A 71128-nucleotide genomic window follows, 5' to 3' on the forward strand; every position below is an offset into this window, starting at 1 on the left:
CACCTCAACTTGGGGCCCTGTGAAGGGTGGTCCTAGTTTCAGAACTCCCCAGCAGTGCTAGTTGAGATCACACCGTGGCCCTACTTCTCCCTGTCCCTGACCCATTTGCTGCCACCTCTCTTCAGTAAGCTCCTCGTACTTCATTCTGCGTTTCAGAGTCAGCTTCCTGGGACCCCAACTAGCCATTCCCTCATACATCCTGTATGACCTGTCTGAATACGGAGACTCCAAGACGATTGCAGCCATCTGGAGCAGGGACCCCTGCCACTCACTGCTTCTCATCCTCCTGGGCACAGATTTGCCTACACTAGGTACTGAATGGACAGGACACAGGCAGGACGAGACCTTCCCTTGGGCTGGGAGACAGACCCCACCCTGCAGAGAGCCTCTGAGGAGCCCTGGCTGAAGCAGGCGTCACCGACCTGAAGACTCGAGCCACTCCAGCCATCTGTGTGCCCCCCAGGGCTGAAGGAACCCATCTTTCCCCACATGCTGCTGAGCCATTTCTGTCACATAAAGCTGGGGAGCTCTCAACCCCATGGCCTGTGATTTCCCTTTCTGTCTCTTTTAAGGAACAGAACTGTTCACAGCCACCCAGTTCCAGCCTTGCCTGGTTTGTAAAGGGAGGATGTTTCCTTCATAGCTTCTATGAAAAGCTACAGTCCAGCAGAGTGGCTGTCTGCTCAGCAGATCAACACGATTAGTACCAGGTAAGAACGCCGTGTGCAGACCAGCCCTGTCCAGCAGGGTTTCAAGCAGCAAGGGAAATGCTCTGAGTCTGGACTCTCTGTTCCCGTTGCCCTGGAAACGTGGCTAGTGTCACTGAAGAGCTAAATGTTTCCTTTTATTTACTTTTAATGAATTTCAACTTAAATAGTCACCTGTGGTCACAGCATTGAACAGCACAGGCGTAGAACCAAAGCTTGCAATATGGAAACTTCACATTGCTTTCTCCTAACACTAAGGTCTTTTGGGGGTGCCTTCCTCTCATTTTATGAGAACACACAGCCGTGGAGACCCTGCATTCCTGCATTCCATAAAATGCTAAATCAGATTCTCCTAATGGTTTCCCAGACCTTCCTCTTCACACTTCTCCAGCTGGAGACATGCCCGTATAGGCAGCTGTTGATTTCCTTCTTGAAGCCCATTCATCTTTCAGGACAAAATAGTCCTCGGGCCCTATCCCCAATTCTTCTACTACCAACCCATCTTGTGGTGGCACACTATATCCTTTCAGATAGTTCTGAAAAATTAAAGTAAATCACACCTGCTGGGTTCCAGACTATCTGACTTATTCTAAAATAAATGCCCCGTTTGCCCATGATTTCCCCATTCACAGAGCACGGTGCTGTGACTTTGGTTGGGTCTTTTTGTTTGCTGAGTTTGGGGATGTGGCCTTTGTCATACATCTCCCTTCCTTGGGGAACAGAGTGGGACGCATCAGCTCCTCTGGGTCCCTTGGGAATCCGTCTAGGCACGGGAAGCATCTGCAATTCTCCACACAGCATTTCGAATACGAGGCGCATTTTTGCTAACAGTGGCCTGGTTCTCATTCTTGAGGTTCTCAGGTAAGAGCCACACTGGATTGGACCCAGCATAGGTGACCCCAGGATTTCCACGAGTAGAGCACTGTCTGATCGATCACACATGCCAGGGCCTCCTGTAGGAATGGGAACCCCCCTTACATGCTCTTCAGTAGAGAGCTGATTAGACTATCTGTCATTTGCCAGGCTCCTCAACTCAGTTGGAAACAGAATGGTGCAGGAGTGAATTAATGCCTTCCGAAGTCAGCTGCTTGAGGGTTCAAATCCCATCTCTGTTACTTGCCACCAGTGAGGCTTTGGGCAAGTTACCCCTCTGTCAGATGGGGTTCTCAGTAGCCCAGCTCCCCTGGGATCCACGGAAGTATAAAGCAAGTTGGTTTGCCTAAAACATTTATTTACAGTAGCACTTGTTGCAAAGTAAGTGCTATGTGAGTATCAGCTAATTTTATTACCATAAGCAGATCTTTCTTCATTTGTTTATTTGACAAATTTCTGGCAACTTGTTATTCTCTTTGGAAATCACTGAGAAGGCACTCTTTAAACTTTCTTTTGTTCCTTTGTTCCTTTCCCTGGATCTGTCTTACGTTCCGACCTTCTCTGTAGGCCTCCCTTGCATTCCCCAACTTGCCTCCAGTTAGCCCACAGAAGGATCTTCCCATCTCCCAGAATTTTGCATCTTTGGCATCTAGGTGCACACTTTCCAGCATTTCCAATAATATGGTTTTAACCATTTTAGACTTCTAAATGTCCAGCCTCATTCTCTCATTCTAAAATAGAATAGATAATATTTTTTCCCACTTCAGTCCTGTGAAACCTCACTTTTACTCCTGTCTTTTCCTCCCCCACTCCCAGACATCCCTTCGGTGGTGAGCTGGTGTTCTGGGCCTCACGGCTGAGGAGCTGGTAGTTTCCAGGGTTCCAGTCTGGTGCCTTAGAGGAGGCAGGGCCAGAGGGAGAACTGGGAAGGTAGAAACATTACAAAGACAAATGCATTTTATTGATAAGGCAACAGCATTATACAGAGCTGAGGCAGAGACCCCATTGGGCCACATTGGAAGGGGGGTCTGATTCACATTGAGACACAGGCTGAGGTGTCCCTCCCCCTCCTGATGGGTCAGCAGGGTGACAACTCAGGGAAGGAACACAGGGGTACAGGATCTAGATTTGCTGTCGAAAATCCAGACCCTCTTCTAGAGGACTAGGGCCATCTTTGGAGGAGGGGGCGAAATGGGGTCTGAGCTCAAGTGTGGAGTAGCCAATAGACCACTGGGCGGGGAGTCCCCAGACCAGGCCCATCCCTGGAACCCTTTATTTCCTTCCTTCCTTTTATTTATTTATTTTTAAAAAGATTTTATTTATTTATTTGACAGACAGAGATCACAAGTAGGCAGAGAGGCAGGCAGAGAGGGCGGGGGAAGCAGCCTCCCCTCTGAGCAGAGAGCCCAATCTTGGGGCTCGATCCCAGGACCCCGAGATCATGACCTGAGCCAAAGGCAAAGGCTTAACCCACTGAGCCAGGCGTCCCCCCTGGAGCTCTTTCTAAGTAGGTGTCTGAGCTTGGGGACCACATTCTCCTCCAAGAGTCAGGTTTTCTTTAGCAAGGGAGGTGAACTAGTGCAGCGATTTTTCAGCCTTTTTGCCCACCGACTAGCATGTCAGACCAATGTCTTCTGCAGCCAAAATCCAACAAGGGCCTCTACCTCATTTGTGAAATAACAGCGAGGATAATCACAACAGCTGATGTATAGAATTTGTTTACAATGTAAGTTTCCCCCCCATAAATCTCTCTTCATCCGTCGTAGGAAAGGACTCCCTGCTACATTGGAATGTGGTGCAAGATGGAATCTGATTCTGAAAACAACTCCTGGCTAATAAATATTGGCCTCGCCACATTGGAGGCCCTGGGCCATGAGAAACGTGGCTGTCAGAGGTTTCCCCACCAGAAGGAGCCCGGGCCCGGTGGACACAGACAGTGCTCCCCGTGGAAGTCTCCCTGCTCCCCGGGGGCTTTCTGGGAACAGTGCAGGAGCGTAGAGGCTGACAGGAACTCCTCCCCAGAGAGGCACGGAATGTAGCCGCATTCCCCACACTCAAGCAACAATCTGAGGGACCCTCTCCGACTCCTGAGGGGGCCCCTCCGCAGCAGTCCCACACACCTACATCTCACTCACCCAGGGACCCCACCCCAGAGGAAACAGAGTGAGTGTTCCCACCTCCCTGGTTGGGCCAGCTATAGAAGGGAAAATAAATGGAGTTTCAAGGTCAGTGGCCCCCATCCCTTCTGGATTCGGGGTGCTGGAGTGAGAATACGAAGGGCAACCCTACATGACCCCACCCTAGATGCTCCCTTGGCCTAGCCATCCGAGGCCAGACTGCTCTCCCACCACCCACAGTGAGGTGTTGGAGCACTAGCTCCCGGTCTCAGGGGGACGGCAGTCTCGGAACTACACCTAGATGGGCCCCCCGGGAGGCAATGGGGGGCCTGTGGGGGTCTGAGGTTCTTCTCTTCCATCCCTCCTTGCCAGGTGGAAAAGAGCTGGCACCACGGGTAAGCAGAGTGGCACTGCTTCTTCAGACGGTGGCGGAGTTGGGAGAATATGCCCATCTCAGGATCACCCTCAACCATCCTAGGGTGAGGCCCCACCAGCACCCATGGCCACTGGTTCTCCTTCCTGAACAGGAGGTAAGAGACTGGCAGGGGGAGGATGAAGATGCTGTTGGGCATTTCTTTGCAACCTGGGGGCAACTCACTCTTGCCACGTAGATCATTGGAAGGAGAGCTCTGGTCTCCACCAACCTCTTAGATCCAGGGCAAGGAGCCATGGGCTTAGAGACAGGGACAGCCGTGGCCACCATCTACCACTCTTCTGTAAGGCTGGGTTTGCCTGTCCCTCAATTCCTGGGCCCTGCTCTCGCCCCTCCTTGGGCTTCTCAGCGGGGGGGGGGGGGGTCTGGGCTAGTGGTCCCTGCCATGTGGAGAAGGCCCACCAGGAGCAACTTCTGGGAAGAATGTTACCATAGCAACAGGATGAAGTGGCACTGACGTGTTAGGGGAGGGCTCTTTGGCCAGCAGAGGTGGGTGAGGGGGGAGTTGTGACCTTTGTCACCTTGTTTTTGGCCATCCTTGGCAGTGAGTATCCTAGACAGGCCAGGGCTGAGAAGCAAGGGGGAGAAGGCTCCATCATGGCACACTGCCCTGGGACAAAACAGCGCAGATGGGCAGCAGGACGGGACAGGGTTGGAGGGTGGGAGAGGGTTTGTGTCTAGTTATTCATCGTCGGGGAGGCAGGGGGAAGGAGATCCCCACTTGGCTCTAGACATTCAGGCCTGGAGTCGGGGGAGGTACAGGTAACTCTGTCCCTGAGGAATGGGTGTGTTTCTCCTGCCTCACTGTTCCCCTCAGCATCCGCCAGCAGCGATTTTGGATCCGTAGGGCCATTCCTGGGCAAGGCCCCACCCTTAACATCTGTCCCCGCTCCCCTACTTGAGTTGCTTTATCAAACAAACAGCAACTCCTCACTGAGGTCTCACGGGACTGGGGGCAGCCTGCAGCTGGCAGGAAAGGGAGCCCTGGTCTTAGGTCGGACAGGAGACAGGCTGGGTTGGGTGGCAGGGGAAGTGGGAAAGGAGGGGCTGAACTCCGGAGGGGGTAGGAAGGTGTGCCGGGCAGTAGCACGCCCCAGGCCGGGGCACAAGGCCCCAGAGGAGCAGCCCCACCCAGGAGCCCCAGCAGGCTACCCTAGTCAGGAGATCTCATTGCCAAACACCTCCAGCACGAGGGGCGTGAGCTTCATGCTGCACTCGGGCTGGAAGGACAGGCAGCGGTACTGCTTGGAGTGCTCCTCATTGAGGCTACGCAGGTCGGCCAGCTTCTGGATCATCTTGGCGTAGAGCAGGTGGCTGCCCGGCGGCGGGTGGCGGCAGCGGATGTAGGTCTGCAGTGTGTTGGACAGGCGGTCCTGGATGGCCTCCACCAGGGCAGCATCCTGCACCCCGGGACGGTCTGTGAGCACAGGGAGGCGGGAGGAGAGGGCACAGGAGCTCTGAGCCAGGTCCCTTTGTAATCCATCTCCCTAGGACCTCTACCCCCAGACACTCAACCTCAACATCCTCTCAGGTCATCCCCTGTATGGCTGCTGACCTGGGACACCACAGTCCCCCTTAAAGCCTCTCAACCATTTCCCCTTGCATTTTGGGTCAAGGGTCCCAGGTCGCATCAGGCCCTGTCTCCAGCTCAACTCTTTCCCTCCATCTCTAGGCTCCATGTTTCCAGCAGTTAATCTGATGTGCCGTGCCCTCTGGCCTCCAGGCTTCACATTGGTCTTCCCTCTGTCTGGAATTTAGCTGACCCTTCAGGCAATAGCTTCCAAGATCTTCCTCAAAAGGACCATTCCCCATCACCCCTACCTCCATTCCCCAGACTGCATCAAGTTCTCTCCTCTATTATACCCTGCTGTAGTATCAGACATGTGTTTAGTTTTCAAACTTTCATCACATGAGAATGAGTCATTAAAGAGTAATTGTTTAATGTCTCCTCCTATGCTTCATGGAAGAGAAGTCTGTGTCCTGTTTGCGGCTGAATCTCAATGCCCAGCACAGTGCCTGATACCTCGCAGGTGCTCAGTAAATCATGGCTGAGTGCAGGAAAGAAGGAATGAGTGAGTGCTGGCTGGGCAGGGGATGGGGAGCCCATGTTCCTTCCATGGGTCCCCAGCCCATCCCTGATCAGAGGCCATTTGCTGGTTCCCTCATCATAGGTGGAGACAGCGCTATCCCCCTTAGGCCTCTTCACCAGTACCACAATCATCCACCAGTACCACAAAACATACCAGGACCCCAATAACCTCCCTCCTAGCCTCTCTCTCTCCCCACCCCAATAGACAGAAAAGCTCAGGGTCACAGCACAGCCTCCAAAACCCATCAGGTAAGCTTTCGAGGCAGAAGCCTGTATAAGCCCCAAGTTTTTCTACCCTACCTCACAGGTGATCTCAAGTATCAGCAAAGTTCAGTCCAGTTCAAATAAGAGCAGAACCGGAGTACTGGGGACATCCAGACCTGTCTAGGGCCTGACAAACCCCATTCATCTGGTTCCTCAGAGTCCCACCTCTGAAACCCCTATGGTCTCAGGGCCAAAGGCAGGGAAGGACCTCTCAGCATACACATATCACATGGGCTGTGCAAACAAAGCCAAATGGGTGTCTCTTGTCTCTCCTTTTGCTTCCTCCTCCCTGTCCCTGAGTTCCCGACTGTGAGGCCCCATACCTGGGGAGACAATGCAGATGGCCATGAGCAGGACATGCTCCTCCTCGTGCAAGTTCAGCTTCTTCAGCCCTACCTGGAACTTGATGAGGGGCTCAATCAGCTCCAGGCTGTGTCCGGCTGTAAGAGAGATGGCCAGATGCTGCGGGTGGAACTGGGGAGCCGCCTACCCAAACCACCACACGCCGCCCCCGACCCTGATGGGGCCCGCTTCTCACCCTTCTCTCCCTGTTGCCCTCTCTGATGCGCCTGACCGGGGCCCGTGACCCCAGGAAGGGGGGGGGGACCAGAGTCTGGGAGCTGGAGAGGGAGGAGGTGGGGCCCGAAGTTACCTTTGGCCACATCGCTGATGCGGTACTTGTAGTCGGGGCTGCCACAGGTCCAGGACATGTCGTCCATGATGAAGGACTGGTTGGAGCGCAGCATGATGACCTCGATGGCACTTGACTTCAGCAGCACAATCTGGTCGTCAGAAGTGAGGTCTCTGCCGGGGAGGGCAGGGAGGAGTCAGGTTACTGGTCAAGAACTTCCGATTATGCAAATCAGCGTGCTATTCCAGGCACCTGCCAGGTGACCAGCCTGTGCCCTGGGTCCTTCACTGAAGGGCTGGGGTTCTGACAGGAAGGGAAAAAAACTGTTTCCCTGAGGGAGAACATGTCAGCCTGTGATTGTGTACCATGGCTGGAAGAAAAGGAGCTCAGTTACTAAGGCAGGGATAACCCAGGGACTCACCAGTGTCCCCAGGTCTACGTGGCCAGGGCTATTAGGGGCAGGAAGAAGAGCCTGGGGACACACGCTCAGGGTTACAGAGGGAACATGGAGGTCAGGGAGAGGTACGGCCCAGTCATCTTCAACACCTCCCATGCCTTCTTGTTCTTCCCTCCTGTCCTCTGGTCCTTCCCAGAAGTAACCCTCGGCCAACTCTGTCTCCAGGACGTCTCTTGAGCCCTTGACCTCCTTCCCAGTACCATCAGGACTGTGCTGGTTAGAGCTCTGTCATCTTTCTCAGTTGCCTCTGATTAGAACTCTGGAACCAAGTCTCTCTCGGGTCTCTCCTCCACGATGCTTATAGCTGCGGCAGCAAGATATCGCCCATGCTTGGAAACCCTCACGGACTCTCAACCCCACGAGGGTCAAGCCCATACTCCACCCCTTGGCTCCAACCTGTCTTTCCAGCCCTCTTCCCTTCGCAAACTCCACCCACCCTCCATTCTAGAAACTTCACACTACTCCATGTTCAATGTCAGGCGTTCTTACGCCAGCCCCAGCCAAGAACGCCTTGCTTCTTCTGCTCTTCTTCCTCATCTTCCTGACTCTGAACCTGGTGAGGTCTTCCTCGGAGCCCCCAACCCCCCAGTTACTTTCGGTAGGATTAGAACCATTTTGTCATGGCCTGCCGCTTGCACAACTTCTGTACCCTTCCCCCTTCAGCTCTGCCCCTTACACGCTTGTCTGTGGCTCTGCGTTCAGAGCCAGTAGGCAAGCTACTTGAGGGCCGGCATTCATTCCCAACTACCTCAGCATTGCCTGCACAATGACTATAGATCCCTGAGCACAACAAGGTCAATAAATCTGTGCAAGGCCAATGACTGGTTCCACTATTCTGAGTCACGAGCTGGGCTTGCCTGAACAATGACAGGGAAAAAGCAGCACCCACGGATCAACTTGCTTCCAGTTTTCCCTCCTTTTCTCCTCCTGACTGTACATTTCCACCTGGATATTCCACTTGGAGAGGGCTGCCATCCTCTCTGGGACTGCACTTGGGTGAGAGGTGAGAAACAGGTGTTGATGGGTGAGAGTTCTGTATCCACGGGTGATGGACGATGGTTAGGATGGCGGCAAAGGGTCTGCACTGAAAACAGTCTCCAAGTGCTGGAGTTGGAAGCCCCTCCCCCTTAGAGGCTACGTGACCCCTTTCCTTCAGCATTCCTTCCAGGGCCAGGGTACTTGGAAGTCTCCGGAGATAGCCAGGAGGTTGTTAACTCCTAGGTTAATAGCTTCTTCTATTGAGCTATACCCACTGCGTGTAGTTCTGTCCTCTCAAGGAACACAGAACCAGACTTCTCCACTAGCCATGGGGGGGGTCTTTTAACCATTTAAAGAAAGTTACCACGCGCCCCTGTGTCTTCTCCAAGACAGTTCCAAGACACAGTGTCTAGACATCTCACCACCTTTGTCAATTTTCTCTTGATGGTCATATACATTTTAAAAATAAAAACTAGGGGCACCTGGGTGGCTCAGTCATTAAGTGTCTGCCTTCGGCTCGGGTCATGATCCCGTGGTCCTGGGATGAAGCCCCACATCGGGCTCCCCGCTCTGCGGGAAGCCTGCTTCTCCCTCTCCTACTCCCTCTGCTTGTGTTCCCTCTCTTGCTGTGTCTCTGCCAAATAAAAATAAAAACTAATGCCTCATTTTGGTTTTAACTCATTATACAATAAAAGATGATAATTATGAAATCTTCACAAAATATAGAACAATATAAAAGCAAATAAAAATTGTTCATAACCACAATGACCATTTTGGTGTATTTCCTTCCTATCTTTTTTTAAACACATATTTCTCTCTTTCTCTTTTTTATTTATTTGTGAGAGAGAGAAGGAGAAAGAGAGCGTGCACCTGTGCACACAAGTGCGTGAGTTGGGGGACAGGCAGAAGAGAATCCTCAAGCAGACCCCCTGCTGAGTGGAGACATCTTGGGGCTGGATCTCAGGACTGACAAGATCATGACCTGAGCAGAAACCAACTCAGATGCCCAATCGACTGAGCCACCCAGGCGCCCCGCAAATCTCTTTTTAAAACATACTTGAGTTCCTGGTAATCATGTTCTGCTTCCTACGTCATGAACATTTCTTCAGCCCAGTCCATAGCGAGTTACTTAAAATTACATCTTATCAACATACTGCAAAGTTATTTAATCAGTCTCCCATCCACCTATTTTTGGCGAGGAATTTCTTTGTATGTTTTGTTCAATGTCCCTTTCGAAATGGAAGGCCAGAAGTGAAAAAAAAGCTTGCGGGAGAGATTCCAGGGGCATCTTGCCTATTGTGATCCCAGCACATGGCTTCTATGAAAGCAAACCTAGAACGACATCAGATGATAGCCAGAAACCCAGGGACTTTCTAAGTGCAAGTCACAGCCAGAAGAGGGGATGGTGGCCGATGGGGGGGAGGGGGACAGGTGGAAATGAAGGAGAAATCCTTCCTGTTAAGAGAGCTCCTTCCTGCTCACAGGCGCTAGGTCTGGCTCTGTGCCTCCTCTGGGGACCTGTGTCATATTTATAGTCCCTGATCAGTTTTCACACTGATGGCCAGCTGCTTCTGGGCACCTGTGAGGTGCTCTGGATATGTGTGTCTGTCTATCTGGTCGTCCCCACCCCCAGGCAGAGCGGGTCCCTCCTTGCCTGCTTCCCAGGGTCCCTCCTGCAGGCCTCTCTTGATTCTTATCTCTTCACCGCAATTGTCTCAATGTCTATCTCTTCCATCAGACCCTGAGCCCTGGAGGTCAGGAACTGCTACATAGTCAACGGGAATCCTTCACAGTTTAGGGAAGAAAGCTGTTTGTTACATAGATGACCAAGTGAAGACAGGAGGGGATGTGGGAGGAGGGCCACACTATGGCCTAAGGAAAGAGCAGGTGAATAGAAACAGCAGTGGGGTCAAAGGTCTTCGCCCAGAGGGCTGGGCTCCCCTCATTTGGTCTGGTCCCTCTTAACACCTCTCTTGGCAGTGAAACCTGTAGGTCCTTTTTTTCTCAGGTCCAAGATGGCTCCTGGCCATTTGGATGCCGTACCTGATTTCACTTCCTCTAGGCCTGTCTTCCTTCCTTCCTTCCTCTCTTTCTTTCCTTCCTTCTCTCTTTCTTTCTTTAAGATTTTATTTATCTACTTGACAGAGAGAGAGAGAGAGAGAGCACAAGCAGGGGGAAGCTCAGAGGTAGAGGGAGAAGCAGGCTCCCAGCCGAGCAGAGAGCCCTACATGGGACTCGATTCCAAGACCCTGGAACCATGACCTGAGCAGAAGGCAGATGCTCAACTGACAGAACCACCCAGGTGCCCCAACTCCAGGGCTTTCTTTTGAAGCACTGAGGGTGGGAGATTTGTGGGGTGCAGACAGAGAGGCTGAGGGAGGGCAGGTGGGAAGCAGGAGTGGGGCCAAGGCACACAGTGTGCAGTTCACACCCAGCATGGCCTATTCAGTCCCGCCCCACTTTGGTCCCATGCCTGCAGCCTCCATCACCCCCCCACCCCGCATTCACCCACGCAGAAGTCTCATCCTGCCCTTCCCACACCCTCCACCCCTGCCTACAGGCAGCAGGATCAAAGCAACCAGGGACTCAGCCACTATTTTTCTACTTCTTGGAAAAATAGAATCCCTAAACACAGAAACCCCCAGAGCTGGAGGGCTACGGGGCTGACCCCACCTGCCGCCCACCAGAGCCTGGTTCTGGCCTCGGTCCAGGCTGGGTGTCCCCTCTGTCCAATCACCTAGAGTATCCACATCCACGTCCTCCTGACCCCAGAGCTCTTGGCCAGGCCTGCGCCATTTTCACTAGGACACCTTCCATTCTGAGATTTCTTAAGTCATGCCGAAGACAGAGAAGGCAGCCCAAGCACGTGCAGGGTCTCTGTAACCCATCTGGGATCAGTACCTGGATGGATTCAGTGTCTGCTCCTACGTATCTCATGTCGGCCATGACTGTGCGGCCAGACTAGGGAACTGGGGACAATGAGACTGGATAGGGAATGAAGGGGCCAGACTACAACTCATCCTTGGAGACAGACACCAAGGGCTGGGTCATGCTATTTGTGTCAGAGTATATGTGGCCAGGGTAAGGGATGAGGACCAAGGGCATGGGGGAAATATGAGGGTTTGGGTTACTTACTTCAGGGCGGGGGAGGGTGTGTTGCATCAAGGTCATCTGGTTAAATGAACGGCTTTTTTAAGGACAGTGTTGCCATGTGTGCCATCCCAGTCAGTACTTAGAATCCGCAAACCCGAGCATCTGGACAGAGCTCCCCACCAGGCTAGGAAAAACGAGCCCTGCACAGATGAGGACTGCTCTCAGGAACTAGGAGAGAAGCTGGCCTGCTGGTATCCCGTCAACACCTTGAAGTGTTTTTCTCTCTGGCTGTTTACACAAAACAAGTCCTTGGAGCAGACTGAGTTTGCAAACACTAGCTTGAAGAGTGTGGGAGGGAGCTGGAACTTGTGCGAAGCAGAACGTGTTGTCAGTTCCAAGGAAAGGCTCTGGAGGGTAAGTCCCAGGCCCAGCATGACACTGAGCTCACAGGTGACACTCGGTAGCTCTGTTCCTGCTGGATGCCACACAGCAGCCCTTGTTCTTTCTGCCACCAAAATGTGCAACTCAGGGGGGGTGTCCCAAAGGTGTCTCGATGCAGTAAGCGAGTTTGTTGTTTTTCTCTTCTTTCCAATTTTCACATGAATTTCCCGGGGAAGAGCACAGGAGAGCCCCGGGTATCTGAGTTGCTGAGAGGCAGAAAATCACACAGAGCTGGCTGTCTCAGGGCAGGCACCAGCTGGGAGGAACTGGACTGGGCGCTCTGAATTATCGCCACCTAGCTGTCAATGCAGTCATGGAGACAGTGACCGACGCACGGCTTCCTTGTGTGGTAGAGAGATTCACCACACAATAAATAGCCCATCATGTTAGCTCCCCCTCAGAGCTGGCCCATGTCCCATAATTTGGGGCTCCCAGAATTCCAGCACTGCATCTGATCATCGGCATTTAGAAAGCACTCGGAAGTCCCTTCTGCTGGCAACCGCAGATATCGCTCCGTGAGCGGATGCCAACAGTTAGTGCCGGTGATTTCTTTCTTTCTCTTTCTCAATCACATTGTATATGTATTGTGTGGCAGTGCTTCAAATGATATAAATAATTTGTCAATATAGCTTTAACTACCTCCCAACATTCTACTAAAAGCATCTATACTTTCTTCCTTTAAGAATCCTTGACACAGGGGCGCCTGGGTGGCTCAGTGTGTTAAAGCCTCTGCCTTCGGCTCACGTCATGGTCCCAGGGTCCTGGGATCGAGCCCTGTGTCGGGCTCTCTGCTTGGCGGGGAGCCTGCTTCCTCCTCTCTCTCTGCCTGCCTCTCTGCCTACTTGTGATCTCTGTCAAATAAATAAATAAAATCTTTAAAAAATTAAAAAAAAGAATCCTTAACACTGCACAGCTATTTAAATATACGTATGTGAGCCATTATTACCAAAACGATAGAACAGTTGAGTGAAATTTTTATCAGTGACTCCCTAACAGAGGATCTTTACTCCAGCAGCACCCCTTACATCTATCTGTCTTGGCAAGGGTCTCAGTATGGTTAGGAAAAGGCCTTTTCACAGAAATTTGGGTGAAGGAGGCCCAGGTTGTGTGTGCCAGGAAAACTGTCTCCCTGTGGGATCCCTAAATTATTTCACAAGTCGCCTTGTGCAACCCTTTCTCCTCTCTGTCACTGCATTTTGGTTTCAGATTTGGGTGTGGAGGGCTAATGGAGGTCTAATTTGAAGGCTGACATGAGGATTAGACCCAAGCCCGCTGGAGTGCACATGGCAGTGAACTTGGAATTCTGGACCTTGGCTCTGACACATATTGGCTCCAGCACTAGCAAATGATCCTGGCTAGCCACTGAACCTCTCTGGGCTTCTCTTCTGTCATCCTGAATCTGCCAGGGACAGATGGCTCTCCAGCACTGGCCTGCTGGGTAATGCTGGATGGGCTGTACTTCCCAGAGATTCTGATGTGGGAAGACTGGGATAGGGTCTGGGTCTCCATTTTGGGAAGCAGGGGACTAGCAATCTCCAGGCCTTCTTCTAGCTCAGTCTAGGAGTCTGACTCTTCTTACCTGAACCCTGGAATCATCTTGGCAAAGCCGATGACCTTTTGGATGCTGTAACTGACCAGGTCAGCCAGATGGGGCAGCATGGAGAGCTGGGACAGGTCAAGGGTCAGAGAAGAGTCATCTGAGTCTTCTTCCCTCAGACCCAGATTGGAAAAGCTGGTTGGCTCCATCACATCTGGGGAAGGATGAGGAGAGAGAAAGAGCTACTTCAGGATGCTTGTGCCAGATACCTTCCTGCTTGGCCCCGTGAGGATCTCCCCTGCCCTATCTCTGCAGGGCTAGCCAGAAATGCCATAGTGACCGCCTCTCTCCAAGGTCAATCTTCAGCCCAGGCTTTCCTCTAGGACTCCCCTGGCTTTTCTTTCAAGCAGAGAAAGGCAGTAAAATCAAAGATCAGAGATATTCCAAGAAATGAGATTTCCTCAAGCCATGATTTTACAGACCATGTGTGGTTTCTAATGACCTCAAATTTGGAGTCAATGAACTTATAGAAAACGAGGATTGGCCTCACTAGTGATCAAAGAACTATAGAGTAGAACATCTAGACTTTTCACCTATATACTAGAAACAAATATGTTTAAATGTGGATGCCAATGTCAAGGAATTAGGCAACCCTTGGGCCATGGGGTGCTAAAGGAAGCCTACATTTGTGCAAGTAATCTAGAAAGCTATTTGATAGTAGGGGTCAGAAGCCTATGATTATGTATATTCTTTGATCAGTAATCCCACTTCCATAAATTCATCCTAAGGGAAAAAACATCTGGAATAAGTGCAAGTATTTAGTACAAGCATACTGTTAACTTAATAAAAAACTGGGACCCAATCTAGATTAGATATGTTCTTATACATTCATACCCTAGAATACCAATCAGTTTTTAAGCATATAATACAGAGGTATACTGATGACATGAAAAACGATATAATGCACTATTAAAAGAAGAAAGCAAGTTCCTAAATTGTGTATAACATAATTTTACTTGGAAATGTACATATGCATTTAAAGAAAATCGGGGTGCCTGGGTGGCTCAGTGGGTTAAAGCCTCTGCCTTTGCCTCAGTTCATGATCCCAGGTCCTGGGATTGAGTACTACATCAGGTTCTTTGCTCAGCAGGGAGCCTGCTTCCCCACCAACCCTGCCTGCTTCTCTGCCTACTTGTGATCTCTGTCTGTCCAATAAAAAAAATAAATAAATAACTTAAAAAAAAAAAAGAAAAAAAGATGGAAAAGAGACCTATCATAGTGTTAACAGTGATTATCTTTGGGTAGTAGGTCTAAAGATCTTACATATATAAAAATATATATTTGTTTTATATATGTGTACATATATATAATTTAGCTGATATTTTCTGAATGCCTACAATAAACATGTATTACTTTTGTTTAATATTTTTATTTTATTTTATATTTTAAAATATTTTATTTATTTGACAGACAGAGATCACAAGTAGGCAGAGAGGCAGGCAGAGAGAAGAATGCAGGCTCCCAGGCTGAGCAGAGAGCCCAATGCGGGACCCCATCCCAGGATCCTGGAATCATGACCTGAGCTGGAGGCAGAGGCTTAACCCACTGAGCCACCCAGGCACCCCAACTTTTGCTTAATATTTTTAAATTAAAAATGTTAACTAGTTTGAATCTTATTATTTAATTATTTATTTAGTAAATTAAGTAATCTCTATGCTGAACATGGGGCTTGAATTCATGACCCTGAGATCAAGAATCGCAGGCTATGTCAACTGAGCCAGCCAGCATATGCTGTACTGAACTTGACATTGGTGGGGCTGTGCACCTCATATCAATTAACCTATGAGGGTATCAAAACTATTGACTAATATGGAATTATTAAAAGCAGAGTATATAACATGAAGACTGATCCTCATCAATGGAACTAGCCCACCAAGTGAAAAGAGCAGCAAAGTAGGGAGAGGAAATCAACACGGGAAGAATCCCTCCAAGACGGGGGCTCAAAGGATCAGTAAATCTCAGCAATGTCCCTGACCACCTCCCTCTTGTCACTCCTGGGTGGGCAGATACCACGTCTGTCTCCACTGCCATTCCTATCTAGCTGACACTGAGACCCCTCCCACCTCTCTGGGACCTGGGCCCAGATCCATCAATCAGTCTGAAAGTACCATATCTGAGGGTTCTAGTTCCCCAGAGGGAAGGGGGTTTTCCGACCCTTGCCCTCCTGCAGGACCCACGCAGAAGGCAGCATGGTGGAGTGAGAGGCAGAGCAATGAAGGAGAGGATGGAGCAGGAGGACCAAGAAGAAGGTGGAAAAGGACCATAAGAAGGAAAGCAGGGATGAGCTTGAGATGATGGGTCATCTGGGGCTGTGGTGACCCCCACAGAGCTTAGGGTGGGGGGAAAGTACCGCAATGGGACCCATATGCTCTCCCTTCACCTGAAATGTCACCTTCTAGGCTCTGATGGCTGCAGTTAATGACACTGTTTTATATATTTGGAAGTTGCTAAGAGAGTAGATCTTGAAAGATCTACTCAGCACAATGAAAATAAAAACCTGACTGTGTGAGATGATGGGTAGTAGCTCTAGTTGTGGTAATCATTTTGCAATATATACATGTATCAAATTATTATGTTGCATACCTGAAACAAATACAATGTTCTATGTCAATTATAGCTCAATAAAACAGGAAAAAAAAAAAAAAAAACCCCAACAGGAACCCCCCCCCATCCCCCACAAAGGCCCAGGCTCAAAATATCAGTTAAAGGAACCAGGTTACCCACAGGGAGGAGGGCAGGAGCAGAAGCTTGGTGGGGAGCGGGGACCTTATAGACAGACCCTGCTTGGCCAGAGCCCAACTTGGCCTCTTCCGCAGTATGGGCCCTTGGGCTAGTTAGCTTGCTTCTATAAACAAAGGGGAGTATTCTGAGGACACTGCGGGGCACGTGCAACCCTCTCATCTATGGCCAAGGACAGGTGGGCCATAGAAACTCTGGGTTCTCCTTCCACTGCTGGGCTCCCTGGGGGCATGCATCGACTCACCTAGAGAGGCTGTGTAGTTATCTGAGCAGGATGAAGATGAGTCCCCAGAGAGGCTGGGCGTTTGGACGGAGGAGGGCCTCGAGGAATGGCTTCCTCCACCCCCTTCCCCACGAACTGGAGGCTGGAAGGGAGAGATGGGCTCACTTTCCTCCCTTGTCCCCGATCTCTGACAGGAGGGGCTTCCTGGCAGGTCTGCGGGGGTGGGGGGGAGGCCTCCCTGATTCCAGAGCAGCACCCCCACCCCGCCCCCGTTTCTCGCTGGCCACGGCTCTCCCGTCCCCACTCCTGTGCCCCCGCCCCAGCGGTGGCTCTTCACCCCACAGCCCATCCTTCCCCAGGCAGCCCGCTCGTGGACGCACCCGGAACTGGGAGAAGTCGGCATAGGTGGGGTCGTAGGTCTTGTGGTGGGCGTCCAGCAGGATGGCAATGATCTGCTGCTGCTCCTCAGACAGCTTGGGCCGCAGACTGTCCCTCAGGGCTTCCTCCTCCTTCCGCTTCAGGATCATCTCTCGCTTCCGCTGCACCTCCTCATCTGTCAGGATGACTGTGGGGCGAGAGCCGGGCGAGAGGGAGGCTTTCAGGAGGGCTGGGCCTGCAGCTCCTCGGAGAAACCCTCCTCCAGCTGCTAAAGGCACAAGATCGGAGGGGTGCACGGGGTTGGGGGGCTTCCCGCCATGGGGGACTCGGGGCCTACTCCATGGACGGAAAACTGGGTTTCCTGTTGAAAAGGCAGATGTGTGAGATAGGAGGAAAAAGAATCTTAGGGGTGGGAATGTTGGGCATTATTAGTGAGTCTGTGTTCTCAGAGCAAGTGACCGGACTCTGGGCAAACTGAACTCTCTGGGCTTTGGTCATCTCATTAATCAAACAAGCAGTTTGCTCCATTATTACCTCTTCTACGGCCCTTTGTGCTTCCTTCCTCCAGAAAGCCCGTGTATGTGGGGTGGCTGAGGGGTGGCTGAGTGACAACCCCGACCTGAGAACTGAATGCACGTGTAACCCAGACCAGCTGCTCATTAAATGTCACGTCCTGTCTCTTCTCCCCCACATTCACAGCCCATGATTCTGAGGCATGGGGGTTGGGATGGGGAGTGAAGAGGATGAGAGTCACTGTGTGGCCAGTCCCAGGTTCGGAAGCTAGGAGATGCTGAGAGACCTCTCCACGGGGGCATTCCCACGCCCAAGTTTCCAGGCATGGAACTTGGGTGTCCAATGTACTCTGACCAACTTAGAAAGACTTTGCCTCTTTGGTTCCTGCAAAACAACCCCTCCTCCAGCCTGTCCAGTCTTGAAAGTTCTGCCCGGGGAAGTTTTTGAGCTCTCTAGAATTCCCAAAGAGCACAATGTGCAGCACCGTGTTCTCTCCCGCTGCAAGCCAGCATGTCCGACGAAAGGGAGACCTCACGCCCCCTGGGGTGGAGCCCACCTCACCAGGCTGGGCAGCTGCCTTGGGGTGGCAGGGCTGTGAGCAGGGATGCCTGGCACAGGGGTGAGGCAAACAGACCTCCGGGCTGGGGCTTGCAGAGTGCTGACGGCAGGAGTGGGCACTGGGGCCCTCGGCCTGTAGCTACTTGCTGTCTGCTGGTGTTGCCAGCGCTTCTGCCCACAGAACTGGGGAGTTTCACAAGAGCAGGGAAAGCAACCAGAACCCCAGGGTGGGTGGGTTCCCGGCTTCAAGAGCGTCCCACTGGCCCAGACCTCTCGGGGAGGGAGGGGGAGAAGGAAATAAGCTGGTGGGAGGGGAGGGAGAGCCTGTGGAGTGTGGGTGGGTGGAAGTGGGCAACCAGAGCCTCAGTTACAGCAGGAAGGGAAGCTTGTGGCAAAGGAAGGCGTGTTCCCTCCACAGCTGAGGAAGCCATACGAAGAGAAGGACTGGAGGAGACCACGCCCAGGTGACTGACTCACCTGCCCGAAGAGCTGCCAACCCTCTCCCACGGTGGGTGTTTGCTCAGACCCCACAAGGTCAAGTGAGGTGGAAGAGGAAGGAGCAGGGAGCATTGCATTCAAGGCAGGGTATGAAGCCTAGCCGGGGGAATCCAAGATTAGGTGTCTGGTCTTTCCTGCTCACCTGAGGGTGGATGTAGGGGGTGCTGGGGCTGGAGTGGGGGGGAGGGGTTAAGGGGGGTGCTCCGCTAGTCATGTCACAGGCATCCTGGACATGCTTCTTGGCTTGACTGGGCTTTGATAATCTCTTGGGATTCTAAGATGTCACTCTCCTGCTCAGAAACTTTTTCTGGATCCTTCCTGCTCACCAATGGTCCAAATTAAAGTCAAGATGCTCCATGATTTTACTTCTTCCTAACTCTCCAACCCCCTTGCCCCCTGCCTCTGGACGCAGCTTCTGCTCCGGTCATGTTGAGACTGCTGGCCTGCAGACACAACCCGCTCAGTCCTGTCACTGCTCTTCCACTCATGCCGGCTGCCTGTCCAGCTGGGTCTTCCCTCCCCCATAGCTGCACAAGTCCTATCCGTTCTCCAGCACCCAGCCTTCAGCCCTCTCTCACCATGAAGCCTTTCTGGATTGTCCCAATTGGCACTGAGCTTTCATTTCTTATTTCTGTGGTATGTCTACTGTTTCCCACACACATTGGCACCCAACTGTCTTCCACTCTGTAATAGTTATGGTTAGTACAGCCTCCAGTAAATGGCCGGATGGAGAGAACCTGAGATGTTCAAGATCTCCTTCACTAGAACGGTAGGCTACCTGGGTTTCCCTCCTATGGAAGGGAGCCAGCGAGCCCAGCAAAGCCTCCTGGCCATGGTGTTTGCTCAGTAGGCTGAGAGATTGGACACCCAACACATCTACAATGATTGTACCTACTGTGTGCTAGTCATTGTCCTTTGCTCAGGAAATGACAGTGAGAAGTACGCACTAACACTGTGTATGTGTCCTACCATGTCGGGATGGCACATGGCAAATGCCAGCCAGCCCACCAGATAACTGAGCCCGGCTCACCTTTTCAGTTTAATTATTGTGACTGAAATATTTTCAAGACAGCATACCTGGTAACAGAACACCTAAAACATGCAACCTTTACTTATCATTTGGAACAATTACTGGACTTTGCAGGAGCGAGGTTATGACCTCAGGACTGAACAGGGCTGTGTCCTTGTACTGTGACTCGGCCTGCTATGATTCAGAGTTCTTGTGCTACGTCTCATCGCTTTCAATCTCCCCCTCTCTGGTAAGCTCTGTGTTGTCTCTTCTTGGTTCCTGCCTGCCTCTGGGGGTGGGGTGCTTTTCTTCCTCTTAACTGTTAATTTCTAGTCTGTTGGGGAGCTGGAAATCATGGTAATTAAGTTTTAAGTAAGAATAAAGATCTGTTATTAAAAATGGATAAAAAATAAAGAATTTTTTAGGTACCGGGCACTACGTTAAATGCTTCTTAAATATCAACTCACAGAGATTTAGTTCTCGTAACAACCTCTTCGGGCAAGAGCTAGTATTCCCATTTTGCAGATAAGAGACCCCCAGGCCCAGAGGCTAGGTACCTTGCTCAAAGTCACACAGCTAACACGTGGTGAGGCTGTACTCAGGCCTGGGTAATACAGTTCTAGAGTTCATGGTTGTAACTACTGCCCCATAGCTCCTCTGATTGTAATTGGCTATGACTGCTTCATAGGACTCTTGTCCTTAGCCGTGGAACACACAAAATGTTCCAATCCATCTGAGGAGTATGAAAAAATAAATAAAGTAGCTAAGTTTGTAAATGATTTACTCTAAAAGGACAAAGTTAAGAAGATTCAAGGTTAACCTTATGACATTGTTCCTCCCAATTACTGTATCAAACGGTGACTGACATACGGTGTCCAGCATTAGAGAAAAAAGTGCTGAGATCTGGCATCTTCTACCAGGGCTACCAATCCGCACCCCCTACCCCCCATCTCCAGGCAACAGTGTCTGGAGACAGGGTAAGTCATCAGGTTCTCACATGTGCAGATGCCGTTGTGATTTAGGAAGGAAGTCTTTATTTAAAAGGGATTACTAATTTCACAGGAAATTTTTAAAAAATCATTTTCTCAACGAATAGCTACTGAAAATGCCATTACTATCATGTAGGAGGACACATGTTTTGGAGTTGAAAGCCATTGAAAAAGAGCAAACAGGTTCTGAAAGGGCATTTGATGGGCTCTCCAAGGAATAAGACACATGAGCTGTGTCCTTGGGACTTGGGAAACCTGTATGGCAGCTTAGTAGCTTCTCTGTCTTCCTTTTAGGCTCCCTGCTGAGTGCTAACATGGCTTTGCATACATTTATTCCCATGAAAGATGTTCCCCACTTCATGGTTGCCTTAGGAGGTCAAGATCTGAAAGCATGAACAAAAAAAACACCTCAAGTTGCCCCTGGTGGCCCAAGGACAACATTAGAGAAGACAATATAATGTCTTTCCCAATGAATGACAGAGGCAATATCAAATTTGGGAGATCTTCCTGACCCATAGACCAGTGGGAGGTGCAGAGGTACAAGGAAGCATAATGGAGAGCTAATGCTCAGTCATTCAACATATATTTACTGAGCATCTGTGCCATGCCAGGTATTGTACTAACACAGGGTAGAAAAGACACACATCTGTAAAAACATCAAACAAATTCACATAAAGGTGTTTTTGTGCAGGACAGGCCAACAAGAAGCAAGAATCCAACCACGAAAGTTCTTGGGCGCCACACACAAGGTCAAGTCAACTAGGACTTGAAGAGAAAGAAAGGGGAACAGTCTCTTGAGCCCATCCCTAAGGGACTAGGCAGTGCCTGAAGGAACTCTGGACCACTGAGTGTGCCTGGTGGGCTGCACCAGGGTGGGGTCCCCAGGCCTGGCATCTGGAAGCAAACAGACCTAGGTAAGAAGGCCGCTACCATACCATCTTATTACTCAAAGGTACGAAATCGGAATTCCTCTGAGCTTCCCCAGCTACAAAAAAACAAAAATGAAAACAAACAAACAAACAAACAAACAAAAAACCCCACAAAAAACCAAACACACACAACAAAAAACTACAGAAGTATTCACCTATTTAGGGATTCTTGGGAAAATTTAATAAGAAAGCACCGTGTTTGATGCAGGTAGGTGCTCCATAAACATTTGTTCCCACACCCATCCCTTTCCCCTTCCTGAGTTCCCTTTAGGGAAGGGCCACCTCTCTGCTTCTGCCAGAAGGGACCCTATGTTTGCAGTGCCTTCAGAGGGAGCCCTGGGCTGTCCTGTGGTTTTACAAATATTGACACAAAATTGTCTCTGGGAGGTTGAGCCTTAAGGCAGGCTCTCCTTAAGGTTGAGGCTCAACCTTAAGGAGAGCTACGAGTAGCTCTCCTCGGGTTCTGAGCTGGGAGCTCCAGGCTCAGACCACTGTAATGGACTTCTCTCAGCTGAGCTGACTTGAGGCTGAGAACTACAGCTCTTCCTGAAGGACCTTTCCCTGGAGTAGTGGAGAGAACAAGCCTAGCAGGGCTCAAGATCTTCTTTCAACGGGAGCTCTGCGGCCCAGGCTCCAAGAACTCAGCTCTTGCAGCCCCGGGCTACCTCACCACAGCTCCCCGAGGGCATCCCGGGAGTGGGGAACAGGGGGCTGCACTGGGCATGCAGCAGGGTGGGGTGCAGGGCTCTGTTGGGGAGGACTGGGGCTGGGTTTGTGGTGGCTGAAGCACAAAGCCGTTAAGGTTTGGGGTGGGCACCCACTTCCAGATTGCTGGCCCTCATCACCACATGGTGTTCCTAGGGGTACCCTGATTCTCCCAAGACCTGTTCATCACCGTGGATGCAGTGCTGTCTTTGGGGACCAGAGGAGATCTAGAAGCAGACATGGAGACTTGCTTTCTGACTCCGATCCTGGTATTTTTACCTTTCTGATTCTCAGATGATTTCTAAGTGTTCTTCCTATTCGAAGTTGGTCAGACATCTCCTTCTTCCCGAGACATAGAAGAAGAGTGTGGGGGGCATCAATGAGGCTGGTCCCACACAGAACCTCTGGGGCAGAGTCTGACTGAATCCCAGCGGTAGAACTGTGCTGTTCTTGGCTGGCAGAGCCTCAGAGCCAGACTCCCTGCCCCGCGGGGGTTATGTGTCCCTTGGGGGCAGGGGCAGGGGCTGTGTTCACTGTATTTTGTTTGTGTCCACACCAGTGCCTCGCACAGAGCAGGCCGCCCTAAGCCAGTGTGTGAGAAGCCCCATGAGGCACTCAGTCTGGCCTCCTCTGTTCCAGGATAAACACAGAAGTCGGGCGGGGCAGGGGACGGTGCTAGGAGAGATCAGCATGTCCAGGCCTGCACACTCCTGTGGGGGCGAGGAGGAACAACAGCCTGGAAACTTCTTCAAGGCCTGCCAGGGTTGACTGGGGAGCCGGGAGCAGAAATGAAGGACTGTGACCCACCAAGGGGGGAGCCTGTCAAGACCCAAGCAGGAGCCCCCCCCCCCCCCATGAGGGTCTCCAGTCTGTCTCTGTTCCCCAACAAAAGAGAATTTTTTTTTCCTGTCAAGGAAGAAGTGTTCCACCCCGAAGCCCTGTCCTGGGACTCTTCCTTGTAACTGCCTCCCTCACCCTCTAAAACAAAAGCCTCATAGCCAGAAGGGCCTCCAGGCATGCCTGCATCTGAGCATCCCTCCCTAGCCTCCTCAGGTCCGTAGCTTAACTTGTCCCAGGGCTGAGGAGGTGAGCGGCATGCAGACGGCAGACAGGGGTGAGCAAGAGGCCGAGCTGGACAGAAGGTGCGGAGGACACCTGTGTCCGGGCCGGCCCAGGGTACTGGTCTATAGCCTGGGGAAGGCTGGTCTAGCCACTCCCGGGGTCTGCTGAATTCAATGGCTATTCTGGCTACCAAGTAACCAGAGCTCAGATGCAGTTGTTTTTAACCCGAGGGTTAGAACAAGTCAGTCTGCCATTGGTCCTTTCCTCCAATCCTGGAGCTGGACAGGGAGTCCTGCAGACTCACCCTTCTCTCTCCCTCTGGATGCCGAGGGCCATCCCAGAGTCTGGTGCTTCCCTCACAGAGTCTCTCCCCATGGTCTCCCCAGATCTGCTCCTGGGGCCAGAGTGGCCCAAAGGCTGGGGCGGGGAGGGATCTGGATGCCAGCCAGGCTCTGAGCGCATCTTCTCCCCCAAACTCCTGCCCCTCCCCAACTTCAGCAACCCACTCTCTCGAAGTCCAAACAACCCTGGGTCCTTGAGCCTCATCTTTTCCCTGAAGGTCCAGGAATAGGGAGGTGAGAACAGTGATCTGTCTTGGAGGAGCGCTGATCTGGGGGCTTACGAAGGCCGTGCCCTGCCTCTCCCTTCTCAGAGGCACCCCCATGGGATGGGGCCTTCCCAGAACTCTGAGACACAGATCCAACTGAGGTTTGTAGGACCCCCCCCCCCCTTGGGGCCTCTGGCCCTGTTGTTCTGGCCGCAGGGCCCAGCTCCAGGCCCCGTGTGCCAACAGCCCCAGGGGAACAGTACGGACACCTCTCGGGCCAAACCTGCCTAAAGAGCAGCTCCCACCATCCCCTTCCAGTGCCACCCCCTGCCTTGGCCCCGGGTACTCACACTCCTTCATCATGCCGATGTCCACACAGCGCTTGAGCCGGCAGGCCTGGCAGTGGCGGCGGTTGTCCTTGGTGATGCGACAGTCCCCGTTAAAGGGACAGGTGAACAGCGCCTTCCGCTTCATGCTCCGCCTGCCCGGGGAGAGAGCACATGCCACCTCTGGGTCACACCCCTCCCAGCCCCTGCCCTGGCTACCTGCAGGGGCTGTGACAACTGAGACTGCCCACAAGCTCCGCCCCCCCAATCTCCATGTTACCCACAGAGGATCTGGGGCCCAGTCCTGGCCACTCTCAGTGCCTACCCCTCCCCTCCCCCACACCTCGCCTCCTTCTTTCACTCCCTACTCTGCTCCCATCATTGCTCTGATTTACTTTATTTTTTTAATGTTTGAAAGGATTTATTTATTTTCACTTTCATATTTTTTTTTAAAGTGAGCTCTACACCCAACGTGAGGCTTGGATTCATGCCCCTGAGATCAAGAGTCGTCTGCTCTACCAACAGGTCAGGCTGGCCCCCCAATTTACTCTTATGGTCCTCTACTTCCCACTTTTTTTTTTTTTTTTAATTACACAGGAAATACATGAGTGAATTAGCCTAGCGACATTTTTGAACTACTAAAATCTGCAGAGTAGCCCTCTCTGCTTGTAGTCAGCCATTATGGGAGGTGAGGACGCTGGGGACAGCTTTAAGTCATCCAGAGTTTGGAGATCTCGGACTAGAGCAGGCCTGGTCCAGAGACAGACACGTGCGCAGGTGCGCGGAGAAGGAAGAAAGGCACCAAACCATAGCTCGAGGTAGCCAGATCACATGCTCAGAGATAAAAGGCCAGATGAGTGTGCGGGAGCCCTGAGGTCTGGCCTGGACTTTCTGAAAGGCAGAGGGAGCAAGGGCTCTGCCAGGACAGAAACCTGCCAAAGGTTCTTAGCTTAGGAAGCCAGTACCCCTGAGCCCCCTGTTCTTCTATGTAGTGGGGTGTACACACGTGTGTGTCCATGCATGTGTGCGTAAGCTTGAGGGTTCATTTTCCTAATTCTGGCTTTCTGCTGCCAGCCACACCACATGGCACTTTCAGGAGGCTACATCATCTATGTCCTTGGGGTTCCTCATGCGGTTCCCAGCCCCAGTAGGGGCAGGCCCATTTTGTTGTTGTTGTTGTTTTTTGTTTTGTTTTGTTTGTTTATTTGTTTGGGGTTTTGCCCTGGGACAGGTGACAGGATTTAGCTAGAGAAAGATGGTGGCAGAATCACTTTCTCTCGGACCAGCAGCATCTTCCAAGGAGATGCTCAAACCTTACAAAAAAGGGCCTGGCTCCAACCATTTCCCTCTCTCAGAAATGAGCTGGTCACACACTAGTTATGCTTCTTGGTAAAAAAAAAATGACTCACTGTTCACATTCACTAGAAGATAAATGGGGTTTAGGACAAACATTCTCATCAGTCAACATGGACAGAGAGGACCCATGGGATGGAGGAGAAGAGAACACAGAAAGGGCCTGCCAGTAGTCACAGGTAACCAGACTCCAAGATTAGAGGATCCCAGAGACTATTGGTGTACCTCCTCTTTTTATAGGTGAGAGCCCTGAGGGGAAGAAACTTATCAGTGAGGGGAGTCAGCAAGAAGTGAAGGCTCCCCAGTTGGCTGTTAGAGACGTGAGGCTCGGCTTTTGGCTCCTGGGATTGAACACACAGCTCTCATTCCTAGAAACTCAAGGTGCTCAATGAAGTGGAGCCTACAGGCAGCTGGCCCTTGAGAACAACTCAAGACCAAGGATGATAGCTGGCCTACAAGGTAGTTGCCCTTAGCTTTGGCCCCCACTTGGCCCTCTCCTGACCCAAGAGGGCCCCCAGTAGACCAGGCTGCAAGGGGAGGTGGAACCACACGAGGCTATGGGGGTCAGCTCCAGCCCACCAATGACCACACCCACTCTGTGGTGACTACCCAGGGAGAGATCACATACCAGGCTTTTGGAAACAGAAAGCCTTTCTCCTTGAGTCTCCATCCATCTCTGGTAGCTTTCCAGAGGGACAGGCAAATGTGGAAGCACCTTAGCTACCTGAAATGAGCTACTACATCACCAGAGGACATGAGATTCATTCACCCCTTTACTCCTTCTCCTCCTTCCCACTCATGTTCCTGAGGCTCCGCCTGTTACCACAAATGTTCAGTCCCCAGGATGCCCGTAGTTCTCTAAACTTACTTAAGGGCCAGAAGTTTCTAATTCAGAGTGAACTCTCATTTCCTTTTTTTTTTTTAAACAACCAGGCACTTTGCCCAGGAGCTGAGGGTCTGCTCTCTCCCACCCACTGTCTTGTCTGGCTCACAGCTCTTCCTATTAATTCTCTAGGGCTTGGGGCACCACAAGGAACATATCATACATGTGGCACCTCCAAACACATGAGCCAAAGCCCCTCCCCAGCCTTGTGCTGGGGGCTGAGAGCTTCTGAGCCCCCCAGGTGGGAGGCAGCCCCATGCCCCCCAGGGACCTATCCCTCCTTCCTTGGGCTCTAGGACACCTGCCTCTGACTCTCACTGGGGGCACACGCCCAGCTGCAAGGAGGCTCAGGAGGCTGTGGCACTATCATCTTTCTTTGATCTTCCTCACTGTAAATCTGAAGCCCACCCCAGGCTTCCACACACAGGAGTGCTGGAGATAGCCACGCAGCCCAGCTCTGCTGGACAGTAGGCGTGGATTCTGACGAGGTTGTGTAGGAATCCAAAAATATGCAGAGCTGGCTTCAAAGAAAATACTAGGCGGGAAAACCCTAATGTCCTTGCTTCCAGCTTTGTAGTTAGAGTAGAAAGCTCATGAATACTGAGAAGCAAAGTGAGAGGAAGAGGAGGAGGGGGAGGAAAAGGAAGGAAGGGAGGGAGGGAAGAAAGAAAATGTTAAAAGTCCTTCCGTGGGTGCCTGGGTGGCTCAGTGGGTTAAAGCCTCTGCCTTCGGCTCAGATCATGATCTCAGGGTCCTGGGATCGAGTCCTGCATCGGGCTCTCTGCTCAGCAGGGAGCCTGCTTCCCTCCCTCTCTCTCTCACTGCCTGCCTCTCTTGCCTACTTGTGATCTCTGTATGTCAAATAAACAACAACAAAAAAAAAATCTTAAAAAAAAAAAAAAGTCCTTCCAGCCAAGGCACAATTATCCCACCACAAGGCTCACACCTGTGCTTTTCAACCTTTGCCATACTTTATCCCAAAGAACACCGACTTTGTCCCATGTCTTCACAGTATTTGAGTGATGTAGAAAGTAGCCTATAAATTTATAGAGTTCTTGAACTATTATTATGAAAAATTATACTAAACAGCTCTTCCCTGACTCCTCTTGAATACAGAATCAGAGACCAAACCCTAGAATTGTAGCCAGGAAGATGGAGGGTAGCCATCACAAAAAACTGTCACACTCTGGAGTGTCGATCAGTGTTCAGGGAGGGAATGCTCCCTCTCCAGCTCCAACAGGGAGACTGAGGTCATCCCTACCTCCAAACCGGCTTTCAGGTGTGTCCAGCCCAGCAGAGTTGCCAGGGCTGTGGGTCTCTCAGGCTCTGGGGCCTGGTTCTTCTCAACTCTCCTGCCTGCTAAGGGCATTTCCGCACATGTGGCTGACATCTAGCCTCTGCTTGCAAGGAGTCGGGCAGCCAGACCAGTCAGCCCTGGCTCTGTGCTTTGTCCCGAAGATCCACTCCCTGTCCTGTCTCCCTCCCCATGCTAATTGCTTGTGAGCTTCTTTGGTTTTGAGAAACAAGAGCTTCGAGTTTCCATGGGAGCCCATTGCCTTAGCTGCTCTTTGAGTCTGGACCCTGTCATCCTCTGGGTGGTTGGCAATTATACCCCAGCTCAGGAAGGAGGGGTTGGGGTGGTGCCACCGGGCTAAATATAGACAATTTCTAGAAAGTCAGGGGTGAGAGAGGACATTGACCAATTCATCAAAACATGACAGACAAGCTGTTCACAGAAGCATGAAGTGCCTGAGGCCAGGGACTTAGGCCTGGGACCATAGGGTCCTTCTTGGTTCGGTGGCCCCATCACCAGAGACCCACCCTGAAAAACCCCAGCCTGGGGCCAAGCGACAGCTCTGGCTTTGTCTCCACTGCAACCCTGAGTATCATAGAAATCTCAGAGCCTGGACTGGATCTAGGAGCCTGGTGGAGCTCCCATTGGAAAGACCAACAAGGTCGGGACCCATAGGGTACCTTTGTATGTGGCAGCATCAAGGGCTTCTCGGGAGAGTTTAAAAAGCCAACTCTACAGAAAGCTGGTTAACACCGTGGCAAAGAGCACGAGCCCCCTTTCTGGACAGCAATTGGGTCATATTCACCGACATATAAAAGGCACAGAGCTTTTAACGCAGTGAACCTACTTCCAGGCATTCATCCTGTGAGTCAATCAGCCCATGGGCCCAAAGACATGTGCATAAAGGTGGTCGTGGCAGCACTGTATGGAGAACTGGTCCCTTACAGTACAGTAACTCCATATGAAATGACAGGGCAGCAGGAAGGGTGGAGGAAGAATGTGGCCGTGGGGACTAGCTTGAGGACGTGTTCTGGAGTAGATCAAAGCAAGAGGCAGAAGAGTGAGGATAGTATACTCCTACCTTCCTGTGCACACGTGTGTGTGCATGCATACACACCCATGCTCTGATATCAAGAATTTGGAAGCAAACGCAATGAGTTGGTCACGGTGACAGCTTCCAGAGGAGGTAGGAATGTGAGAGTTGAGTAGAGAAGACCTACTTTTTACTGAGATGTCCTTTTGAACTATTGGCTGCTGCTACTTTTTTTTTTTTTAAAAACCATATACAGGGTTGATTTACACACACATTCCAGGTTCCATGACAGAGGAGAGAAAAGGCTGTCTGTTCTCAGATATAGACAGTGCAGAAGGACGAGGATAACGACGAGCACTTGCTGAGGGCCTTCTCTGCTTGGATTCCGTGCGTTACCGCCAATGTTCTCACCAGCCTTGCAGGATGGACTCTGTCCCTATGCTACAGGTAGGAGAAGAAGGCAGTGGGAAGTTAGACCTCCCACTTCATGTCCCACAGCTAATAAGTGTGAAAGTGGGATCAGAATCGAGATCTGTTTGATTCCAAGGCTTCCCTAATATGGCCCCTAATTCCCTAATTCTTCCCTACTACGGTCCTCATCATGAATGTACCCTATTTCAATCCAAGCCAGAGCAGCAGTCCATATATACCGCTAAAGTCCAGGGGCACCTGGGGGTCTCAGCCAGTTAAGCATCTGCCTTCAGCTCAGGTCATGGTCCCAGGATCCTAGGATGGAGCCCCGCTCTCTCTGCTCTCTGCTCAGTGGGGAGTCTGCTTCTCTCTCTCCCTCTGCCCCCACCCCTGAGCTTGTGCTCTCTCTCTCACTTATCTCTCTCTCAAGTAAACTAAAAAAAAAAGAAGTCCAAGAGCAGGCAGCAGAGGTTGTTTGAAGGTCTCCTCTAGGACAAAACCACTGGGATAGAAGTAGTCCCTGCAAAGGGCAGGTTGGAAGTGTGGGTCACCTCTGGCGCCATAGCACAGAGAGGACCCCCCACGTGTGTTGAGAGTGACTCCATGCCAATGAGCCTTGATCCAAGTGCTGAGCTACCAAAGACAGACAAGATCTCCTTCACACGCTTGCCACTGCCTTTCTTGACAACTCCAGAGATACTTCCTCTCTAAATATTCTGACCTCCTCTACCCAAGCTTCCAAAACAACTCTTGCCTGGTCCATAGATCACCTTCCTTGTTTTATTTCATTTACAGTCTGGAGCCACCGTGGAAGAGGGCCAGCCGCCAAGCCGAACTGGACAAAGTTTTCTCCAGCAACACTCACTTTGTGGTGACTCATTTACTTGTGCCCATAGAATGCCCTAGGCAGCTGCTCCTCTCTCCTCTTTGTTTCCTCCAGTGCCTGTGAGCACTTGAGTTTTAAGTCCCTGGACCTCTGCCCCATTTCTCTGCTCACTTTGACATCACGGCTCCCGTGGTATCCGCTGGGGGGCTTTCCTGGAAGCCAGAACACTCCTTGTGTTCCCAGATCCTTACCAGCCTGCCTTTTGACCCTGCACTCCACAAGACTCATAACAAACACGGTTCCTGAGAACCTTGAGCCCACCGAACAAGAAGGCATTTCTCCACACTGTATTTGTTAGCTCGGCACTGGTCGTGAGGCGTCTGGATGAAGAAAGTATCAACAGGTAAGAAAAAGGCAAGAAGGAGAGGCAAATAGTGATCTGTTTCTCAACCCTGCTTTCCAGGACCACTTCTTAAATTTCCCTGTCCTCTTCAATCTCCTCATCAAAGGAGTCTCTCTGATTTTCTTCTCTGTCCTTCACACCTTTCCCTTCATAGTAGAGCCTGGACTTAGGCAGCCATCCATGACCAGAGATTCGTTCACCTCCTTGATCACCCACCTTCTACTCTGTAGTAGACCTACGTATTTTCCCTCTGTGGCCCTTATGTCTGCTCCGGTGTTAACATAACGGAGACACATAACCTCTTAGAAGCCTGCCTATGCCAACACTTTATTCACCCTGGAAATACCCTTTTTCCCTGAGGATGTCCACACATTCCAGGGAGCAGGAAGCAAAAACAGCATGAAATAACTTGTAGGAGGAACGGCCAGAGATGGTCTCTAATTCTTGACCAACGATCAATAGAACTGTGCTCACTGTCCAACCTTCATAATCCTATTTTAGTTTGAATATGAGTTTTGGACCTGCTAGGATGACCACAGCTAACTCCTAGAGCAGGTTAGTTTGACTATCTTGGAAGTCACACCAAACGCTGGATGGTCAAATGGGATTACCGGTCCCCAGTGCTTAGAGAATTGTCAGTGACCCAGCACTGAAGGGATGCTCTTTGAGAATGACCGTGAAAGGGCAGGATGAACTCCCGAGAGCAAGGACCGGTTGCGCTTATCTTTGTCTTCCTAAGGATGCAGAGCCGGACACAGAGAAGGCACCCCCACTGGTAGAAACTTTTCTTCCTGGGATCAGGATTTTGCAAACAGACATAAGTGACAAGAGGGTTCTATTTGAACTAGACTAAGATGGCAAAACACTGAATTTGGATGAAGCAAAGGAGAAGCAGGCAAAGGGGGGAGAAAAGAGGAGCAATTATGTATAGTTAGTTGATTCTTATTGGCAGCAGTTACATTCTGTGAAGTCCGTGAAGGCTGAATCAACACACACTGAACCATTGTTCCTAGGGTTAGCCTGCAGCAAGCCTCTGATCACAATGTTTTCATCAATCTATCAATACATCACCTTGTTTCATGTGTGCTTTCTATTTAAAGACACCTTACTTAGTATATATTGTTGATTCATTAACACTGAACTCGGCCAACAACACTATAGCTCATGTCTGAACGAAGCTTCTTGAACACAGATTTCTCTATAAGGCACATCAAAGCTTTCTTGTGCTTAGGGACACTTAACAGCACTTTGGCGTTGTGCTAAGGGCCATCTCAAACAGTGAGATCACCATTGAAGAGCCCCCAAATGCAAAAACCCTGGCGCTAGACAACCCACCAAAGGACACTTTTTTTGTAGCTGAAACAAGAAGGCAGAGCATCACCTCTTTCCTCCGTGGCTGGGAACGTGTGCCTCGGGGGACTTGACTTTTTCACCACTCAGCACGCCCAGAAAGGACCATGAAAATTCTGGAAGTACAGATGTGGGGATCACAAGGAAATTTCAACTGGTGGGCAAGTTTGTAAATACAGAACCCATGAATAATGAAGACCGACCATCAGGGTATGCCTATGTTTATCAAACAAAATCAAGACAAACAATAAGAGATGTTGGCTCTTCGGAGAGCATGGCCTGGCCCAGTCTTCAAGGCAGGGAAGGTAAAGATAGAAGACAGACCAGGACAGGGTAATGAGACAAAAGCAGCAAGCTGCCCATAATACCAGTACTTTCATTCAGGGGTTGTTGGAGGGAGGGGCCAAGGGTGGAGGACAGCAGCTTAATGTGTGCATGGGTGTCAGAGCCCCCGGTGGTGACGTGGATATGCAAACACACCGTCCCTGTCCATTTGGCCATCTCCCACACCTGGCCCTTGGCATGAGGGGACCTGTCCTCCCTCCACCCAGATCCTAATTCAGCCCTGTCTTGAGGATTTGGAGCCTAACTGTGTATCCGAGGGCAGGAAGCCTGGGTGCTCGGGGCTGGAGACACTCTAGTGAGGAACTGACCTCCAGTGTGTCCTAACCTCATAAGCAGCCACCTGAGAGTCTCAGCTCCCAGAGCTGACCCCCAGGGATAGGTGGCCTAGAAATAGGGGCTTGGGGGGCAGATGTCTATGGATTCACCAAACAGCCCCAAGAACTGTGGAAGACCTTGGGTGGCAGATGGGTGACTTATGACCTTTGGTGAGAGTCCCCACATTGCCAGCTCTTAGCCCAGTGCCTTGGTCATAAATGCTCATTCAAATGTGGGCAGCGAGTGTATGAATGAAAAAACAAAAGGAGGGTAGATGGCTGGAGAGACCTGTGTTTATTTTATTAAGACAGTGTTCCATGAAGGACATTAAGTATTGACCTATCAGGCTCAAAAATAATATATTATACTTTACGTCTTTTTAAAACAAATTATTTATTTATTTGAGAGAGAGAGAGACAGAGACAGAGAGGAGAAGCAGGGGGAAGAGGGAGGAAGAGATTCTTAGGCAGACTCTGTGCTGAGCGTTGAGCCTAACACGGGGCTTGATCTCATGACCCTGAGACCATGACCTAAGATCACAATCCTGAGATCAGGATCTAAGCCAAAACCAAGAGTCGCTCACCTAATTGACTGTGCCACCCAGGCACCCTTATACTTTATGTCTTTTATTTTATTTTTTTTTCAAGATTTTGTATGTTTTTTGACAGAGAGAGACACAGCAAGGGAGGGAATACAAGCCCAGACAAAGGGAAAGGGAGAAGCAGGCTCCTGGCTGAAGAAGGAGCCCGAAACGGGGATGATTCCAGGACCCCGTGATCATGACCCGAGCAGAAAGCAGACACCTAATGATTGAACCACTTTATGTCTCTTAAAGCACTTTCATGTGTTTCATCTCATCAACCCTCAGATTAACACTATGTATGGAACGGGTCAGATATACTCAGGCACTTAGTTGAGGTAACCGAAACAGAGAAGTCAGAAGATTGGAACCGGGACATGCAATGGCGCGGCCAGCTCCACAGCCCATGCACTTCTGTCTGCTCTTCTGATAGGAAGCAGCCCCAATGCGTGCCGCCACCCTCCTTCTCCACGTGCAGGAGAGGGTCCAGGTGGCACCGGAGCTCTGGAAGGCCCCCCTGCAGAAGTGCAGAGGAATCAGAGACATGCCAACAGGACCTGGAGCCAGCGATGCTGCCCGTCTGGTTCCCCAAGCTGGGAGCAGCCTGCCAGGAAGCCAAGCGGGCAGCCCGCGCCAGGCCAAACAGTCAATTAGCACCCACAGAAACCCCGCTGCCCAGCGAATGCTCAGGGCAATGAAACTCCAGGCCTGCTGGTTCCTGGGACAGAGGGCAGGTGAGTTGGGAGCTGTGTTCCCAGACGGCCCACGGGTCCTTGAGTTGGAGGTGGGGGGTGGGCAGGTACCATACAAGTCCCAGGCTCTGATTCACTCTGCCCTCAAAGCCACTGGGTGAGCCCTTCCGTTCAGAGAAACTAGGCCAACGTTGACATCCCCATTCTGGACTTGATTCACTCTTTCCTCTCTTAATGGCCAAAGGCCCTGTTCTCTTTATCTCTTTATTCACCTTCAATTAAGACTACTCCACAGAAGCTCTTTCTTTGATAGTTTCTTCCAGGCTTTTCTCCCTCTTGTTCTCTCTCCAATATATTCCAAATGCACACTTCTCCTGGTTCACAGACCTACGCTGCAATGCAACACTTTCCCATCCTGCCTTCCCGGCTTTCAATGGGAACACCCTTCGTCCAGCCTTTCCAGTACTTTCCCCATACTGTTGGCACTCGTGACACTGGGCTCACTAGAGGAGAGAAGAGACAGTTGGTAGAGAAACTGGCCCTGACTGAGTAGGAATGCTGGCACATTGCTGACATTGCCTGAGCTTTCCAACCTGGGACAGAGAGCCACGGGTGAAGACATGGGCACAGACCGAGAATGGAGATCCAGCCCGGGTGCAGTTCCCCTCGTTCTAAGGAATGGTTTGATTTGGATCAGAGGAAGAGCTCTGAGGCCAAGTTCTGGGGCTTCCCTGAGGACAGGCCTGTGATCTTTAGTCTTTTAAGAGGCTTAGTCCCAAAGGACAGACACACGGGGTAGGGTAGAGGCCATGGGTCAAGAGAGTCATGGAAAGATGGGGACCTAGATAACAACCTCAGAAAAACCATTTCTGAGAGGGGCAGAGGACAGAGCTGAAGCTGAGGGGAGGGGAGGAAGGAGATATTCTCCCCAAGACCCCAGTACTTCCAGTGGCTTTAAGAACTGGCATGTTCAATGAGCACGGGAAGGAAGGAGACGTGGAAGAGGCAGGGGTTCTCTTCATGGGAGAGAAGCTTCTCCTTCCCCTTGCCCTTGGGGAGGACTCACCTGAAGAAGCCTTTGCAGCCTTCGCAGGTCATAGCGTTGAAGTGAAAGCCTGTGGCTCGGTCTCCGCACACCCCACAGATTCGGGGCACATTCCGGTCAAAGTCACCAGGGTCAGGCAAGGGAGCGCTGGCTGTCATGGCCTCCATCCCTGCAAAAGTAGCCGTCAGGCCAAGGCCGGAGCTGGAGTCAGTGCCAAGGCTGCCTGGCGTCCTTTATACCTCTACCCCCATCTGGAGGAAGCTCAGTGAGGCCAGGCGGCTCCCCAGGTCCCAGGCCTGAGCAGGACTTCTGGGGTGCCCTCACCTCGTGGGTCTCCACACACGAGGCAGCTTCCCCTCCTGACTCTTTGTGGAGCAGAAGCTCCCTTCCCCATGTTGGGAGTAAGAAGCCATTCACGGTATGGTTTGGGTACAGAGGACACACTTGCTGCCCACTAGGTGGGTTTGTTTGGGTGACGTGTTTAGTCTGTCTGCACGTGATAGACAGAAGCCTTCAGCCCCTCCCCCTAGAAGGTGGGAGGAATGCAGGAAATCGATCACATGCCCGAATCAGACCCTCTTATTGCCATCCAGGCTCCTCCCCTCAACAGGGCTCAGCCCTGACACGCCCGTGTCCCCATTGTCCTGACACCAACGTAATCAAAATCCTAATTCTTCTTCCTTCCCCCCCCCTCCGTTATAAATTTTACACCTTGATTTGAGCATCCTTCTGAATAATGTGAGTCACAGACAATTAACTGATTTTCAGTTTTCCGAGACAGCTTTTATAAATAGGCATTCATCTTGAGATGGATTTCACACTTGAGAGAGGAAAGATAGAGGGAATAAAACTAATGGCTTTTGGAAACCCTTCTCAGGAAGCAGCTGACCTAACTCTTCCATTAGGCAAATTGAGCCCTCAGCTTCCTGCTCTCGGGCTCAGAGCTCCTCAGGTCTCCCCAAAAGGCTTCAGACCCTGCTACCTCCCACCTTTATCTGGGTCCTCACAAGGGCCACTGCAGGCTTAAGTGCCCCTTGGCCCCAGGGCAGGAAGGGCCCTCAGAGCAGAAGAAACTTGAGAGAGAAAGTCAGTTATGAGCCAGTGCCACGTTCTCTTACCCTGAGGTCAGAGGGGTAGATTCTGGGGGGCCCTTGGGAGGCTCTGAGCTTCTTTCCAATGCAATCTCTGAGCCGGAGTTTGGCATATCAAAGCCCTTCGAGTCTTATCCCATTTACTCTTCATATCACCCAGGACATAAATGCTATTAATCACTCGCTTTACAAATGAGGCCCAGAGGGATGCCTGGGTGGCTCAGTCGTTAAGCATCTGCCTTCGGCTCAGGTCATGATCCTGGGGTCCTGGGATCACGCCCCACATCGGGCTCCCTGCTCAGTGGGGAGCCTGCTTCTTCCAATTCCACTCCCCCTGCTCGTGTTCCCTCTCTCACTGTACCCCTCTCGGTCAAATAAATAAATAAGATCTTTAAAAACAAACAAAAAAAGGCAAATGAGGCCCAGAGAAGCCCAAAGCTTGGGGTATCTCTAGCAGCTATGATTAGAACAGGCCGAAAGCAAATATTTAAATTTTTTTTTTTAATTCCACGAAGAGCTTCAAACCAAAGGAAGAAAGTGAGATGGATAAGGATAGGGGTGGAGGGAACCCTGATTGCAGGCAGCTGTATATCATATCCCCTACCTGTCTCAGCTTTTTTTCTCCTGGGAACCATACTGGGAACTAATACTGATGCCACTGCCCAGCCCTATCACAGCGAGATTGATACTTGTTAAACTGTAATGTTTATATATACACATGCAGAGAGAGACTGATATAGAGAGACTTTAAAAAAAAAAAAAAACAAAGGAATGATTAACAGATACCTTTGAGGAATTGTAATTGGGGTAAAGCATGCAGAGGGCCTCTGTAGTAACTATATTCTATTTCTTTGAGGGGTAGGTATATGGTATCTTACTATTTTTATTATTATTATTAAAACACTATTTTATGTTTTATATGCCCGTCTGTGTATCTAAGACATTGCACAATTTTGAAACAATTACAAATAGAAGAAAAAGCGCCTGTGTGTTTGTCGACATTGTTCCTGTAGCCCACCCCACGTCCAAGCCAACTCCCCTGGGCTTCCGGGGAAGCCAGAAGCCAGTCCACACATCCAAGCCGTGGACAGGGATCCCAGAGGCCCCAAACCATCGTGGGGCAATAGGAGAAACTGTCTAGGATGCTTGTGGCTTAACCCCAGGTCAGCTGAGATGTTGCAACTCTCTGTCATTGTGATGTTGCTACAGAGTCTGTGTCATTCAGGCGACCAAACATCTGGTGGATTTGGTGGAAAAAAGAGAAATCAAATGTGGGTGTGGGGAGTGGGGAATACCAGTCAAATTGGCCTAACAAGGGCACATCATCACACGGGCTTCCTGGACATGCCATGATGCAGGAGATTTGGAAGAACAGGCTACCCCAGCATGGCAACAGGCCCTTCCTGCAACTTTGTGAGCTGCCACCTAGACATTGGGAATGATGCTGGCCAGGGGCTGGGGAGTCCTGACCCTGAGGCAGGCCACACAGAAGGCTGGACCTAGCAGCCAGAGGCCCACGAGAAACAGGACCATTTTAGGAGCACCAAGAGAAAACTCAGCCCTGTCTGGGGTTATTTGCTGCTACTAAGGAGCCAGGGCCCAGGACCAGAGTCCAGAGGTGGAAAAGGGGCCCAGGCATATACGGCCTGAGAGCTGGCAGTCCCAGGCATGGCAAGCAGACACTGTGCGGGCCAGGGTGACAGAGAAGAAACTGGAGCTGGGGAAGGAACGTTGCTATGCGGGACAGTCCCCTGGGGCCCTGGCCTAAGAGTCATCAGGCCCCTCCCTTCGGAGCCTCCACCCCTGCGCCTCCAGCGGGCTTTGGGTCTCCGCAGGGCTGCCGCGGGTGCTGCTGACACGGGACCTGCCCCGTGTGTGCCAACCCCGGGGTAGTATTCTCTTCCTTCCCTTGGCCCCCTCCTTCCCATGGCGAGCACCTGCGCCAGGAAGACAGAAGGCCAGTGAGGTGTTGGCTGGTGAGTATAACACCCACCCGAAGGAGCAGGGGACCAAGGAAGTTGAGCCCAGGGATGCCCTCTGTGAGGTCACCGATGCAGCCGACCAAAAGTACTCTGCGGTGACAAAAGGGAAATGCTTCATCTGCAGCTTACACTGACCTCATAGCCAGTCCTCCGGTGAGCCAAGTGAGCAGTGGTGAGGTTCTTTCCAGAGACTTTAGTCTCCAGATCAGGGATGGAAAACGTGGCAGAGTGATTTGTTGGGCACTGGCGTGCCATGTCATCACTGGCAGGGCTGAGAGGTGGGAACCAGGAGGCAGCCAGGACGGGCCCTCCCTTGCAGCAGGGAGTACCAAGAAGCAGCGGGGAAAGAGTAGGGGGACAGCAACCAGCACATGGTCCCTGCTGTTGGTGCTCCTGTTTCTTTCACAGCAGAGGATGTTGGGAGGGAGGAAAGGCTTTCTTTTCCTTTTTTTTTTTTTTAAGATTTATTTATTTGAGACAGAGAGAGTGAGAATGAGCAGGAACAGAGGGGGAGGGGCAGAAGCAGAGCCCCCCCGCAACTAAACAGGGAGCCCCGATGCAGGACTCAATTCCAGGACCCCAGGATTGCCACCTGAGCCAAAGGCAGATGCTTAACCCACTGAGCCACCCAGGATTCCCGGAAGGGCTTTTCTCTAAGGGAGCTTTGCTGCTTCCACGGCCCCCACCCCCAGATTTGAGGGATGCTTAGTGGGGAGCAGAGCCAGAGGGTGGCCTGGCGCATGGCTGATGCCTGGGAAAAGACCTCAGCCCAGGTAGTCCCGCCAAGACACCTCAGTGGGGCTGGGTGTGGTACAACAAAGACTGCTGCCCCAGGAGAGCCTCAAAGACAGGTGTTTGGGATGCTGGCCTGCAGACGGGGTGTAGGCGGGGCAAGTGCTGCAGGGGTTAAATATGGCAACTCATTGCTTTCAAACAGGATGTTTTCTGCCACTTTTAGCTCTTCCTGAGCAGTGCTCCACACCCCCACACCCCCGGCCTCAGCAAAGGCTGAAGGTGGGCTGACTCCGGTGCCCAGAGTATGTGTGTCAGTGGCATGCTGGCTCATCAAGGGGGGGCTGTGGAATTTCACCCTTCCCGCTTCTACCCACACCCAGCCCTGCTGGTCTACCCACAGAGACAGACAGACCACACACACATGCATGCACACTCACACACTTCCTTCCCTGACGCCAGGAGGTGCCTGACCCTGAACCCTGGCAAAGGCCTTTAAGCCAATCCCCAGAGGGGGAAGGTCTGGAACCCCAGCTTTTGTTTCCCTGCCTCCCAAAGGCCTGACTAGGCAGGGCAGGGAAGAGCCCAAGGGGATTCCGAGATGTGGCTCCCAGGACCATCAGCCCACTGAGCCCACTCACTATCCCCTTGGGCACTGTCAGTTCCAAGGGAGTAGGCCCTGCTCCCCCAGGCCATGGGTGGGAGGAGGCATACCTGCTGGGGACACACACAATGTCACCTACCCCCAAACCAGGCTCTGCTTCGCTCTCCCTGCTTGTCCTGCCCAAGGTCCCCAGCTGACCACACACTTCTGGACACTAACCCATGGCCTTATCAATTTCCCAGGCTCCCTGTGTGGTGCTCAGGGGCTGAGGTGAAGGCTGAGTTGGTACAGAAAGGACCACCACTTTCCTGTCCTTGACCCCTAAGGTTTTTAAAAGTCAGACCTAAGATCCAGGTAGACTATTACTCTTGAGCTTAAAAAAAGAATATGTGGTGTATCTACTGTGTGCCAACCTGCCAGGCTCCATACGCACCATCCACACAAGCCTCATAACAGGCCTGGTTAGGTGGGGAGCTGTCCCATTTGACAGATGGCAAAGCCAAAGTCCAGAGCACTTCAGGTTAGCTGCCCAGGATGCCATGGCCAGCCAAGTGGTGGGGCCAGGGGCTGAACAAGAACTAGCTGAATGCAAGACCCAGATGCCTCCCCTGCTCCCGCTGACCTCCCCCTGCCCCCGACCCATTCCAGTGACAATCATCAGCGGAGACACCGTATTCCGTACTGAGGTCTGCTCCAAGTTCTCCAGCACGCTCATTCATCTAAGCCTCACTGCGATGACAGCAAGCAGACCCTGTGGCATGATCCCTAATTGAGCCACGGGAAAATGAAGGCACAGAGAAGTCGATTGTCTTCAGAGCCCAGATATGAATGTAGGCAGATGAGCCTCGAGTCCCACTCCATTGCCTTTCCTAAGGGATAGAACTCAGTCATTTCCCCAGCCCAAAGTCCTGCATGCCCTTCACTTCCACTAAGTCAGGAGCAGTGAAAAGAACAATCCCCAGGTCATGATGGAAGAACCTCATGGTACTTTTCCTTCTGTGGCTCCCAAAGTCAGAGGATGGCAAGTAGTAGCCAGGATCCCCTCCCTGCCAGTCAATCTCTCTTACTGGGAAAACCCCATTCAACAGACGGGCCTCCCCTCCCCAGGCAACTGTGCGCTACTGGATGGTCCTTTCAGGAGAGATTAACCTAGATTTAGCCTGAAGTTCAAGTGCATGAAAGTGGGGCAAAGAACACAGGGTAGGAAAAGGACCTGTGGAAAAAAAGCACTTAATATTACCCCCCTTTGCCACATCATATAACCTCCCAGCCCTCCCCGCAATTCATGTTCTGAGTACATAGAACATCCCATTGCTTTGGCTGGGACTGTCCCCAGAGCACCCTCCTCCTGCTGTGCTGTAGAAACACCCAAACCCCAGGCACTGAGCCTCAGAGGAAGGGGGCGGGGAGCTCAACTGGGCAGAAAGCCCCTGGCTGCCATTCCTCTGGGGACTGAATCCCACATCGAAACCCCTGCCTGAGCCTGACCCAGTCCTGACCTTGCCTTATCAAGAAGTGAGGAGATAACGTGTTTCCTTCCAGTCACTGAAGCCACAAGTCCCTGCCCCTCCCACAGGTCTGTCTGATAGCTCACACCACCCGCACCCCACCTTCCAGGGCTTATGCTAAATGGGCATCCCTGGGCAGGCTTCACCTAGAAGAGCCTCATGGGGTCATGGCTGCAGGGTGTGCTGGGAAGAGCCTGGGGAGACCAGGATCAGAGTGCTGCTGGACTTGCATTAACCCCGCCACACTCACTGAATCATCCTCGGAGCCCTGAGCGCAGTAGCTCTGACCCTGAAGTATCCGATAAGCGGTGGACAAGAGGCCTGACCTCTAAGGTCTTTCCCAGCCCTGAGAGTGTGCAGCTCCAAGGCTGGATCTGCCATCACAATGAGGCCTTAGGATCACTCACCGGGCTTTCTCTCGGACCCCCTCAGGAACTCGCAGAGTCCCAACACCATGCTAGTGCAAGTGAAGTTCACTTACCCTCAGATGTCAAGGACTAGGAAGGGCATGAGGGGTGTGGCCCCTAACGGGCCCTGTGGAGAAGGGGAGCCCAGGACAGGGGGTCTTGCTTGCCAGGTTGGGACCAGAGGGATCAAAACTGAGCTTTCTCATTGTTGACATTGGCTCAGAGCTCCCCCTCCTTCTAGAAAGAAATGGAAAACTAAGTGATTTCCCAGAAGAGGGGGAGAAAATTTTTCTTCCTGAAACTGACACACACAAAGTGAACTGCACGTGGGGCTCCCTCTGGAGTAGATGTGCTGGTGCGCATGCCCGCCATGTTGTACACAAGCATGTGCGTGCTCACCCGTTTCTTGGTGTTTGTTACTTCATTGTCCTTTCAGCTCTGTCCACTGGGCGCTGAATGCTGTAGGACCTACCTCATTTTCAGTCATCTCTTTATTCTAATGTAACTTAGACTTAGGCACTTAAGTCATGGCCAGCTAAGGCAAGGCCTTTCCTTCCTTCCCACCATCCCCAACGTATGTTCACATTCTTTTTCTAGAATAGTCACAGCATTTCCTCCCAGAAGGAGCTGAGGGGGAACAGAGTGGGGGGGGGGGAGGGAAAGCGGAGAGGAAATTGCACTGTATAAACAGAATTTGTCCAAACTATTTCTTGCTTCCTTGTCTCCCCAGCCCCTAGACACACACACACACACACACACACACACACACACCCCTTTAAATTACCATGAGAATGGTTGGAAATTATTTTCTGCAGACTATAATGTCCAAAGCAAAACTCAAGAGATATCAGTCACCTCAAACACCTCAAGACTGGAAGGAAACTCTAGTCCAACCATCTTAAAAACCCCTCTATAATAGTTTAACCTGTACTTGAATATTTTTCCTGTTGGAGAATTGTCTCTCATGCAATACACTTGCTTTGGATGGCTGTATGCCTAGAAAGTTCTTCACTATGGACAGGTGAAATAGCCCCTGTAGCTTTCAATCCCTGGGCCTAGGCCAACTCTTTACAGCCATCTAAGATGTACATAAGATGAAGCTACAGAGTTTTGGGAGGAAGGGTTGGTGGGACCATCCCATGGCGTCATTGCGCCAATTACACAAGGGCCCATTCCTCATCTGCTGGAAAACTGTTGTAAAAAGTGGGAAAATTTAAGATGTTTATGATGTAAGTAAGGTTGCAGGGAGAAGGAGAGATGATAATGGGGCCACATTTAATTTTGACTTAGACCTTATGAGCTTCCAGGTATGACCATGATTCCCACAAAGGCAGTAAGTGAGGGGGTGGTGAGTACAACATCTGCCTCTGTGGCCTTTGCCTGGAGAGAACAGTTTCCAGTCCAAGAAAGGGGCTCTGTAGGACAGCATGAGTAGCTGCATCAGCTCCCCCAAGCCTGCCTGCCTCTCTTTTGCTCAGTTGTGTCCAGGGGAGGCTGGCCCCCAGCACTGCAGCACCAGGAACATAGCAAGGTGTCCCCAATTATTTAACCACTGACTGAACGATGGGAAATTGAATGAAATCCAGCAGTTGCAGGAAAGAGTTTACCCTGAAGGTGCTGCCTTTTTTTTTTTTTTTAAAGGTTTGTTTCTTTATTTGAGAGGGGAGGGGCAGAGAGAAAGGGAAAGGAAAAGTGTGTCTTAAGCAGACTTCCCGCTGACACAGAGCTCAGTCCCACCACACTGAGATCACAACCTGGGCAGAAACCAATAGTCAGATGCTTAACCCACTGAGCCACCCAGGTGCCCCTGAAGGTGCTTCGTAATCAAACTTTTGGGGAATACACGTCACCTTGGAGAACCTGATAAAGGTCATGGACTGACACCCCGTACAGGGTCAAGGGTTAGTGGGCCAATCTGTAGAAACCATGCTATCAGCTAGCTCCCAGTGTATTGGCCATTCACCAAGTCTCTTTCTTAGCTGACTGTCCTGCTACCGTTGGGAGCACTGGCAACTTCTTATGAGTTGAGCAGAACCCGGAGGCAGGAACCCACAGGGCCCCAGACAGTGGGGCTAGAGACACATGGCTTACTGAGATATATTTCCACTTCTTATCAACAACAATTATTCCTGCAAGCTGCTTTTTTCCAGTGGAAACTCTGCCCTTAGCTTTGTCAACAAGATTTCTGGGTTGATTAGGGCTCTCCAGGTAACAAGCAGGCCAGACCCTGTCACTGCTGGAAAGTGTGGGCAGTGACAGTGTCTGGTGAAGCATAAGCAACCAGCCCATTCATAAGCTGCAGCCCAGTCTCTCTGGTTTTAGAGCAAAGAAACTGAGGCCATTAGAGGGGGAAGGACTCGTCCCAAGGCCACAAAGGAGGGAGAGTGCTTCTCCACCTCCACCCTGGGCAAGTTCCAAGACCTCTCCTGAACAGCTTAAGTAGCTTCCAGGGGGTCAGAGTGGAGTGGGGGAGAAATGGGCCATGGGAGGAAAGGAATTGTGGGAAGCCACAGAGGAGGCCCTGATGTGGGGACGGTGGGAGCGGCCAACACTGATGCCATCCTGACATGCCACTCAAAGGAATAAAGTGGGTAAATGTTACCCACTTGCTCTTCCCCAACCAACTCCAACTCCTGTCTCTCCCCTCCATGGCCTAAAGAAATGGTCCAGGACTCAAGGAAACAAGGGAATATCTTAGAGGGAAGTGGTGTGTGCCTGGTCTGCTCTCTCCCTACTCTTGGAGGCTCTCCTGGGATACGAGGATGGGGGTACTTCCATGGGGATAACTACTCCAGGCCAAAGTTGATGGGACAAGGAGACTCTTCGTCCAGTGACTTGGAGATCAAGAATAGACATTGGAGAAGCCCAAAGGCAGAACACCAAGAATACAGGGGAAGTGGTTCTAGGCCCACCCTAGGGAGACCTGAACTGAACTCCTGACTCCCACCCTTAACTCCTATTATTGCTAATGAACCTGATGGCTGAATGGGATTTAAAGCAACAATGATGGCCTCGGGACAATAGGAAAAGTCCTCTTCTCCCTCCCAAGAGATCTCCAAGCCCAGTTTCTGGCATCTCTGTGGGTCTCTACCTAGACTAAGTATCTTTCTTTCTGCCCAGGCCCCTGGCCCAAGTCCGCATAGGCCTGAGTCCACCCCTGCTCAGACCATCCCATTCCAGTCCCACCCTGGCCAGGCTTCTTTTCCTCATTTTCCTCTGGAACCAATGTAGTCTTTGTTTCACTCGGAGACTTCCTGCCCTGTGGGAAAGGTCAGTACCCAAGCTCCAGGTCCCCCCAGCTCTGAGATCCTCAGGATCCTCAGGATCAGATCCCTTGCTCACCTCCACAATCAACCTGGCCAGCCCGACATCCTGGACCATTTGACTACCATCCAGCTTCCCCCGGAGTCCATTCTTGCATTTTCCTCTACAAACGGGGACATGAGAGCACCTGGGTTATGGGGCTGTTGCAGGGACCGACATCTCCGTGTAGCACTCAGCATGCTGCCTTGAGCCTGGGACACTGCAGTTTGATGGAAGCTTGTGCTCCATCAAAGCTTGTGCTCGTTAGAGCTCTGACTGCTGTCAGAAAGGGCTCCAGAGAGGTACACAGAGGGCAGAAATCCTGCTCGTGCCCCAAACATGCCACTCCAAACAAACATTGTCCAGAAAGCTACATTTCCACTGAACTGGGAAAAAAAACGGCCACCCACCCATGGGCCATTGGCTTCCAAAAATCTGGCTGCTCGAATTGGGGAAAAATGTATTGTTCTAATCTCTTCCCTACAAGCAGAGAAGCTGAGTTACACATCTGGACTTTCCCTCTGCAAGGAAGCAAAGACCCTTGGGTCCCCAGGTGCCACCGATGACTGAGCCCTTCTGCTCATCTCCCTTCCCTGCCTTTCCTTCTACCCCCACCAGTGCCATCTTCCTCCTACTTCTGTCACCTAGGGCTCATCATGCATCTGTCACAGATCTATTCTCTCCTGGTGGGACTAGAAACTCAGCGCCCTGGTGACGTGGCCTGTGTGTCTGTCTTCCTCACCTGCTTTGCCCATGTACATGCACAGAGCGTGGGGGAAGGCTAGGGCAGAGACCTGGGCCTGGAAGCCAGACATGGCAGTGGGGGTTGCAGCCGCCCTGGCAAGATGGCCCCCAACCTGGACACTGGACTGCTCTGGCTCAGTGGCCCTGGACTCCTGTTTGCCCCTAGCTCCTAGGGGCCCTGCAAAGCCTTTCATTTCTGCTGGGATGGGCTGTTAGGCCTGTGCCAGAAACAGTGAAGGATCCTGGGTCTGAGAAGGTAGGGGAGCTCCAGTCGTAAAGGGGCTGATCTACTCAGAGGCACCCTCTCTATCTTCTGGGTTATTAGCTAGAGGGTAGACACTGCTCAGGTATTCAGGAAGCTTTGCATGGCCTGGGCCAAACAGAGAGGTTCCCATCCACCTTAGAGCACAGAGCATCAGCTGTCCTTAGTTTCTGATTAGAATGGTTTCCCCCTAAAAGTCTTTTCCAGAGCTTCAGCTTTGTCAGGGTTCCAGACAACCTTCTGTGTAGATCTCTTCTCAGGGACCCCCTTGGATGGCCAGAGAACAATAACATTTCTTCTTGGCCTCACACTGTGGGGGGCATGTTGGTTCTGGCCTCTGAGGCCTTCCCTTTGATGATGACCTCTGGCTGGTTTTAAGCACCGGCACCATGGCAAGCCCCATCATGGAAGTCAGAGACACAACAGAGAGACACACAGAGATCCTGCCCTCTTGAAGCTCACGGTCCATGGAGGGGGACAAACAGGAAGGACAAGTGGGTAGGATCCATGCTACCGTACAGGTAAGCCCACAGGACACGAACATGCAGGAGAGCCCCAGGCTTTGTGCTGAAGAGGTCAAGAAGGCTCTTCAGGGAGGTCACTTATCAGCCTGCCAACGGAGACAGGAAGGATCATAGTTCAGTGGTAAAAGGCTAATGAGGGTTCTGGGCAGACAGTTCTTGTGCAGAGGTCAAGAAGCAAAAGGAGAAAGGACATGTGAGAGACAGGGAGGCTAGCTCTGCATGGCGGGAGAGAGGGAGGCCGCCAGGAAGAGAGGAGCCAACTGACCACACTCATCAGCATAGGACGTGTCCCCCATTCTTCCTTCTACAGACTCCTTCTTCTAGTAAACCCACTGAATCGTGACTACCAGGAATTTCAAATTATCATAATGATATTTAAACTGAAGACTTTCAGACTCCTATCCGACTCCCATTCCAACCTGAGAAGAGCTCGAGTGTTGAGCAGAAAATAAAAATAGGTCTCTCTCCCACTGGTTTATCGAGAAAGGGCCCCAAGGCCAGCAAAGCAGTGGGCCCCTTCTTCAGAGAGTGGTGGTCCTAGCTGATGCACACCCAGAGCCACCCCCCTCATCCTCCTTTGGGGGAAATCCTCTACCCCCTGGTGTAGGACTACCACCACTGAGCTGAAAGGTAAAGATAAAGGAGAGAGCTCTAGAAAACTCAGCCCAGCTGAATAGGAAGATAGATGTTTTCTGAGAGAAAACCAAAGAAAGAACAGAAGGCTCAGCAAGAGCAGACGGATGTTGGTGAACAGCTCAGCCACACGTCACTGGCTCAATCTCTACTGAATGCATCAATCTGTCCGGGGTGGCCAGATATGGTTGCTGGGCACGGGGAGAGCAGAGTGGCACATGGCCACCCCATCCCCAAACCCACTTCTGCTGAGCCACTTGGCTCATTGCTCTCTCTCCTGGTCAACAAGTTTACTTCCTCATTGCCAGGAATCGCGCTCTAAGGAAAGGCATCAGCTACAGATACACAATGCTCACAAACAACTCACATCACGGACACCTGAGGAAAGTCCCTGACCCGTGTGCGCACATGGCAGTCCGTACCCTGGGTCGAAATGTCCATGCTCGCTGCTGAGAGCAGCACCAGCCAGCCGTCCCCTCAGACCTAGAGCTGAAGAGAGCCTTGTTCCAAAGTTCCAGGCCCAAACGGCCAGATCTGTCTGGAGGATTCTTCCCCAGAGCCACAAAGTGGTAGGAAATAGCTGCATTTGTCCTAACCCCTGAACCCTCTCCAAACTGTAATCCCCTCCCACTGCCCTATCCACTGGCCATCTTCCTTTTCCTTGTTTTGCTTGGACACCCAGGGGCAAAGATGGAACAGATTTGCTACACAGAGTCCCTTTCAGGGGTGCTGCAGGGCTTGGGAAGGGCTAGCCGGGGTCTGCAGAAGAACTACCTCCTTCCTTCCTCAGTGGTCAGTTGTGTGTCGGCAGTCCCCAGCTGCTCTGGGCTGGGTCTGCTCCCCACCTGGGCCTCGGCACTAGGGGACAGAATTGCCACTGCTTTCACTCAACATGCTTCCGCAGTAGCAAACATCCCTGGAAAAGGTGCCTGATGGGGCAGCTGAGAGCCTGCCCTCAGTTACGAAGAGTTGCTGTTAGTCAGGCACCTGCTAGACAAGCCCCAGGGATTTGGGGCCCATCTCTGTTCCGGGGGAAGGGGGAGGGGAGGGCCCCCTCCACCTACCGCTTCCCCTACACCCCCCACCTTACTTTTGCCAGAGCTCCCCCTGACCTGAAAAACAACCTTGCAGCCAGGCTCTTCGGAGGCTCAGGTTTGAAGTTTAACAGGGACAAAAATAATTCCCAGGAGTGAGCTATTTTCTGCCCAGCTTTAGGAACAATAGCTCCAGGTGGCAGGCAGTGGGGGCAGGCTTGGGGAGGAAGCTGGCCACAGGCCACCCACTGGCTTAGGGCCTTCTCCATGTCCCCCTTCACACTCCCCCTGGAGTGGGATTTTCAGGGAGGGGGGACCCTAGGTGGGATAACCCCAGGTGAGGAGTGGGGGCAGCAGGGAAGGGCAGGTCTGTGGGAACCAGTGCCTCCTGCCCACTGGGCTTCAATCTTCCATGGCTACTTTTCTTTGATGGAACAGAAGGAAGAAGAAAGAGAAAACACTGTCCCTTTACCGAGTCTGGAAAAGGGGATTCTACACTCATCTGCCTCTCATAGCACTGCTGTAGCAGCTGAGATCAATTTTTAAAGGGTTTTAGGAGCCCATGGGTGGCTCAGTGGGTTAAGCATCTGTCTTTGGCTCAGGTCGTGATACCAGGACCCTGGGATCGAGCCCCACGTTGGACAAGCCCCAGGGGGGCTTGCTTCTCCCTCTCCCTCTGCCTGCCTCTCTGACTACTTGTGTGTTCTCTCTCTGTCAAATAAATAAATAAAATCTAAAAACAAATAAAGGGTTTTATACAAACTGTGATACTCCACAAAAATGTTAGTTACTAATTTACAATTATTCCCTCCAGGTTTTAAAAGGATGAAATTCAGTATGAAAGTCCAAGGCTGTGAGAGCATAGCCCTGTCCGGTAGCCCAAGGTCCTCACCAGAGAGCCCAAACTGCAGCATCCATGTCATTCACTGCCTACCAAGCCCAAGCCCCAAGTACCACTTACTTTCCTTTTGTCCTCCCTCCCTTCCTCTCTTTTTTCCTAAAATCCATTTGCTTGACTATTAGTTTCTTTTTGATTTCTCTACCGAAAACTTTCCTTCTAACACCTAAGGGAAAATATCTGATGGGGATACAGAGTGGGGCAGCGGGGAGGGGATTCACTCATGGGCGATCATTAGACTGATAACTCTCCAGAAAGAAACACTTGGTCCCTATAAAGTTTTCTGTCTTGCTGGGAAGTGGGCCTCTGGAGAGCCAGCATGCCTTTAGGGAAGGGTTCTCAATCAGCAAGGGCCTTCCTGGTCCTGTTCTGTCTAACAGTCACGTGTTCAAAGAAAGAAACTACCAGAACACACTCTGAAGGCCCACGGGCTAAACCTGGCCATGACTGGGTGCTGTGTGCCATCCCCATCATCACCACTGGTCATTATAAATTTTTTAAATTAGTTGTCAACGTCTCTGAAAAATAGAGAGATTTTACTTTTGGATGTTCAGCTTCCTGTTAAAAAATCGTATAATCTGGCCACACAGGGCTGCAGTCCCGCAGGCCATCCTGTTGGCCTGAGGTAGAGCTACCCCTCTGGACCAGGCTGTGCCCTCCATGCTCCTGGCCCCAGGGGGGTGCAGCCCTCCAGCCTCACAGGTAAGAGAACAGGCTGTGCACGCACCTGCGCAAACCCTGCCTCCCACCTGCCCCCACCCCCACCAGCTGCATCCCAGAACCTGTGACCAGAGCTCTCTAAGCTCCTGAGAGGAGAAAAAGAACAATAGCTACCTCATTGTGTGTCTAGTGCTCAGCACAGCGCCTGCTCAAGGAATGCTAATGCTAGTTCTTATGCCGGACTGGTTCAGTTCAGGAACCAACCAGAAACAAGCCCTCTGAACTAACTGTAGGCTGGCTTCTTACAATGCTTTAGTCACACAAAGCACTTGCCCTTCAACTCTTTTTTCTAGCTCAGGGGTCCCAGTCTACCTAGAAACATATCTCCACCCAATAAACAGCAACTGAGCATATTTGTGATAAATTAAGTATTGTGTAGAGTTGAGACACTTCCGAGACGGGTCCCAGCCCTGTTCTCACGAACTTGCAACACAGTGGGGACATGGACCATTGAACAGATAGGCTCAGTCCTGTCAGGTGCCATTGAGCACAGAGCTCTCCCCTCCCAACCCTACCCCGAACCTCCAGGAGCTTGGCGTTCTAGAAAGAACCAGGGGTGTCTCTGACTCTCCTTCTCCTTCTAGGTTCCAAAACTTTTCGGAACTTTACTAAAAGATACCTAATGGCACTTTAGCTCCACTTCCCCTCTGGGTTCTCGGGCTCCACACTTGAGTTCTTCTGTGGCAGTGTGGTTAACATAATTTCATCCCAACAAAGCCATTCAGATCTCCTATGGAGTTCATTATAATGGAATTTTACCGGAGGCTGTCATCCCCCACTTCTTAACATCATGGCACCCAAGATGTCGGTGTGCTTGCCAAATAGCTGGGCAGAGGTACCTTCCCACCCCTGGCAGAAGTCCGGAAATTCAGAGTTGTTTGGAACAAAGAACTCTGCCCCGAAGGTGTTTTCCTGCATCGTCCTGGCCAGCCTGGAACTGTCCCATTCACCCTCCACTGACACCGCCTACAGCCTCTTTACCAGCGCTCCTCAGGCAGGAAGGGGGGAGAAAAGACGGAGTTGAACAACTGGGACACCGTGCAGGACAAATCCTGGGCAGGTGAAGTAGGAGCAGACATTCTGAACTTCAGAAGATCTGGATTTAAGTTCTGGTTCTGACTTAGGAGCTCCATGACTTTGGGCAAGAAATTTAACCTCTTAATTTCTTCTTCTTCTTCTTTTAAAGACTTATTTATTTATTTGAGAAAGAAGAGAGCAGGGGAAAGGGGCAGAGAGAGAGGGAAAGAAAAACTTAAGCAGACTCTATGTTGAGCACAGAGCCCAACATGGGGCTCAATCTCACAACCCTGAGCTCATGACCTGAGCTAAAATCAAGAATCGGACACTTAACCAACTGTGCCACCCAGGCACCCCCGCCCCCTTGAATTTCTTTGAACATCAGTTTCCTCTTCTATAAAATGGGAATAACAATATTACCTACCCCATAGGATTATTGAGGGGCATACATGAGAAAATGCATGAAAAAACTTAACACGGTGCCTGGAATGTGTAAGTTACAATAACCCTTGGTTTATTATGATTGTCAGCTTTTATATGATATGTTAGCCTCACAGAGGTCAAAGGTTGGTGTAGAAAGAGACAGAGGGCAGGGTTGGGGTGGGAGGTGATTGAAGACTAGGTGGGGCCCTACTGAGCCCAGCTTGGGCCTAGTGACCAAGACGAAGACCAGGGCAGAGGCCCTTGCCTGCCCCTGGAGCTGACAGGCACAGACTAGATGGGTAATTACAGGATTGCGGCCTGGGATGGCCCATGCAACTGCCCAGGCAGCCACATTCTTTTGTGGGTGGCTGGGTGAGTGGGCAGCGGCTGTTGGTGTTGCTGCTGGGACACTGGGTCTAGCTAACGCCTATTCAACCCAGCACCTCCAGGAAGATTCTTCAACCTTGGAAGGGAAAAGGATTCTCTGTGGGCATTCTGCTCCTTTCCCCAGGACACCTCCTCTGTTCTCTCCACCCCAATCCTAGAGCACCCTAACCTGTTCCCCCCACTCAGATTGGACAAGTCAGAGGGTCAAAGATCAAGGCCAGATGTTCAACAATTAGTCTTCAGTTTACCTCACCTGGAGCCTTCAGATGTTCAAAAGGCCTTGGACAGATGTAAATCTCATCTCAGCCCCCAGCACCCTGAACTCTGATTAGCTAATAAGCACAGAGTTCTGAGATTTCCATGTCCTTTTCTCAAAATCAATGGCCAGGAAAAATCTACCATCCCAATACCCTCGGCAAAATGTAATTCGGTGGGTAGTAATTGGCCACCTAGTATGTGCTGACCGTCACCAGGCTCTTGGTTGACATGAACAGAACACCAAGGGTTGGGATGGATGTGAAGCCGCGAGACCCCTCCCTCACTGTCACTGGATGCCCAGCAAGGAAGGTGTCAACCGCACGCAGAGAACGTGTGCAAAGCCTGTACAGACAGGCTGAGGCCAGCTGTGTACAACACATCAGACGGATGGACACAAAAACCGGGAGGTTGATTCCATTTCCACAGCCGAAAGGGACTTTAGAAACTCCTCCAGTGTAACTTTTTCATTTTAGAAATGAAGTCTATATCAGGTGTTGAAAAGGATGGGGAACAACGGGAACTTTTATTCGCCTATGAGAGGAGTGCTTTTTGGTACCAGCGATGTGGAAAAGGGTTTGGCACTGTAGAGTAAGGCCCCACCGTGTTCCCTGCGCCCCAGCAGCTCTACCCCCAGGCCAGCCCTTCCCTGCCCCCCGGAAACGCATACGCACCCCCGGAGACAAGCGCAACATGTTCCCTCCCAGCAGTGTCACCATGATTAACTCCAAACTGGAAACAACCCAAACATCCATCCCCACAAGGGGCGATGTACACATTGCGGCACATCCTTACCAGGGACACGATGCTGAGGGACGACTAATTAACTCTGCATGCGTTCACATGGACGAACCTCAGAAACGTGATGTGGAGGGAAGACCTACATCGCAGAGAGCATGAGCGGAGGTAAGCTCCAAAGACATGCAAAGGCAAATAATACAGTGCTTTGTAAAGCTTACATAGATGATGACTTAACAAGAAAAGGGAAGAAATACCTAACGAATATTCAAAATATTAGTGGGGTGGAGAGGGAGGAAGGGGATGCAAATGGGGAGAGAAATGGGAGCTTTTAAGGTGCTACCGATATCCCATTCCGAATTTAGGTGATGTGAACAGGATATATATATATATATATATATATATATATATATATATATAAAATACATATATACCATTTTATCCTTTAATCTATACATAAGTATATTGTGTGTATGATAAAAAGAATTGAAGACTCTGAGTCCCTGAGAAGCTAAATAACTTTCCCAAGCTCATCAGCCGACAAATGGCAGGAAGAGAAATTTACCAAATCTGAGTTCAGCCAGGTACCAAGACAGCCATTCTTGGATTCTAAAGGTACCTCTCACAATGATGAGCTTCTGGTCTAGTAGATTTGAGAATAACCACAAGACTCTTTACTTCTCACTGTTAAATTCCCAGTATCTTGAATAGTTCCTGTCACACAGTAGTCCCTCAGTATCTACTGAATGTGCCCATGCTTTTCCAGGACTTACTTCATGCCCGACACTTTACTTACAGTCCCCACACATGCTCCATAAGGGAGCTGTCCTTATCTCAGTTCACAGATAAGGCACCTGAGATTCAGAGAGGTTAAGAAACCTTTCCAAGGTCACAAGCTAGAAAGTGACAAAGCCAGTATTTGAACCCAGGAGTGCCTAACTCCAACCCTGTGTTCCTCATATTCCGCGAGGCTGCTAGCACAGCTTCTGATAGCACTGCCTAACATTTCAGTGGTATGCCGAAGAACCTTGGAGGCCCCTGCTGAAGGGTGAGCTAAGCACTTTTGCTTCCTTTTCCCCCCATCTCCAGGCTCTGGCACCGAGGGTGGCTGGCCTGGCCAGGCCCAGCATCAGCCAGTAGGGCAGAGCCATGGTCATGGGTTAATTATGCAGCGTGGCAGCCTGCCGCATCTCCTTCCACCTTGGTTTCCCATATACATGCCGGAGAGAGTGACAGCAGCTACCCCCAAGCAGAAGCTGTCAAGATTAAAGGAGATAAGAAATTGCACAGTGCCTGGCAGAGGCTGACACATGCGGCTAGAGTCCATTTCTCCTTCCAGGTAGGCTAGCTTCAGGAGTGTTCCTTAAGGGGTGGCTAGGTGGGGAAATGGTAAACAGGGATGAGCTTAGCTTCCGGGACAGTGGGACAATGACCTTTCCTTGGTGCCCATAGCACATAGTAGGTTATCGATACAGTGGTTTGTTTGAAATTGACAGAGTTACTTGTTACTTTGTTACTTGTCTTCCAGACCATTCAAATCTTATTTGATCCCATGCAATCTCTCTGCCCAGAGCTCGCTCTCTCTCAAGTTGTTGTCATCTGTTTTTACCCAAGTTAGGTACCCAAGACTACTACTGGAGAGGCCCTGAGGCCTGCGGGTGCTGGCAGAGAGAGACTCCTTTGAGAGGCCACTGTCCCCAGAGTAACCTTTGGGCAAAATGAGCTTGCACCCAGGTCAACCTGTTCAAACCAGTTAGTAAACCTAACCCTGCCACTCACCAACATTTATTGCTGGCCTATTATGCACAAAGCATGGCACTTGATGCCCTGTGGCTTCCCACTAAATGCAGAATTGGTAGGGTTCTGTGGAGGTAAGACAGATCCAAGTGTGAGTCTTGACTGTCCCACTCCTTGGCTATGGAACCTTGGCATGTTGCTCAAACTCCCCAAGCCTCAGTTTCCCTTGTGTACAAGGAGCATAGCAGTGGCTCCTATCTCATAAGGTTGTGGGAGCTCTGAGAGGCCACACATGCCATGATGAACCTGGCACAGCCCTGGGTCCCACTGAGCTCAACATTCAGAGTAGATGTTCCTGGAGCTGCATCCCCAGTGCCAGCAGGTGGCACACACTAGATGTATCACTAGCAAAGCCTTGGGCCTCATAGGTGCCCTGCAGTGTCTGGAATGTCACACCTTGTGCAACACCTCCAAGCTTCAACCTGTGGTCGGAAGCCCAGTGAGAGGCAGCAGCTTCCCAGGAACTGGCTTCTGGGTCCTGCCCAAACTCCACTTGCCCGCTGGTCTAGCTGCCACACCCTACTCAGGACCAGGACTCTCCCCAGTGCAGAATGGGGACTTTGTGTGGCATCTGGTTCTGGAAACACTACTTAGCCTATTCTTTGGCACGGGACCTGCAGGGCAGGTTCACAAAAGCATGACACACGCTTAGATGCCCCTAGTGCCTGCTGCTTCTGCTTCTCAATTTTGCCATCTGCGGATCAGCCGCCCCCTCTTCCCCTTCCCAGGGGTTCTCTTCCCTTCCCTGGCCCCACAGGTCACTTCAAAGAGTGGGACTTCCCAAGAGGTGTCCACCTGTCCTCTTCATTTGTTGGTGATGAGAACAGCTTCCTTCCTTCCAGAATGGTAAGTACCGATACCCTAAGGATGAGGCTCTGCCCCCACGTGGGGCTCCCTGGTCACTCTCATGCTAGACCCCCTGAGGATTCTCCAGGGAGCCCACCCTGAGCATTTGGACCATGAGGACCAAGAACACAGAAGGGTGGCAGTTTCTTTTCTACATGTCACTGCAGCAGAATACAGTCACTGCCACCAACGCTTGGAGCTTGGGTTGAGCAAGAACAGTCTGTCCCCGCCCTAGACCATTTCCCCAATAGTCAGACTAGAGGAGACAGGCAAACTCCAGCGTCCAGGGGACTGACTCCATCTCCTGCTAAGAGATTTCTCTCTGGCTCTGACCTCCACTCTGTTCACCAGTTCCCCAGAAACGGACTGCAAGTGACCTGTACCCTTTATGCACACAAGCAAGGTTTGACTACCTCCCCTTCTTGTTGTTTACCCACTTGGGAGCTGGACTTCCCTGTGGTTTGATGTGGCCCCCCGAGATCTGGGAAGCTGGAGAGACAAAATGAAGAGGCTACAGTTAGGGGGGAAGAGGGAAGAGGAAGCACAAGGCCAAGTCTTGGCTCCATTGTGAATCCCAATTCCCCCAGGGGCAGCTGAAGGGGAGTTGGCAGGCCTTTCTGTCCCCATCTGAGATAGGGGTGGGGCAGGAAAACCAAAGGTGAAGCCAGTCATAAGCCAAGGGTGAAGGGAAGTCATACAAGCAGGTGGTAGGTTGGGTGACAGGCGGTAGGAGAGGCTGGCTGTGGGCAGTCCTACCTCAAGGAGAAGCCTAGAACTGGCTGATTAGTACCAGGGAACAAGGTGGGCTATTTGGGGCTGCCTTCAGAATTAAGCTACCTCCGTCTTCCCTTCATCATGAAGGAATTCCCCCACCTTCTCTTCCTCGTTACACCCACTCCTACCCATCTTCCCCTTACCAGTGCGACCTCCGCTAGGTTTGGAGAATGACTAAATGTCCCAGTGAGGCCCTGACAGCTGCAGTGTGTGTCCATTGTCCTGACATAACTTATCAACAACACCCCTGTCACACTCAAAGTCTCCCAGTTTGGACAGTAAATTATATGGTCACTGTCTCTAGCTCACCCAGAGGGCATGGATGCAGGACAGGGTGAAGAGGGGATTAGAGAAAAGCATGACTGGAAGCAAGGCCCTGTGGTCCAGAGTGACAGTCAGGCTAGTTTCTGCCCAGCTGGATCCTCTCAGAACGGGATGGTAGTGAGGAGACAGCTGAGAACAGCTGCCCCTCCTGGTGCTCACACCATCTCAGGGAAAAGGCCCAATTTGATGGGCTCTGCTTCCTGTCATCCCTCAGAGGGCCTAGCACCAAGCTGGGTGCCTCAGAGTCTCTTAACCAAACCTTGTCATTTCTTCCCTTCCCTCTACCTGCATCTAAAACAGACTTGCAGCAGCGACAGAAAGCTGGGGGGCTAGAACTCATCCTGTCCAGCAACAAACTGGACCATCATCTGAGCTCAGACTTTCGGTGCTCCTGAGTCTGTCCCTCCCGGCCACCAGAACCCAACTGCTAGACAAAGACAACAGCAGGTTTCTAGCAGAGGTTCCAGAAACAGATCTCAGTCGAGTGGGCCACTGTCTCCTAAGGATATGGGGTGCAGAAATGAAGAGCTGGAGCTTGTCTCCTGCTTGGATAACATTTGGTCTGGCCCCTGAGCCCCAGGCCAAACATGGAAGACACTGGCTTCAGAAACTGGGTACTTGCTCTGAGATTGGGGAGTGGGGGTCCAGGGGTTCCTCTTGGTGCTACCTCCGGGACTTAATCCCCAAAGGAGTTCAGTTCTGAGGTGGGATGGGAAGAAGACTGAGAAACCACAAACACGAATAACCAGGGCACCTCAAACTGTACCAGACCTTCCACAGTGTTTCTACAAATAAAGTATGAGGCCCTTGACCAAGGTGCTGTGAGGGTTCAGGAAAGCTTCCTAACTCTCCTTCCCTCCTTTCTTACCTCACTCTTCTCGTTTCCTACATTTTTTCTCTTCTCTCCTTTCTTATTCTTTACCCTGGAAAAGGTCCAAGTTGTGGCTAATGAGGGAATAACCAAACTGAAGCCATGGGACCCCGCCAGAGTACAGACTGTGAATCCCCAGCATTTTGCAATTTGAGTCAGCCCCACACCACAGATGGTTGTGGGCTCATTTCATACAGGTCCAGAGAGGCTGCTGAGTGGAGGCATCGGACTCAGAGACTCCTATTTCTGCTCAAGGATCTGAACTACCCAAAACAAAAGCCAGAGAGAAATTTACAGTCTTACTACCTCCTGGTCTGGCTGCATACCATTGGAGAAGGATCCTCAATCTCCTCCAGCACTTGGACAGAGAAGGGACAAGGAAGCCCCCCTCCCCCAATACACAACATTCGAAGGTCACAGAGTTGAGGTTCCTGTGCCCAGACTATTCATTTCCACCTCAACACACACACACACACACACACACACACACAAACACACACACACGCACACACACCCCACCCTGCCAGCTTGGCTTAAAACTTTCTTTGACAAGGCCATGGCTTCCCTAGTCCTAGAATCTCCCTGAATTCTTGTGCACACCCACCTTATTAACAGAGATGGGCCACTTACAAGATCACTAGGCAGATATGGAATGAGAAGCTGGAAGTCTATGGAGCTGGGATGTACCTCCTGATCCTTGGAGAAGGATCAGAGATGTGGATTTACCACAAATCCACAATCTCTTCACAGTCATACCACAGCGATCCCATAATCATTGCTGTGTTAGGTGTCCCCGTCACAGGAGTGGCCGCCACGGGCCACGAAGAAGACAGCCTTCCAGCAGGGAGCTGGAGTGGCACTGACTCTGCCTAGGAGAGCTTCTGCAATGCTCAGAAAATGCCTGCCCAGTTGCTTGCCTGGGCTCTGGCCCCTCTGGCTGCAACTGAGCCCAGACAGGAGGCTGACTCACTCACCGCAGGGAGGAGGAGGAAGAGGAGGAGGAGGAGGAGGAGGAGGAGATGCGGGAAGGGCCTGTGCTGGGAGATTCAGGGCTCTCCCAGCCCAGGCAGCCTGGGTCTCAGCCTCAGTGGTCCATGGGGGAGGGGGGCTGTGTCCACTGCTCCCTCCAGACCCATGTTATTCTCTCCCAGCTACTTCTCCTGAATTCTCCCCCACCACTCACAGATGTGGGACCCTTCACTCCCCAACCAGAAATACTCCCTGAGCCCCCCTCCTCCATGAGAGGTTTGTCCTGAAGTTCCTCTCAACATCTCTGGATGGGCTCTCCTGAAAAAATAAATCCAGTGCATTAGGGCCAACTAGGTCTAAAATCATCGGTGGTTGAAAAAGGAAAAGAAAAGAAAAGAAAAGAAAGAAAGAAAGAAAGAAAGAAAGAAAGAAAGAAAAAACCACCACTCTACTTAAAAGATCCAACTCCACCATCGCAGGTGACCTTACATAGGTCCTAGAAGATGATAAGGCCACAGGCACCCCACCTCCAGGAGACCTCAGCACCATCGGCAGCCAGTCTCCCCTTCTTACCCCTCCACTCCACGCCAAGGCTCCCCAACAGAGGAAGAAAACAAATGCTTCTTGTTGCCCAAGTGCGGAGAGCTGTGCTAGCAGAGAATTCGTGTGTTAAACTCCCTGAGCACCGAGGAGGTCGCTGCTCCTCTCGCCAGCCTGGCACGGACTTTAGCTCTTCCTCAGACCTCACTGTCCCGTCAGTGCCTCAGCCTCATGGCACCACAGCCCGGATCTCAGGAGCCAAGTTTGCTCCTGCGATGTAGACTCTCGTGCTTGCACCCGGGCACTCAGAGCCGGTACCCCCGACGCCCCTCCCCCGGACCCAATCCCGATCGCGGGACCCCCTTCCCCGCGGCTCCCGGCTCCGCACCTGGTCCGGCGGGTGGGCACGCTGCTCCGCGCTCCCGGCGCCTCCCGCTCCGCAGCTGCCTTTTGACAAGCAGAGACAGCCCAGCACCTGGCCCCGCCCCCTCTCTAGGCCCCGCCCCCGGGCCCGCCCCTTCCCGTGGCCCGGCCCAGAAGACCTGCCTCGCCGGGCGAGAGCGCTGGCGGCGCTGCAACCGTCTTGACTGGGAATCAACCACCGGGAGCCTCTGCCCGGGGCGGTCCTCCGGGACTGCGGTGCACAGGGCGGGGCTTGCTTCTGTCCTCGGTGCGTGAGAGTTTTGCGTGGTTATGTGTGTGCAGATCCACGCTGTGCCCGCATTAATCCGCGTTGCATTCGCCCACCTCCCGCCGCCGTGGTTCTACCCAGCCTGCTGCGGACGCCTCTCCCAGGTGCGTCACCCCCACCTGGGCAGTCCCGGCTGGGACGTAGTCATCTGCCGGGCTGGGGGCGCCTGTCGCGGGCACCGTCGGTTCTCTCTGCGCAAAGCTCCATCGCAAACCTCGTCGAAGCGAGCTTAGTCTCAGCTGCCCTGGGCCCTGGCCCCCGCCATCCGTCCCATATGACACTGGTGTGAAGAGAAGAGAGAAGTTAAAGAGTGTACCATGAGACCTGGAATTGTAGGAAGAGTGGGAAAACATGCCGTAGGAAATTTTGCCTAGGAATTACAGCGCTTCCTTGGCTATGTGCTAGGCACCACTTTAGATGCTAGAGGAGACATGAGAAAGATGTGGTGCCCACCTTCTTAGAGCTCACTGTCCAGTGGAGGAATGTACAAAGAAACAGACATTGCAACATAATATTCTATAATGAAGATGCCCCCAAAGCCGTCCAGCATTTGGCGAGCTCCTTTGGGAAGGGGAGGAAACATGGCTCAGAGGGACAAGCTGAACAGGTGGAAAACTGAGGCATAGCGAGGTTAAATGGCTTGCTCAACATGGCATAGCTCTTCAGTGAAGGATAGTACCAGTCTGCTGGTACCATAGGCTCTGAACCATTTATGAAACAGTTATGCTAGACTATATGATAATCGGTCCCTCTCAAACTCTCAATAAGTGGATTTAGAGAAATGGACTGAGGCTAAGCAGAATGAAGAAACTTCAAAATGCAAAATTTGTTAAGGGGCACTGAAACAGTTCGTGAAGAGAAACTCATGGAAACTTTCCCTCTGGAAAAGTTAAAAAAAAAAAATAGAAGAGACTCAGACTGGTTGAACTTGGGAATGGACCATCTATTCTGAAAAACAGGTGAAAGGAAGAGCCCCTTTGGAGGTCCTACCCGAGTGATGGATGGATTCCTGGCTTATCATGAAAATAAAAGAAAGAATCCCCTTGCCCGAAGCATCATGGGAAGGAAAATATAAGAGGAAATCTCTATGAGCGCCTGGGTGGCTCAGTGGGTTAAAGCCTCTGCCTTCAGCTCAGGTAATGATCATAGGGTCCTGGGATCAAGACCCGCATCGATCTCTCTGCTCAGCGGGGAGCCAGCTTCCTCCTCTCTCTCTGCGTGACTCTCTGCCTACTTGTGATCTCCGTCAAATAAATAAATAAAATCTTAAAAAAAAAAAAGAGAGGAAATCTCTAACAACTGACATCTTGGGGCATTCTCAGAAAGTTCCATGAACCTCTGGAAGAAGTCACGTTTGCGGTGCTTAATTGGCCAGATGAGGGAACCTGGAAGCTTGAAAATAAACCTTATCAAAAAGTGGTTGGTAGAAGATGACTTCTGAGTATTCATTCTACAGTCACTGACTGTGAGTTTCTTCTCACAGCTGTTCATCTGATGTTCATCAAAGTCAGGCAGAGTAGAAAATACTTTCCCTGTTGTACCATGATGGGCAGAGTTGTTAAGGTTCTTGAAGTTGGGGAGTGACAGTCACTTGAACCCAGGTCTTCTCTCTGCACTTTCCATTGTTTCACAGTGCCACTCAAAAAACCCCAGTTATTTCCATGGGCTTTTCACCTATTGGACCGCCATCTAGATAACCCAGATTTGTAGATTGTAGATGTCTTCAGAGTCCCCAGCATGCACTGCCATGAGCCCCATCACTTGGCCCTAACCTGTTTTTTTTTTAATCTTCCCCCAATACCTGATCTGCTCTCTCTCATCTCTCTCTGCAGCCCTATCCTTCGCCTGGCTCCATCTCTCGTATCAGACCTGCCGTGACATCTCTAGGCCAAAATGACTATCAGTTCTCTGGTCTTTGTAGCATGTACTGTCTGTATGACATGCTTCACCAGGCAATAATGAGCCTGTATGTATATTGAATAATGAGTTTGTATGTATATTGAGCAAAGATAGATCCTTAACCTCAGCTTTCTTCTTAGAAATGCTGTTTTGTGAAAGTAGAAAATCAAGAATACATGACATTCACTTCCCCCAGTTTTGTTGTCATCAGTAATTGGCTCCTGATCCTACATCACCCTAACCAGGGACTAGGAAGGGTGGTTGTTCTTCAGACCCGTTCTCTTGAAGACTTTGGTGATGGTCAGCCTCCCTACGCTACACAATAGCTTTTAACTCCTCTCACTTGACTGAATTTGACACGTGTTCTAGAACCTCTACAGAAAACACTAATTTTCTCTTTCTTTTCCTCAAAGTTCACATTTCTCATATTCTCACTCATGCCCCTCACAGTGCAAGGGGGTGGGGGGTGGTCCTTAGAGGGTGTTCACATTGTGCTTTTGTCAGTATTCATCTCTGCAAAGTTACATCAGACAACATCTCATAGGCATTTGCTGTGTGAAGTTGCCATGCTATGGTGCCATAGACCCAAAGATCTGTAGAGAAACAAAAGAGCCCTTCCTGCCTGCGAGGGATGATTCCAGAAGTGCCAGGCTGAGGTTACCCCTGTGCATTTCATTTCCCAAAAGCTGGGGAAGGGCAGAGCCTAGCCTCTCGACCTCTATACCAGATTCTGGGTGGCTTGCCTGGCCTCAGTGGATGGACTCCCCTTTTTTTCAGGCTGTTCACACACCTTGAGGCTGGATGGCATTCTCTGACCTTCTTGCCATGGGGCCAGGGCTGGAGTGGATCATGTTGTCCCAGTGAGGTTCCCAGAGACCTGGTCCCCATGGACAGAGGATTATAAGCTGCCCAGAAGCAACACTCCTGGTAAAAATATCCCCTTTGAACTTGCTAGAGCACTCCCACCTAACTATCTGCTTTCCCATTTTCCAGGGCCCCTTTCCCTCCTTAAATATTTTAGAGTTATGAGCGTGGTAGAAATGAAGGGAGGACTCTCAGCAAACTCCCACAGAACATTCTGAGAGACAGAGATTCACAGATTCATAGAGACAGAAGCCACCAGTCATCCTCTCAGTTCCCTTGTTTTAGAGAGTAAAAAACATGAAGTTTAGAAAGGTTAACTCATTTGTCTTTTCTAATCCATGCTAACAATGTCCACTCTGTTTATGTTCTAGATGGTGGAAATGGAATGAATAAATGGAAGCAGCTATAAGCGGAGAAGGCAACCTGAACAAACGGGTCTTCCCAGGACAGTGTTTTTCAAATTTTTAACTGCAGTCCACAGTAAGAAATCGTTTTTGTCATGCCCTAGTATACCCATGCATATGTGTAAGATTTATGAAACAAAAGATGCCCTGTAAGATTTTCTATTATTTTCCCCACCCTTCCTTCCTCCTTCCCTCCCTTCCCTTTTTCCTCCTGCCTTCCTACCATCCTGACTTCCTTCTGTCTTTCTGTTTTTCTTTTCGGAATCCATCAAACTGACTCTACAACTGACAATGAGTTGTTAGCCTGAGGTTGGAGAAGGCCCTCTCACCGTAGGGTTCCCTCATTTGGAATCTGCACCATGAGAGTCCCAGAAAGGCCTTTGAGAGAGAGCTTGGCTTATGCAGAGCACCCTTAGAACCCTGGAGTGAGTCCTGGTGGCTCCAAGGCTTTGAAGGCTTCTGTCTCCAAGGCCACATGGTCAGAGTTAGGTCACTGAGACAGCATGTAGCCACTTACTTTTTGTGGCCTTTAGCTCAGCTGCCTTACCATTCTCCTATCATTTCCAGCTTTGAGGGGTTCTTTTCACCTTAGGAAGTTTTATGGCATCTCAGAAAACCTGACTTCTCCAGAACAGCACAGCTCTGGAGGATTCATGAGCAATGCCATAAGTCAGTGGGTACTGAGTCGTCCTGCCCAGGAAGAGTAGGGCACTGATGGTTATTCAGTCCAAATTCATCTGGCTCCAGGGCTCCATTCCCAGTAGCCCAGCTCATGTCTCCATCACCAGGGCTTTTGGCATTTGTCTTTCCCACCTGCTCCCACATCCTTGAGCCCTAGGCTGACAGTGGCCCACACACAGTGTCTGCTGGCATGGTAAAGCAGAGCCTAGGGGCCGGATGAAGGAAGGTATGGACTCCCACCTGCACCTTCCAACAGAGGCAGCTGCAGAGCTCTCCCAGCCTCCCAGGTATTTGCTGGGCTCCCATCCAAACCATCAGCAGACAATGATGACTCTTCAAGCCTCAACTCCAACCATGGAGACCAGCAGAATAAACTAGAAGCTCAGAGTCCTTTCCCACCTACAGTTGCCTGTGGCTGTAAGTTTTGCAATAACTACAATTACCCTAGTAGGAGATAAAGAGACCCCTGGCCCTTCATCCTCTGAAAACTCTTATTTTGCTCCTCTAGGGAGGAGTATCTTGTGAGAGAGCCTCATAGGAAAGGTATATGGAAGGCCCCATGGTGGTGGAGTAGGCCTTGGGAGCAGGTGAGAACACGGGGCCCAGTTACATCACTCCTGCAAAGATTGGTAGGGGAAAGCTGACTTGTCCAAAGAAACCCCGCTTGCACAGAAGGGAGTCCCCTAGGGCAATTAGGCAAAGAGCTCCTTTCCTTCATACCCATGAGCAGAAGCCCCACAAGCCTCATCCTGCGCATGCCTGCTTCTTTTTCCAGAGGGCAGGAAGGATGTTCCGTAAGCAGCCCAGGAATGCATTAAACAACTCTCCCCTGAGGCCCCAACTCCAGAAAGATGTGGCTGTTGACAGCTCTTCTCCTTTGCCTTTGGCCTCTGGCCTAGGACAAACACTGCATAGCACGGATGCCCCTTTGTTGTATGTGCCTCATTGTCTTTTGTCATTAAAAATGCCACCATTGTTGAAACTGTTGTTTCTGGTGTCCACCTCCATTTCCAGTGGAGTCTTGATGGTGGTGCCGTGTTGCTTTTTGTCATGCACATGTCCTCCCAGCAAAAAAGTGGTCTCTAAACATTTTTGATCTAAAAACCTACTGGCAAAAAAGGTTGCTACCCCCATACATGAATAGGATTTTAAAGTTCTATCATTAGCTCTTAGCTCAAGTCATGCCACGCAGTTAACAGGGTGACTCTTTATCAACACCAGCAAAGAATCTCAAATAACAATATTTTGTATTTCAAATGAGGTTCTTGATACTTTTAAGAGTCTCATGCTCTACCAACTGAGCTAGCCAGGCGCCCTTGATACTTTTAAACTTTTTACTCACGCCCCTGACACTGCTTCTTTGCATCCAGCAGCTTCATCCAACATATCTGACACGTGACCCTCTCATAAACAGACCAAGTGACAGTGTTGGTGTTAATCTGTAAATTAAATGTATTAAAGCTTAATTTTTAAAAGATGAAAAATGAGTAAAGAAAGAAAGCCTTTAAGACTGTCCCCCTCTACCCAGTAGATCATGTAGTCCAGCCTCTCTTGGAGAACTCCGCACTAGAGAACAGGGAAGTAGGATTTAGAGCATGAGGACTCAGCAAATGTAGGTGACCCATCCAAGTTTACAGTTGGTGAGTTGCAAAGCAGGGACCAGAGGCCAAATCGACTGCCTGGAAATCCAGGTCTCGCTCTTTGCATCACCCTGTGCCTCCTCTTTCCTCTGTTTTGTGAAGAAATGGAGGCACGTTATATATGAGAATCTCTTGGACGCAGAGAAGTTAAATTCTTTGATCCACTTGGCCTATTAAAGCAAAACCTGAGGCAAGATCCAGGTAGAATCTACTGTGACCATTGTCTGGAACCACAGCTGCCAATAGTCTGATGCCACAGGCCCCCAGCAGACAGAACCAGAGAGGCAAATAGGACGTGCTCTCCCAGCACTGACTATTAGTAGGAAAGGTTGTGGTGGCCACTGTGGGTAATGAGGAGTAGCCTGGCCACCACCAGAGACCTTCCTTCAACCCACATTCTCAAGAAGAGTTGTTGTTCAGTTAGGGTTCCTTGAACCTGTGTGTCCAGCTTGAGGGACCTCTGAGTGGTAGTTGCCAAGCCAGAAAGAACATGGTGAAGAGGCCCCATCAAGGGCTTCACCTCAGTGGCACATTTTACCCATAACCTTCCTCCTTGTCATCCTTCTTCTCTGCCCAGACAAGACAAGTACTCCTTAGAACTTTCTTTCCTGACCTCCCTCTTCTCCTAGCTTATCTCACATATCTTTGTACCTTATTCATCACCAAGCTTGTCTGTCAACTGGTGGGGAGTTTAAGAGCTGACGGTCAGTGAGTCTATGACTTGGACCTGCCCAGATAGGAGAATAATATTCCAGTTGCCAACACTTCCCCACAGTCTCTGTGCCTTTTGGTCTAGTAAAACCCAAAACACAGGTGATGATAGGTCAAGAGAAAACATTAAAGCAAGTAGTTCTAGGAGCCTGGTCATGAAAGTGCCCACTATTGTCTCCTCATTGGGTGGAGATAGAGGTTCTGAACAGGATGTTGGAGCTCAAATAATGAATTACTGCAACTGAGTCTGTGTTCTATATGCTCAAAGTAATCTCAGTATGCCCGTTTCCTGTCCTTAGTTTCCTCCCGATGGAGAACTTTATGCTTGATCTTGACAGGAATCAGAAGTGAATCCCAAAGGCAAACGTCAAGATCACCACTCTTGCTTCCTAAAGATGATTGCAGTAATTCAACCACTTCTGCCATTTTGGGAACTGGAACTCTGGAAGAACACATGTCCCTACATCTTCTTCCCCTCCCCCACTTTCTCCCCCATTCCATGAGACTTAAACTTTGGACTGATACGGTATACCCTGTCAGTTGTGACATTGCAATCTGCCTGATAGAGAGGCTGATTTGGTGCCTGCTGCTGGTCTACTTCCTGGTCAAAGCCCTGAATTTGAGTAGACACAATCCCTGCTTTGTGATTAATAATAGTTTTCCCTCTAATCACTTGTTATCTTACTGCATTAGACTATCCGTTGACATTTGATCTGCAATAATTAAGGATTTATTGCCATGTTTTTTTCTCCCAAACAACACACACCCTTCAAATAGAGGGCATTTGAGGACAAGTGGTGTTGGAACCAGACAGTTGACAAAGAATTGTATGTGTCAAGGTTGCATTACCTTCATCTCAACCCCAGCCTTGAAAAAGATGTTTCATTTCTAAGAGTACGATGCATTAGATGCCCTGAATGACCATCTCAGTTGAAATAACAATTTCAGCAACAATTTTAATTAAATAACTTTTAATCTTAAATGTATCACCAAACTGGCACAAAAAAAGAAAGAACTCTAAAGAACCCCAAATAAAGTGAAAGTAGGAGCAGAGACTGGTGAGCAAGGACCAAACGGTGTCTTTACCCTGAGAGTGTCTTTAGAACCCTAGAAACCTTGAGCTTTTACTCTGGTGGCTTCACAGGGTGTGGGAACAAGAGATACAGCCAAGGTATTATCCTGCACAAAGTTGGGCCCTCAAAGTGTTCACCCCAAAACTCTGTGTAAGGAGAATGAGAAATAAACGTTCACATAGAAGGAAACAGTAAGGAAATTGTTCTGAGTCATTCCAGATGGTAGGAAAAATAATAAATATCCCTTCAGAATTCATAACCAAAAATCTGAGTCTGTGGTCCAAATTCATATGTTGTGTGAGCCAAACAAGAACAGAAACAAAAACAAAAATACCCCTTAGGCAGAAATTTTAAATTGATCTTACGTTGGTACTACTCAGGTAACTGGCTGAATCAAATCTAGATCTTCTGTGGGAACTCCTCCGCATCCTAGCGCTCAAAGTCTTGTCATGGGTGAAATTTTGAGGAAATTCATAGCTCATGGTCAAAGTCATAAAATACACATGGAAACAAAGCATATTGTGTGGGAATCAAAAGAAATAGGTCCACAAAGTCTTCAGATGTTTAAATTTTTTTAAAAAAGATTTTATTTATTTATTTGACAGGCAGAGATCACAAGCAGGCAGAGAGGCAGACAGAGAGAGGGGAGGAAGCAGGCTCCCCGCCGAGCAGAGAGCCCGATGTGGGGCTCGATCCCAGAACCCTGAGATCATGACCCGAGCTGAAGGCAGAGGATTTAACCACTGAGCCACCCAGGCGCCCCGGGATGTTTAAAATTTTAAAGAGTATATGTTATTTATTTGAGAGAAGGAGAGACAGTGGTGGGAGAGAAAGGACAGAGGGAGAGGGAGAAGCAGACTCCCGTCTAAGCAGGGAGCCCAATGTGGGGTTTGATCCCAGGACCCTGAGATCACGATCTAAGCCAAAGGCAGACCCTAACCAACTGAGCTACCCAAGCACCCCTAGATGTAAACATTTTTAATCACAGACTATAAGATAGCTAAGTTTAATAGGTTTAAAGAAATGAAGAAGAAGCTAAAAAAAAGTGATTGGGAAATAACAGACTATAAATAACTAACCAGACTTGAAAAATAACCAAAAAGAATTTCTAAAAATAAAAAGTAAGAAGTGTTGAATCTTAAAACTCAATGGATCAATTAGACAGCAGATTTGACATGGCTGAGGAAAAAATTAGTAAGGCAGAAACTAGGACTGCAAAATTACCTAGAATGTAGCCCAGTAAGATAAGGACCTGGACAATATTTAAGAAGCTAAAATAATTCTAAATGTGTATGCATTAATCATGTAGCCTCAAAATGGAACAAAATAAGAGGATGATACATAGATGATAAATCCATGATCATAATGGGAGATTTTAACATATCGCTCAAGAAGTGATAGACTAAGGACATAAAAAAATCAGTGAAGGTAAAGAAGACAGTTAACAACCTTAATCTAGGTTTATTAAAGGAATATTGCATGCAACAATTAGAGAATAAGGGCGCCTGGGTGGCTCAGTGGGTTAAGCTGCTGCCTTGGCTCAGGTCATGATCTCAGGGTCCTGGGATCGAGTCCCGCATCGGGCTCTCTGCTCAGCAGCGAGCCTGCTTCCTCCTCTCTCTCTCTGCCTGCCTCTCTGCCTACTTGTAATCACTCTGTCAAATAAATAAATAAAATCTTAAAAAAAAAAACAATTAGAGAATAAATACTCTTTTTTTTTTCAAGCCCTACATGAAATGTTTATGTATATCTGCCACATTAGGCCATAAAGTTGTCTCATCAATTTTAAGAGTTTGCTTTCAGACAGATTATATTCTTTGACCATAATTCAATTAAAATAGAAATAGTATCAGATAGAATAGTATAGATCATGCTGTCGTAACAACCTCAAAACCTGAGGAGCTTGACTCAGTAACATTTACTTTCTGCTCAAGGTGCAGACAGCCCTCCAGGGCAGCTGCCCGTTTTGTGGGGCTCAGTGTTCCAGACTGTTTTCTCTGATGACATCTGCATCTCTATATGTGTTTCTCCAATCCCTGGGGAACTGAGCATGGAGAAAGGGAGAGAGCACAGAGAATTGCATGCTGCTTTCTCAAATGCTTCTACTCACATTTCTTTGACCAGTGTTAAGTCTCTTGGCTGGGTCTAATGTCAGACGTCAGTGAGGTATAACCCTCCCAAAGGTCCAGGAAGGGGGAATCACTGGAAATATTAATGAACACAATAGTTAATAAGGAAAAGTTCAGGAAAAAATTTTATAACTGGAAATTTTAAAGCATATTTCTTAAGAATCCCCCAGAAAGTAGAGCTGAAGTCAGGGGCTTGAATGTAGATGGTTATTTTGGAAAGTGAAGAGTTTTATTTTGGGAGTGGGGAACCAGGAAAGTGAAACACGGAAGGAGAAACAGCCAACACAATGGTGTCACCACTATGGAGAAGTAAGGCTCAACACTGCTAGGGGAAATGTATCTTAGCATTGTTTGCTCAAAGGATGGAAGAGGAAAGCATTTATCCCCCAGTTTTCATCCTCTATTTGTCAAGGTTTCCCCCGTGGGGTGTTAACTTTCTTGAACTTCCGGGTTTGCAAACCCTCAAGTTCTAGGGGTTTCTCCAAGCTCCCCTCACAGCGGTAGTGAAGCTTTAGGACAGACAGTGACAGATAGGTGGGGCAGTTGAGGCCAGATGCCATCAGGTTGTACCTGTTTGAAGCTGGTTGTCACTGCAGTAGAGCTTAAAAGCATGTGAGGTGATGCACAAAGTAAGTTCTAGCAAGCATTCAGGGACCCCATCGTTTCAATCTTATACACACATTTATAGACAATAAATTAAGAAAGTTCATCTCTCAACTCATTTTATTAGACCAGTATAACTTTGATGCTAAAACCAGACAGAAACAGTATAAAAAAGGAAAATTACAAGCTAATCTCATTCATTAATATAAACAGAAAATTCTCAGACAAAATAATCAGCAGACCAAATCGAGCGATGTGTGAAGGGCAGAGAAAGACAACTAGACCGAGAAATCAGAATTGAAACGCAAACCCACACATGTATGTGACTTAGTTGCGACAGTGGGTATTGTGTATTAGTGAGGGAAGGATGGACTATTCCATACAAGAAGCTGGACAACTGGTTATTCATATGGAAAAGATCGTTATATGTCCACTTCAAACAGTACATACAAACCCATTTGCAAACTAATTTAAGGCTTACATGGGAAAATACAAACCTAGAAAACTCTTAGAAGATAATATAGGAGAATATCAATAAGGTTTTGATATTAAAGAGGATTTATTTTATACTCTAGGACTTCTTTTATACTCCAGTACTCCATCATTTATTTTGTTGCTCAACTTGTTCTGCCTTTGTCCGTGGAGAGCTCTGAAGGCTTCTGTGTCCCTTTGACATACCCTTATCATTGTGGGGGCTTTTGAGCACATCCTTACTTTTTGGCACTGTAGAATGTTCCAGGCTCATCTTGCATATTTTCTTTTCTTTTTCTTTTTTTTTTTTTTTTAGATTTTATTTATTTGACAGACAGAGATCACAATTAGGCAGAGAGGCAGGCAGAGAGAGAGGAGGAAGCAGGCTCCTCGCAGAGCAGAGAGCCCGATGCGGGGCTCCATCCCAGGACGCTGGGATCATGACCTGAGCCGAAGGCAGAGGCCTTAACCCACTGAGCCACCCAGGCGCCCCTCATCTTGCATATTTTCTATCTAGTGCTAGACTCAGCCATTTCTCCAAATATTCTTGGATCTGGGTACCTGGTATGCCCATTGCAATTGGGGTTTTATAGACCCGCTCAGAAGACAGAGCTAGGAAATACATGTATGTATATTATATATGTGTATATAGTCGTCTATAAATACTTCTATTTCTATCCATCAGTATGTATGTTAAGCTAAGCATGAATTCATGTTAACATCTCCAGTTCTCATCCAGAACCATGTGGTTTATTCCAACCTTGTTAACTTGGTTATCTGTAACCTCTCTCTCCAACAGTGAGAAATTTGTCTCCCACAATCCATGTTCTAGAGACAAATATCCACAATAAATAAGTAAATATTAATTAGTGATTGAATAAGTAAATAAATAGGGGAGAATAAACAGCTCTCCCACACTGAAAAATTCCAAGTAATGTATAGATACTCCTCCCTCAAAGAGGTGAAGCGTAACTCTCTACTCATTAAGTATGGTACACACATTATGACTTCTTTCTAAAGAGTACAGTATAGAAAGGGGTGAGAAATAGTATAGAAAGGGGTGAGAACTTTACAGTAGAGAATCCTGGCAAATGTTACCTCAACAAGGTGATCAAGGTTAACATCATCAGAGATAAGTAATGTTAATAGCATTTACCCTTAATATGGTATGATGAAAATGGCTTTTACCCCTGTGGTCCTCTTCCTGCAAACCCATAACTCTTGTCTAACATGAAAAAGAAACATTAAACAAAACCAAGTGAAGGACATATTACAAAATACTTGACCAGTATTCCTTTAAACTGTCAATGTCATAAAAAACAAGGAATGTTTGAGGTACTGTCATAGTTTAGAAGAGCCTAAGGAGATTTGATGACTAAATGTAACATCATATCCTGGATGGAACCTTGGAATAGAAAAACTAAGGCAATCTGAATAAAATATGGACTTTAGATAATAACAATGTACCACTCTTGGTTTATTAGTTGTGACAAATGGACTGTAGTAATGTAAGATGTTTGTAAGAGAAATGGCATGGAGTACATAGGAACTGTCTCTAATAGTCTCACACCTTTTCTATAAATCTAAAACTATTCAAAAATAAAAAGTTTGTTGAATGTTTAAAGGGGATATTTCTTAAGAAAAAGGAGTAAAAAAAAAAGAAAAAGAGTAAAAGAAAAAACTAAAAAAAAGAAAAAGACTGACAATTTTGATTGTATTAGAATGGAGAAATTGTATTTATTAAAAGACACTATCGGGGTGCCTGGGTGGCTCAGTGGGTTAAAGCCTCTGCCTATGGCTCGGGTTATGATCCCAGGGTTTTGGGATCGAGCCCCACATCGGGCTCTCTGCTCAGCAAGGAGCCTGCTTCCTCCTCTCTGTCTGCCTGCCTCT

The 71128-nt window shown here is 50.1% G+C and overlaps 1 protein-coding gene across 1 annotated transcript; it reads right to left on the minus strand.

Moving 5' to 3' along the window:
- Positions 1-2515: 2515 nt before the first annotated feature.
- Positions 2516-58557, minus strand: VDR (vitamin D receptor). The gene is made up of 9 exons (XM_082738876.1): positions 58458-58557; positions 34708-34855; positions 24181-24311; positions 17023-17207; positions 16664-16784; positions 13663-13834; positions 7136-7287; positions 6807-6923; positions 2516-5547 (listed from the first exon to the last, which is right to left on the minus strand). Exons 2-9 carry the CDS (start codon positions 34851-34853, stop codon positions 5288-5290), a joined length of 1284 nt encoding a protein of 427 aa, XP_082595002.1. The 5' UTR covers positions 34854-34855; positions 58458-58557; the 3' UTR covers positions 2516-5287.
- Positions 58558-71128: the final 12571 nt, after the last annotated feature.

This window comes from Mustela nivalis (assembly GCF_964662115.1).
Source record: "Mustela nivalis genome assembly, chromosome: 7".
Lineage (NCBI taxonomy): Eukaryota > Metazoa > Chordata > Mammalia > Carnivora > Mustelidae > Mustela > Mustela nivalis.

What these genes read in the sequence shown, in the direction of transcription:
- VDR (XM_082738876.1), bottom strand. Translation starts at nt 34,853, where the DNA reads ATGGAGGCCATGACAGCCAGCGCTCCCTTGCCTGACCCTGGTGACTTT. An exon ending in GGCTGCAAAGGCTTCTTCAG is followed by an intron (nt 24,312 to 34,707) that starts GTGAGTCCTCCC and finishes CTCCCCGGGCAG; the next exon opens with GCGGAGCATGAAGCGGAAGG. An exon ending in CATCGGCATGATGAAGGAGT is followed by an intron (nt 17,208 to 24,180) that starts GTGAGTACCCGG and finishes CTCGCCCCACAG; the next exon opens with TCATCCTGACAGATGAGGAG.